The sequence below is a fragment of the Armigeres subalbatus genome, chromosome 2 (genome assembly GCF_024139115.2).
Source record: "Armigeres subalbatus isolate Guangzhou_Male chromosome 2, GZ_Asu_2, whole genome shotgun sequence".
In the NCBI taxonomy this organism is placed as follows: Eukaryota; Metazoa; Arthropoda; class Insecta; order Diptera; family Culicidae; genus Armigeres; species Armigeres subalbatus.
The window spans coordinates 190,510,638-190,582,726 of record NC_085140.1 but is presented as its reverse complement, the minus strand read 5'-3'; positions in this window follow the sequence as shown (position 1 = coordinate 190,582,726).

Sequence of the window (72,089 nt, the reverse complement as noted above, 5' to 3'; positions counted from 1 at the left end):
AAAGGCGCACGCGCACCACGCACGCTTTCGTTCATACTCCGATGATTGGAAACAGTTTGTTTTTCTTTTTTCTCCTGATGAATATGCAATGCATCAAGAACAATATTAAATTAATGTTTGCGTTTTCAAAAGAGACATTAAATAATGCTTTTTTACGAATACTCAAAATCAATCAACATAGAGAAAAAGTTATAGTTTTCACTAAATTTGAAAAATTAAATAATTGGAACACATTTCAGCTTCTAAATATGACTCATTGGTCGTCCAGTCTGGGCTCGCATCAAACAATAATTGTTTATTATTATAATTATTATACTAATTATTATTATTATTAATTATACTAATAAATTTCTTTTATAGCAACAAAATATGTGAGAGTTTAAATATTAGCGGCGATGGGACCCGTGTACCCCGAATGGTGGAATGAGCCGATTTGAAAGATCTCTATTCTGAACAATATCCAGTTATTGCCAACTGTTACCAAGTTAGATTTTAGACTGAGGCGAGAGCTTAAAATTTTAAGTGCATCTAAATTTAAAACATTTTTGTAACAAAAGAGATTAATAAGCTATTTATTGTTTTGTAAATCCTTTTTATTTAAATTGTTTTTTTTTTCTTCTAATATTTGGTTAAGTTGTACAAAAAAAGGTTTCAATATTAGATCAAATGCACAACTTTCATTCGTAACCACTCAGCTTGATGAATATTTTTTTATCAGCATGGTAGAACAGGTGTAGTAAAAGTCCACGAGACGCCCCTGCTTGACATCCTTTCTATCACCCCTGGAAAAGGACGTCGGCTCCGGGGTTGACCACGGCTATGTGCAATCAAGGAAGATACGTGTGCGACACCATGTACAATATGGAGTGTACAACAATCATCTTCTTCTTCTTATTGGCATTACATTCCCTCACTAGGACAGAGCCGCCTCGCAGCTTAGTGTTCATTAAGCACTTCCACAGTTATAAACTGCAAGGTTTCTAATCCAGGCTACCAGTTTTGCATTCGTATATCATGAGGCTAACACGATGATACTTTTATGCCCAGGAAGGTCGAGACAATTTCCAATCCGAAAATTGCCTAGACCGGCACCGGGAATCGAACCCAGCCACAATCAGCATGGTCTTGCTTTGTAGCCGCGCGTCTTACCGCACGGCTTAGGAGGGCCCCTGACAATTACAGTATCCAGTATTTGCGCTCCAAAATGGCGGCGTGACTTCTACACTCAAAATAATTGTCACTTTAACACACTTTAACACACATGCACACTTTAAAAATCGAAACTTGAATCGGCCTTTACTGGAATCAAATAAAACATACTCAAATCACAATTGCATCTTAATAAGAAATGTAGTGGAATTCATTAGAAAACATAGAAAATAATATCTATATACTCTTGTAGTGAAAAATTAATTTATGAAAAATATATGAGTGGGGTTCTCAGAGCGAAAAGTATGTTTATTAACAATCGCTCATGAAACATTTTGCAGAAGCATTATGAGAACGATTTGCAAATAATATGTTTGAGGGTGAATTAATTTTCTACTTCTTTTTTTTTTTTTTGCACTCGCTCGCTTCTAGTAGACGGGATAACAACTATAGGGATACTATAGAAAAAAATATCGAAGTTTCCCTTAGTACATGGTCATACGAAAATTCACTTAAATTTTATTTTATTTTCTAGTGAATTAAGAATAGTGAGTGCCATCCTTAATGAATCATTTAACTTTTACACATGATACTACGTGGAAAATATCTACATATGTAGTAGCTTCTAAGTAAAAAATATTTTGAGTGTTTTGAGCTAAGTCAAGCCTCCATGAGTCGATGTTCTATGACTCGATATCGACTCATGGAAGCAAATTATTACATATTAAAAAATATTTTCTGGGTTACTGTGATGGTCCCTTCAAACAGCTTCCCAAGGACTTTATATTCCATATCTCGATATTTCCATGAGTCGATGGTCCCTTCAATATCGACTCATGGAGGTTTGACTGTATTCAATTTGAAATTCAAGGGGTAAAAACATTGGAACTCATCTAATATGCATTGATGTAAAAGAATTTTAGGAGTAAATAAATGAGCGTCAGCTGTGGAATAACCTAAACGTATTTCCTGCATATTATAAATTATGATCCTAATACAGAATCAATACCAATATCATTCGCGGCCAGCAGGGACTATGTCCAAGGGCTTGACGATCCCTCCCAGGCCATCTGCGAGTTGTGGGGCTTGCCTAGGATGTGGTGGGGTTTGACAGTAGGCCCTGTTAAATTCCTATAAAAAGCTGCATGTATCCGCAAGTAGGCCCCACCAAAGCGACCGTGTGCCGCTCAAAGCGCACAAGCCCATGTCTTGGTGGTAGGTGGGATGCTAAACAGCCCTGACATGACGGCCCTCCGGCGAGACAGGAGATTTGCGCAGGCCCAATAAGCCGCCTGGAAAACCAATAATTACGAACAATATGAGAGATAATGCGACTCGATATAATCGGCAAAGACCTAGGCGACGAATAAAGGATCATGATTGGAAGGTTGGAACATGGAACTGCAAGTCGCTAGGTTTCGCAGGTTACGCGCACAGGTAGGAAGTGAGGAAATGTATAAACCGGTCATCGACCGGATAGTCTGAACACCGTATCGAACGACAACGACAAACGATGCATAAACTTTGCAGCCTCCCGCGGAATGGTAGTCCAAAGCACTTTCTTACCCCGCAAGAATATCCACAAGGCCACATTTAGATCAGCTAACCAAGAAACGGTAAACCAAATCGACCACGTTCTTATTGACGGCAAATTCTTCTCCGACATCACAAACGTCCGCACTTACCGCAGTGTGAATATTGAATCCGACCACTACCTCGTTGCAGCGGCAACATTGGGCGGCTACAAGACGGTAGACTAGCCCAAGACTACGCGCAACAGCTGGAACGGAAGAGCTTCGATCCGGAGGTATTCGATCCACTATTGGTAGCAGGCACGGTGGGTCCGAATCAGAGAAACGACTGGTATGACGGCAAATGTGAGCAGATAGTTTAGGAGAAGAATGCAGCATGGGCGAGATTAATGCAACACCGCACGAGGACGAACGAGGCACGATACAAACGGGCGCGGAACAGACAAAACTCGATTTTCACTGGGTCATTTTTACCAAGTTTGGGAGGAGGAAGTTTTGCCGCAGGAGTGGATGGAAGGTGTCGTGTGTCCCATCTACAAAAAGGGCGATATGCTGGATTGTAGCAACTACCACGCAATCACATTGCTGAATGCCGCCTACAAGGTACCCTCCCAAATTGTATGCCGCCGACTAGCACCAATTGCAAGGGAGTTCGTGGGGCAGTACCAGGCGGGTTTTATGGGCGAACGCTCTACCACGGACCAGGTGTTCGCCATTTTCGCCAAGTACTGCAGAAATGCTGCGAATAAAACGTGTCCACACATCATCTATTCATCGACTTCAAAGCCGCATATGATAGAATCAATCGGGACCAGCTATGGCAGCTAATGCACAAACATGGATTTCCGGATAAACTGACACGGTTGATCAAAGCGACGATGGATCGGGTGATGTGCGTAGTTTGAGTTTCAGGGGCATTCTCGAGTCCCTTCGAAACGCGCAGAGGGTTACGGCGAGGTGATGGTCTTTCGTGTCTGCTATTCAACATCGTTTTGGAAGGGGTAATACGAAGAGCAGGGATTAACACAAGTGGTACGATTTTTAATAAGTCCGTCCAACTATTTGGCTTAGCCGACGACATAGATATTATGGCACGTAACTTTGAGAAGATAGAGGAAGCCTACATCAGACTGAAGAGAGAAGCTAAGGAGATCGGACTAGTCATCAATACGTCGAAGGCGAAGTACATGATTGGAAGGGGTTCAAGAGAAACCAATGTGAGCCACCCACCTCGAGTTTACATCGGTGGTGACGAAATCAAGGTGGTAGACGAAATTGTGTATTTGGGCTAACTGGTGACTGCCGAAAATGATACTAGCAGAGAAAGTCGGAGACGCATAGTGGCTGGAAATCGTACGTACTTTTGACTCCGCAAGACGCTCCGATCAAATAGAGTTCGCCGCCGTAGCAAACTGACAATCTACAAAACGCTCATTAGACCGGTAGTCCTCCACGGACACGAGACCTGGACGATGCTCGTGGAAGACCTACGCGCACTTGGAGTTATTGAAAGGAAAGTACTGCGTACCATCTATGGTGGGGTGCAGATGGGGGTCGGTACGAGGAGGAGGCGAATGAATCACGAGTTGCATGAGCTGCTGGGATAACCATCCACCGTTCATACCGCGAAAATCGGACGACTGCGGTGGGCCGGGCACGTAGTCAGCATGTCGGACTGTAACCCGGTGAAAAGGGTTCTCGACAACGATCCGACGGGCACAAAAAGGCGAGGTGCGCTGCGGGCAAGGTGGATCGATCAGGTGTAAAATGACTTGCGGACCATCCGTAGACTGCTTGTTTGGCAACGTATAGCCATGGACGGAGTCGAATGGAGATAACTCTCAGCCTTAGTCTGAATAAATAAATAAATAATCTTCCAATGCGATTTAAAAAAATCAAACCACTGAGACGATCCATTAATAGACAGCAAAACTTCTCCGCTTGGCTAATTTACAGTTCGGAAAACGTATCCCGGGATTTGGTCTCCCATGTAATTCAAATGGGTAGAAATTGAAATGTAGAAGTGTCACAAAGTGTGAGCTCAGTCGTGGGAAAAGTGTAGGGTTGAAAAAAGATAATTTAGTTACTAGATAAATATTGTCGCTGTCGTCGTTGTCCGGAACATCTTTTGCTGGCGAGGATGTAGGAGCTAAATGTCAAAGAAGGAAAATCCCAGAGTGTATGTAATTAAGAGTGGCGACATGTGCCGCATTTGACAGGTCTCCTGCTCGTTTGGAACACGATTTTGTATGGGAATGACAGATGAATTTTGTTCCAATTCTGACAGAGTCGCCACTCTTAATTACATACACTCTGGAAAATCCATACGATTTGACAGCTTGGTACCCAACATGTTCCGGACAGCAGAACAAAGGGAACCGAAGCGACAATCTTTATCTAGTAACTAAAATATCTTTTGTTAAAAATCCCATCTATACATGCAAATCCCGCGGGGAAAATTCAGTTCGATTTTTTTTTTCGCACGGGAAATGCAGGAATTTAGTGAAAAGTGAGAAATGTGAGAAGTGTGAAAAGAAAACAGAGTGATGAGAAGCGAGAAAGAAAAAATGTGAAGTGAGCAGTGAGAATAAGAAGTAAGAGGGCCCTCCTTAGCCGTGCGGTAAGACGCGCTCTCGCTCATTCACTCTCGCTCACTCGTTCTCACTCACTCATTCACTGAATCTCACCCTCACTTTGACTCACTCACTCACTCTCTCACTCAGTCAACCTCACATACTCATTTCCTCTTTTGCTCTCTCCCACTCAATAGCCCTCTCACTCACTCTCTCCCTTTCACTCGTTATTTCTCCTTCTTCTCGTTATCTTTCCCCTTTGTCGATCGTGCTTGTTTGTATAAAGAAATCCGAACCAACACTCAAAACACGAAGCAAAATCCTGAAGTGTGAGCCCAATCACGGAAAATGTTTTGACAGTGGAGACTTATCAGAAGAAAATTTTCCCTGAAAACCCTGAAGCAAAATCCCATAATAAATCCCGCGAACATGTTTTCCGAACTGTAAACCAGCCTTTATATGCTGCATTCAGCATGTTTTAGCTGCCGTCCAAATTGATGAAATGGCAAAAAATCAATTAGACAGTTTCTGAATGTCCGGCTTTATGGCACAAGGCACATGTCATTCATAATTTGATTAATAAGTCAACATTTTTCTCATTGGATCCATTCTAGCCGAATATTATAAAACTATGAAATCATAAGAAACCAAAAATATAATAGAGTTATTTAATAACGATGTTAAATTTATCGAAATTCGGAAAAGAAATAATTTTGGAGATTCCGTGAAGGATGTTAGTTGACGTTTGTTTATTTACGTCGAAAATTTCCGTAATAGCGAGGCATACTGATGAGTGCCACTTTTTTCTACCCCTTGAGTATCACCTTAAAAAAGGAACTCACGCTGCCATCATCGAGCGCAAAATAGTGTACCTATAGGTAGGAGAGCTGTTGATAAAGTCAATAGGTTTTTGACAGATTTATGTGTGATTTATTGATAGCAATAAGAGCGCTAATCGTACTGAGTAATGTGCTATTACCGATGTCAAAATAAAGTAGTACATCCAGTTCTTTTTTTACACGGGTGGGTTCTAGTCGTTAATGAAACTATGAGTTAACCCCATGAAAAATTAAAAAATCAAAGAAAATTCAGGTGGTTTTTAAAAAGCTGTGAAAGATCAGATTAACCGGGACATTAAGAATACCAACAGTGTAAAAAAATATTGGGTGTATATGCAAAAAGCATGCACAGGTGCGCATTTTTATTTGGGTGGTACTCTGGCGTGTGATCTGTGGACTAAGTATTTAGATAAGCCTAGGGCGCCATAGGGCACACCAAAAAGTTGCAAATCCTTCAGTGCCGCATATCCATTAGGTCAACTCGGCTTTACATTATTTATAAGCAAATTTTGACTCACCACACATTATAATTGAATGTCAAGGTCCCAAATGGCAACAGAAATAGTGAATGGAAAACGTGGGGAAAAATATCTATAAATTATGTAGAAAAAAATAATGCTTGGTAAGACGAATTAAGTAGGTACTCTCCATTTAATTCCACCAAATATTTTCGATATCTTTGCAGATACGTATATCGACCTCAACTGTGTGGTCGTCTTCAGTGTCTCGTACTTGACTCGACTTAGTACAGTACGTAGTACTTAGTACTTGACTCGACTTAGTACGAGTCACTGAAGACGACCACACAGTTGTGGTCGAAATACGTATTTGCAAAGATATCGAAAATAATTGGTGGAATTAAATGGAGAGTACTTAATTCGTCTTAGACGGTTGAATAATTCCACTAAAAGAGCTTAACATATTTTTCTGGGAATGCTTGGTACTTTTTTTTTCTTTTCAGGGGTGAATGAAAACATTACTCTCAAACTTCAATCCCATTTTCACAGAGACCGAAATCGAATGAAATAATAAATGGTTGGTTAGTACCTATACTATTGTTGGATTTTGTTTAGATCATAAAATTGATTTAACATAATTTCAAACATGAACAATTTATTTTATCTTTTTTAGTTCCCTCAAACTTTTGTAACTATTTAGGAAGAATTGATTACTATTCGAGAATCATATTGTGCTTTGCTCATAAATTTTATAGCATCCGCCCGATCACTTTTAAAGTACGAACTCGCCACCGGATCCGTTCGTAAATTCAAATGTCACCATTATAGTTAGTGGATGTGTATCCTCACTGAAAAAAATAACAAGCGCCTAAAAAAGCACAATTCCCATTCTGAAGGTGTTCTCCGGCGCGATAGCAGTCAGCCGTCTCGAATATCACTTGTTTGGTCATTTTTTTTTTGTTTCTTGGCAAAAAAATCTAATGCGCAGGCTTCGCGCCAAGAGGACGTGACTTGCCGGCATGGCATGGTGGATTACCAATGTTATTTTATTTCTGCCCAGGCATCGTGCGGTCTTTGTCGTCTTGCGTCCACGTGCTTCAGACTGCGTGATTGAAAATTCACGCGGTCCAAAAAATGGAGTGCTAATTGCCGTCGGAAATGAGCGTCTGTGGTGCAATAGTTCGGCGACTTGTTCATCGTCACGCGCATCCAGTTCCTTATTGTTCAGTTTTGCTTTGGTTTCTGTTTTTTCGGGTGTTAAGTGTCAGGCTAAAGGCGGAAAATCCGTTTAAATTCGAATCGGGTTGGTCCGCTCGTGTTGCAGTTGTTTGTTTTGATGTTTGTTCATTGAAAACCGAATTCGTTAGGTTCACTGACAAGAACATGCTTTCGTGGCGAATCAAAATCACGACTTGCGCGGATTGTCCCATAAATCGTGGAACCCATTAAAATTTATATCATTTTTTCTTTCAAATTGATTTTTGAACACCAAGATGTGGCTACTGATGTGTCAACCAATATAAAATCAAAGAATAAAGTTTTTGTTGAGGATTTTTTCAAACACGATACTCATATGCATACCATGTGGAAGATTCGTTTCAAAGATGAATTCGGGCAATCAAAATCCTTCGACAGAACCTTTGTGCATACGTACATCACCAAATGTTAAATAATTGCAAATATTGTGCTGCAAGTTGAAAACAAAAATAAATCATCCTTCGTGAAATATACACAAGTTTGAGCAGCTGATCACGCCTAGTGAAACGAATTCTTTGGGAAAGTTTAGTGAGTCAAGGAATACGAAACTCCTAACGCCAAGGTGTGATTTATGCTCTATTCATCAATTTCATACAGCTTAAGTGAAAGACGCTCTAAACAGATTCAAAATTGAAACGGAATAACAAAGAACAAGAAGAAAACTACGCCCTGATCCTCCACAATGATTTTCATCAGCGATCTATAACAAATCTTAATTAAATGCCAAATAAGTGGATAAAAATCAACGCCCGTTGATCTTGCCAATGCGGAAGGACAGTTCTTGTTGATTCGATAACCATCTCTCGTCCACCACACCGCTGGGAAAAACAAAAATTATTAGACCGTCACGGAGACGACGTCAATCGCTGTTGTTTGGGAAACGTCCGGCAGAGCCCGATGTTGTTTTGAATATTTGTTATTGCCCCCACAGTAGGGGCGACTAAACGAGCATGAAGATACCATCGGCGTGTGTCAATAAATCACTTCATGCTCGGTGAATTTGACCGCCAGCGCGCCACTCTCGGACGAATGGAAGCTCGAGGTCGTGTCAAGTGGAAGTGTGGCAGAGTGGACTTTTATTCCGGTGAACGCGCGGCGGCGGTGGTTTACCTCACGATTTTTGGGTTTATATGTCATGGGACTAATTTTGGCTGGCAACGACGTTATTTTGACTGATTTCAGCGGTTCGATTACGGGAGAGTTGTCACCGGGAACGGACGAATTGCAATGATTTATGGGTTAGATCGTCGTTAGCTAAATGGCATGGGTTGAAGACGGCAATCAAGATCGGTCGAGTGGAATCAACAAGAACTGGCTCAGTAAAATCCATGAGAATTTTTGAGCGATCGCTTTTGGATTGGAAATGAGGGGACGAAAAGATGAGTGTCACACTGCTGGCACGTCAATCATTTGAAATTGAAGCGGATGTGAGAATCACGCGAGTTGGTGACACACGTCAAGTACCAGCAGAAGCGGAGAGCATGAACAACGTCTCGGGGATTCGTTACGAGTTTATTAAATTGGTTCAATCTCTGACACTGGCCAGTATTCTGATGGCGGATGGGCCCCTAATGGCGTGAAATCCATCATTCTAATTTGACAGTGGCGGCTAGTCTGCCACGCGGTCACATTCAATTGCGTTCGAGTGGATTTGCCCCAAATCAGATGTCACCAACCTTTTGAGACTTTTAAATTGGAGTTAATCTCAATCCATAAAACACAAAATAATAAATTGTGGAAAATTGTGGAATTCATGTTTTACGATATGTGGAAGGATATTTAACACTTACCTACGCGTCCGAATAATCGTTCTTCACGAACATTTAAGGATACTTTGTTGAGTCCAACTGATTACAAAATTCACACAGTTTTTAGGACAAGTATTGGTTTAGATATTAAATTTGAATATTAAATTAGAAGGAATGACTTATAAAACTTATTTTCGATATTGTATCGCATTGTAATCGGAATTGTATCTCCACCTAAGGATATAAAACGATGAACTGAGTTAAAAGATAATTTTTGGAAAATGATTAAAGGTCTTGGCCTTTGAAATTTGACTTCAAGATTTGATTTAGAGATTATATTCGAAGTTTGAAATAGAATGTGAGACTAAGCGCCAGTAATCTGGAATTGATTTTCTAATTTGAATTTAAAGCTTCATTGGATTAACATTGAAATGGATTTGGATTGGATTTGGATTGGATTTGATTTGGATTTGGATTGGATTTGGATTGGATTTGGATTGGATTTGGATTGGATTTGGACTGATCGGACTGGATTTGACTGATATGGACTGGATCTGGTACTGAATCTTGACTGGATTTGAACTGATCTGAACTGGATTTGACTGACTGGATTGGACTGGATTTGGACTTGGACTGATCGAATGGACTGGACTGACTGGATCTGGATCTGACTGGACTTGACTGATCTTGGATCGACCTGACTGACCTGGACCGATCTGGACTGGACTTGGACTGATCTGGACTGGACCTGACCGATCTGGACTGGATCTGGACTGATCTGGACTGATCAATTGACTGACTGACTGGACTGGACTTGGACTGATCTGGACTGAATTAGGACTGGACCTGGACTGGATCTGGACCTGACCTGACTGATCTGGACTGGACCTGGACTGACCTGGGGCTGACCTGGAACTGATCTGGACTGATCTGGGAACGGATCGACTGGACTGGATCTGGAATGACTGGACCTGGATCGGACTGACCTGGACTGGATCTGGACTGATCTGACTGGATCTTGACTGGATCTTGGACTGGATCTGGACTGACCTGGACTGGATCTGGACCGACCTGGACTGACCTGGATCTGGACTCAATCGGACTGGATCTGGACTGGATCTGGACTGGACCTGACTGGATCTGGACTGGACTTGGACTGACCTGACCGACCTGGACTGACTGGATCTGGACTGGACTGATCTGGACCTGACTGGACCGATCTGACTGATCTGGACTGATCTGACTGACCTGGACTGACCGACTGATCTGGACTGACCTGACTGGATCTGGACTGGATCTGGACTGACCTGACTGACTGGATCTGGACTGACCTGACTGGATCTGGACTGACCTGGACCGACCTGGATCGACCTGGACTGATCTGACCGACCTGACTGGATCTGGACTTGGACCTGGACCGACCTGGACTTGGACTGGATCGACTGACCGATCTGGACTGACCTGGACTGGACCTGACTGGATCTGGACTGACTCTGGACTGGACTTGGAACCTGGATCTGGACTGACCTGGATCTGGACCTGGACCGACTTGACCGATCTGGAAACGGATCGACTGACTGACCTGGACTGGACCTGGACTGGACCTGACCGATCTGGACTGATCTGGACCAGACCTGGACTGACCTGGGACTGGATCTGGAACGGACTGATCTGGACTGGATCTGGACTGACCTGGACTGGATCTGGACTGATCTGGACTGAATCTGACTGACCTGGACTGACCTGGACTGGATCTGGACTGACCTGGACTGGACTGGACTGATCTGGACTGACCTGGACCGGGATCTGGACCGACCTGACTGGACCTGGACTGGATCTGGACTGACCTGGACTGACCTGACTGGATCGGACTGGATCTGGACTGGATCTGAACTGACCTGGACTGACCTGGACTGGATCTGACTTGGACTGACCTGACTGGATCTGGACTGGATCTGGACTGACCTGACCGATCTGGACTGACCTGACCTGATCTGACCGATCTGGACTGACTGGACCGACCTGGACTGACTGGATCTGGACTGGATCTGACTGACTGGACTGGACTGACCTGACCGATCTGGACTGGATCTGACTGGACCTGACTGACCTGGACTGACCTGGACTGGACTCTGGACCGATCTGACCGACCTGGACTCGACCTGACTGACTGGACTGACCTGACTGGATCTGGACTGACCTGGACTGGATCTGACTGACCTGACCGACCTTGACTGATCTGGACTGGATCTGGACTGGATCTGGACTGGATCTGGACCGATCTGGACCTGATCTGGATCGATCTGGACTGACCTGACTGGATCTGGACTGATTCCATCTGGGACTGACCTGGACTGACCTGGACTGGACCTGGACTGGACTTGACTGGATCTGACTGGACCTGGACTGGATCTGGACTGGATCTGGACTGACCTGGATCTGACTGGACCGACCTGGACTGGACTGACTCGACTGGACCTGGACCTGACTGACCTGGATCTGACCTGACCGACCTGGACTGACCTGGATCTGGACTCGATCTGACTGACCGACTCGAACTGGACTCGAAACGGATCTGGACTGGACCTGGACTGGAACCAACTGGATCTGAACCGGATCTGACTGGAAACGGACCTGGAAATGACTGGATCTGACTGGACCTGGACTGATCTGACTGACCTGACCGACCTGGACTGGACTGACTGGACTGGATCTGGACTGACCTGGACTGACCTGGACTGGACCTGACTGGACTCTGGACTGGATCTGGACTGGACCTGGACTGACTTGACTGGACCTGACTGACCTGGACTGGATCTGGACTGGATCTGGACTGACTTGACTGGATCTGGATCGACTGGACTGGACTGGACTGACTGATTGACCTGGACTGACTTGACTGGATCTGGACCGATCTGGACTGATCTGGACTGGACCTTGACTGATCTGGACTGACCTGACTGGATCTGGACTGGATCTGGACTGATCTGGACTGGATCTGGACTGACCTGGACTGACCTGGACTGACTGGACTGACCTGGACTGGATCTGACTGGACCTGGACTGACCTGACTGGATCTGGACTGATCTTGGACTGAATTGGACTGACCTGACTGATCTGACTGGATCGACTGGATCTGATCGACTGGACCTGACTTGGAATTGATCTGACCTGGATTGGATCTAGACTGACTCTGGACTGGATCTGGACTGGACCTGACTGACCTGACTGGATCTGACTGGATGTGGACTGGATCTGGACTGGATCTGGATCTGACTGGATCTGGACTGACCTGACTGACCTGACTGATCTGGACTGGATCTGGACTGAACCTGACTGGATCTTGAGATCTGGAGACCTGGACTGATCTGGACTGGAACCCAACTGGATCTGAACTGGACTCGAACTGACTCGAAACGGATCTGGACTGACCTGGACTGGACTGACTCGACTGACCTGGACTGACTCTGATCTGGACTGGATCTGACTGGATCTGGACTGGATCTTGGACCTGATCTGGACTGACTGGACTGACTGGACTGGATCGGACCGACTGGATCTGGACTGATCTGGACTGGATCTGGACTGGATCTGGACCTGGATCTTGACCTGGATCTGGATCTGACTGACCTGACCGACTGACTGGATCTGGACTGATCTGACTGGATCTGACCTGGACCTGGACTGACTTGGACTGGACTGACTGATCGGATCTTGGACCGATCTGACTGATCTGGACTGACTTGACTGGATCTGGACTGAATTTGACCTGACCTGGACCTGACCTGACTTGACTGGATCTGGGCCGGATCTGATCTGGACTGACTTGACCTTGGATCTGGACTGGATCTGGACTGGATCTGGAAACGACCTGACTTGATCTTGGACTGGATCTGGACTGACCTGGACTGAACTTGGACTGATCTGGACCGGATCTGACTGGACCTGGACTGACCTGGACCGATTTGATCTGGACTGGATCTGGACTGGATCTGGACTGACCGATCTGGACCTGGACTGATCTGGACTGACCTGGACTGACCTGGACTGGATCTGGACTGGATCTGGACTGGATCTGGACTGGACCTGGACTGGATCTGACTCGACCTGGACTGGATCTGGACTGGACCTGACTGGATCTGGACTGGATCTGGACCGATCTGGACTGGATCTGACTGACTGAACTGGATCTGGACTGGATCTGGACTGGATCTGACTGATCTGACCTGGACCTGACTTGACCTGACCTGGACCGACTGGACTGGAAACCTGGACTGGATCTGGACTGACCTGGACTAGATCTTGACTGGATCTGACTGACCTGGACTGGACTGACTGGACTGACCTGGACTGGATCTGGACTGAATCTGACTGAATCTGGACTGGATCTGGACCGATCTGGACTGGATCTGACTGACTTGACTGACCTGGACTGGATCTGGACTGGATCTGGACCGATCTGGACTGGATCTGGACTGGATCTGGACTGGACCTGGACTGATCTGACTGGATCTGGACTGACTCTGGACTGGATCTGACTGACCTGGACTGACTTGGACTGACTCTGACTGGATCTGGACTGGATCTGGACTGGATCTGGACTGACCTGGACTGACCTGACTGGACCTGGACTGGATCTGGACTGACCTGACTGATCTGGACTGGATCTGACTGACCTGGACTGACCTGACTGACCTGACTGACCTGGACTGACCTGGACTGGATCTGGACTGGATCTGGACTGACCTGGACTGGATCTGGACTGATCTGACTCGACCTGGACTGACCTGGACTGGATCTGGACTGACCTGGACTGACCTGGACTGGATCTTGACTGGATCTGACTGATCTGGACTGGACCTGACTGGACCTGACTGGATCTGGACTAGACCTGGACTGACCTGGACTGGATCTGACTGACTGGATCTGGACTGACTGACTGACTGGATCTGGACTGACCTGGATCTGATCCTGGACTGGATCTGGACTGACCTGGACCTGACTCTGGACTGACCTGACTGAACCTGGATCTGACCTGGACTGGACCTGGACTGACTGACCTGACCGACTGGATCTGGACTGATCTGGACTGACCTGGACTGACCTGGACTGACCTGGACTGACTGACTGGATCTGGACTGACCTGGACCTGACTGGACTGACTGGATCTGGACTGACCTGACTGACCTGACTGGATCTGGACTGACTCTGGACTGGATCTGGACTGGACCTGGACTGGACTTGACTGATCTGGACTGGATCTGGACCTGGACCTGACTGGATCTGGACTGGATCTGGACTGGACCTGGACTGGATCTGGACTGACCTGACTGGATCTGACTGGATCTGGACTGAACTGACTGGATCTGACCGACTGACTGGACTTGACCGATCTGGACTGGATCTGGACTGACCTGGACTGGACCTGGACTGGATCTGGACTGGATCTGGACTGGACCTGGACTGATCTGGACTGACTCTGGACTGGATCTGGACTGGACCTGGACCGACCTGGACTGGATCTGACTGGACCTGACTGGATCTTGGACTGACTGGACTGGATCTGGACTGGATCTGGACTGACTTGGACTGGATCTGGATCTGGACTGACCTGGACTGGACCTGGACTGGATCTGGACTGGATCTGGACTGACTGATCTGGACTGACTTGACTGATCTGGACTGGATCTGGACTGGATCGGACTGACTGACTGGATCTGGACTGGATCTGGACTGATCTGGACTGACCTGGACTCGATCTGGACTGATCTGGACTGGACCTGACTGACCTGGACCTGACCTGGACTGACCTGGACTGGATCTGACTGACCTGGACTGACCTGGACTGACCTGGACCGACCTGGACTGGATCTGGACTGGACCTGACTGATCTGGACTGGACTGACCTGACTGGATCTGACTGGATCTGGACTGGACCTGGACTGGATCTGACTGACTGGACTGACCTGGATCTGGACTGACCTGGACTGATCTGGACTGGATCTGGACTGACTGGACTGACTGGACCTGACTGACCTGACTGGATCTGGACTGGACCTGGACTGGATCTTGGGACTGACCTGGACTGACCTGACTGATCTGGACTGACTCGACTGGATCTGACTGACCTGGACTGGATCTGGACTGACCTGATCTGGACTGACCTGGACTGGATCTGGACTGGACCTGGACTGGATCTGACTGATCTGGATCTGGACTGACCTGGACTGGATCTGGACTGGATCTGACTGACCTGGATCTGACCTGGACCGACCTGACCGATCTGGATCTGGACTGACCTGACTGACCTGGACTGGATCTGGACTGGATCTGGACTGGACCTGACTGGACCTGGACTGGACCTGGACTGATCTGGACTGGACTGGACTGGACCTGACTGGATCTGACTGACCTGGACTGGACTGGACTGACCGATCTGGACTGACCTGGACTGGACCTGGACTGACCTGACTGACCTGGACTGACTGACTGGATCTGGACTGACCGATCTGGACTGGACCTGGATCTGACCTGGACTGACCTGGACTGGACCTGACCGACTGGACCGATCTGGACTGACTGACCTGGACTGACCTGGACTGATCTGGACTGGATCTGACTGACCTGACTGGATCTGGACTGGATCTGGACTGGAACCTGGACTGGATCTTGGACTGGATCTGACTGATCCTGACTGGATCTGACCTGACTGGATCTGACTGATCTCTGGACTGGATCTGGACTGACCTGACTGGATCTGGACTGGATCTTGGACTGACCTGGACTGATCCTGACTGACCTGGACTGGATCTGGACTGGATCTGGACTGACCTGGACTGGATCTGGACTGATCTGGACTGGACCTGGACTGACCTGGACTGGACCTGGATCTGACCTGGACTGGATCTGGACTGATCTGGACTGGATCTGGACTGACTTGGACTGACCTGGACTGGACTGGACTGACTGACTGGATCTGACCTGACTGACCTGACTGACCTGGACTGGATCTGACTGACCTGGACTGGATCTGACTGGATCTGACTGGATCTGGACTGGATCTGGACTGGATCTGACTGACCTGGACTGACTCCGATCTGGACTGACCTGGACCGACCTGGACCTGGACTGACTGGAACTCCGACTGACCTGGACTGGATCTGGACTGATCTGACTGACCTGGACTGGATCTGACTGGACCTGGACCGACCTGGACTGATCTGGACTGAACCTGGACTGGATCTGGACTGGACTTGGACTGATCTGACTGACCTGACTGATCTTGGAAACTGGACCTGACTGACTGACCTGGACTGGATCTGGACTGACCTGGACTGACCTTGATCTGGACTGGATCTGACTGACCTGGACTGGATCTGGACTGGATCTGGACTGACCTGGACTGACCTGGATCTGGACTGGACTGACCTGGACTGGATCTGGACTGGATCTGGACTGGATCTGGACTGGATCTTGGACTGGATCTGACTGGATCTGGACTGACCTGACTGACTGGACCTGACCTGGACTGGATCTGGACTGGACCTGACCTGGATCTGGACTGAATGGACTGACCGATCTGACCGACCTGACTGACCTGGACCGACTGGACTGACCTGACTTGACTGACCTGACTGGACTGGACTGGATCTGACTGACCTGACCGATCTGGACTGACCTGGACCGACTTGACCTGACTGGACTGGATCTGGACTGGACTTGGACTGGACCTGGACTGGATCTGGACTGACCTGGACTGATCTGGACTGACTCTGGACTGGATCTGGACTGGACTTGGACTGGACTCTGACTGGACTTGGACTGACTGGATCTGGATCTGACCTGGACTGACCTGACTGGATCTGGACTGGATCTGACCGACCTGGACCGATCTGGACCTGACTGGACTGGACCTGGACCGATCCTGGACTGACCTGGACTGGATCTGACTGACTGGACTGGATCTGGACTGACCTGGACTGGATCTGACTGACCTGGACTGGATCTGGACTGACTCTGGACTGACCTGGACTGGATCTGGACTGACCTGGACTGGACCTGGACTGGATCTGGACCTGACCTGGACCGATCTGGACTGGACCTGGACTGACTGACCGATCTGGACTGGATCGACTGACCTGGACTGGATCTGGACTGACCTGGACTGGACCTGGACTGGATCTGGACTGACCTGGACTGACCTGGACCGATCTGGACTGATCTGGACTGGACTGATCTGACTGACTGACCTGGACCGACTGGACTGACCTGACTGGATCGATCTGGACTGGACCTGACCGGACCTGGACTGACCTGACTGATCCTGGACTGACCTGGACTGGATCTGGACTGACCTGACTGGATCTGGACTGGATCTGACCTGACCTGGACTGGACTGACCTGACCGATCTGGACTGACCTGACTGACCGACCTGGACTGGACTGACTTGACTGGATCTGGACTGACTTGGACTGGATCTGGACTGACCTGGATCTGGACCTGGACTGACCTGGACTGGATCTGGACTGGACCTGGACTGACCTGGACTGATCTGACTGACCTGGATCTGACTGACCTGGACTGGATCTGGACTGACCTGGACTGACCTGGACTGGATCTGGACTGACCTGGACTGGACCTGGACTGACCTGACCTGATCTGACTGGATCTGGACTGACCTGACTGGACTGACTGACCTGACTGACCTGACTGATCTGGACTGACCTGACTGGATCTGGACTGATCTGGACTGACCTGACTGACCTGGACTGGATCTGGACTGGATCTGGACTGACCTGACTGGACCTGACTGACTCTGGACTGGATCTGGACTGACCTGACCGATCTTGGACTGACCTGGACTGACCTGGACTGGATCTGGACTGGATCTGGACTGATCTGACCTGACTGGACTGACCTGGACTGGATCTGGACTGGATCTGGACTGGACCTGGACTGGATCTGACCTGACTGACCTGGACTGACCTGACTGGATCTGGACTGGATCTTGGACTGACCTGGACTGATCTGGACTGATCTGGACTGATCTGGACTGACCTTGACTGACCTGACCGACTGGACCTGACTGACCTGGACTGATCTGGACTGGATCTGGACCGATCTGACTGACCTGGATCTGACTGGACCTGGACTGACCTGGACTGGACCTGGACTGACCTGGACTGACCTGGACTGGATCTGGACTGACCTGACCGGATCTGGACTGGATCTGGACTGGATCTGGACTGACCTGGACTGGACCTGGACTGACCTGACTGGATCTGGACTGGATCGACTGGATCTGGACTGGATCTGGACTGACCTGGACTGACTGACCTGACTGGATCTGGACTGGACTGACCGATCTTGACTGGATCTGGACTGGACCTGGACTGGATCTGGACTGATTGGACTGACCTGGACTGACCTGGACTGGATCTGACTGACCTGGACTGGACCTGGACTGGATCTGGACTGACCTGGACTGGATCTGGACTGGATCTGGACTGGATCTGACTGGATCTGGACTGACCTGGACTGGATCTGGACTGACCTGACCGACCTGGACTGGACCTGGACTGACCTGGACTGGATCTGGACCGACCTGGACTGGATCTTGGACCGACCTGGACTGACCTTGACTGGATCTGATCTGACCTGGATCTGGACTGATCTGGACTGGATCTGGACTGACCTGACTGATCTGGACTGGACCTGGACTGACTGGACTGGATCTGGACTGACCTGGACTGACCTGACTGGATCTGGACTGACCTGGACTGACCTGACCGATCTGGACCGGACTGACCTGACCTGGATCTGACCTGGACTGGATCTGGACTGACCTGGACTGGACCTGGACTGGATCTGGACTGGATCTGGACTGATCTGACTGGATCTGGACTGACCTGGACTGGACCTGGACTGGATCTGAACTGGATCTGACTGGATCTGGACCTGGATCTGGACTGACCTGGACTGGATCTGGACTGGACTGAACCTGGACTGACCTGGACTGGATCTGACCGACCTGACTTGGATCTGACCTGGACTGGATCTGACTGACTCTGACTGGATCTGGACTGACCTGGACTGGATCGACTGGACTGGACTTGACTGACCTGGACTGGATCTGGACTGGATCTGGACTGACCTGGACTGGATCTGGACTGGATCTGGACTGACCTGACTGGATCTGGACTGACCTGGATCTGACCTGACTGACCTTGACTGGATCTGGACTGACCTGGAACTGGATCTTGGACCGACCTGACTGGATCTGACTGGATCTGGACTGACCTGGACTGATCTTGGACTGACCTGGACTGGATCTGGACTGGATCTGGACTGACTCTGACCGACCTGGATCGAATCTGACTGGACCTGGATCTGACTTGACTGATCTTGGACTGGATCTGGACTGACCTTGGACTGGATCTGGACCGACTTGATCTGACCTGGACCGATCTGGACTGACTGGACCGACCTGGACTGACCTGACTGACCTGACTGGATCTGGACCTGGACTGATCTGGACTGGACTGGACTGACCTGGACTGACCTGGACTGGACTCCTGGACTGGATCTGACTGACTTGACTGGATCTTGACTGACCTTGACCGACCTGGACTGACCTGACTCTTGACTTTGACTGGACTGACCTGGATCTGGATCTGGACTGGACCTGGACTGACCTGGACTGGACCTGACTGGATCTGGACTGGATCTGGACTGGACCTGGACTGACCTGGACTGGACCTGACTGGATCTGGACTGACCTGGACTGGATCTGGACTGACCTGACTGGACTCTGGACTGACTGGACTGGATCTGGACTGACTGGACTGACCTTGACTGGATCTGGACTGGACCTGGACTGGACCTGGACTGATCTGGACTGACCTGGACTGGATCTGGACTGGATCTGGACTGGATCTGGACTGGACCTGGACTGGACCTGGACTGGATCTGGACTGACCTGGACTGGATCTGACTGGATCTGGACTGACTTGACTGGACCTGGACTGACTGATCTGGACTGATCTGGACTGGATCTGACTGGACTGGACTGGACTGACCTGACTGACCTGGATCTGACTGACTGACCTGGACTGGATCTTGGACTGGACCTGGACTGACCTGACTGGACCTGGACTGGACCTGGACTGACCTGGATCTGACTGATCTGGACTGGATCTGGACTGACCTGGACTGACCTGGATCTGACCGACTCAGACCTTGGACTGGATCGACTGACTGACTGGATCTGACCGATCTGACTGGATCTGGACTGATCTGGACTGACCTGACTGGATCTGGACCTGACCTGACTGGATCTGGACTGGATCTGGGACTGACCTTGACTGACTGGACTGGATCTGGACCGACTCTGGACTGGACCTGGACTGGACCTGGACTGACCTGACTGGATCTGGACTGATCTGGACTGGACCTGACTGACCTGGACTGGATCTGGACTGACCTGACTGGATCTGGACTGACTGACTGGACCTGACTGGACTGGACTTGGATCGACTGGACTTGGACTGGATCTGACTGACCTGACTGGACTGACTGACCTGACTGGATCTGGACTGGATCTGGACTGATCTGGACTGACCTGGACTGGATCTGGACTGGATCTGGACTGACCTGACTGACCTGACCGGATCGACTGACTGGACTGGATCTGGACTGGATCTGGACTGATCTGGACTGGATCTGACTGGATCTGGATCTGATCTGGACTGACCTGACTGATCTGGACTGGACCTGACTGGACTGGATCTGGACTGATCTGGACTGGACCTGGACTGACCTGACCGATCTGGACTGGACCTGACTGACTTGACTGGATCTGGACTGACCTGGACTGGACCTGGACTGGATCTGGATCTGACCTGGACTGACCTGGACTGGATCTGGACTGATCCTGACTGGACCTGGACTGACCTGACTGGACCTGGACTGACCTGACTGGATCTGGACTGGATCTGAACCTGATCTGGACTGGATCTGGACTGGATCTGACTGACCTGGACTGACCTGGACTGGATCTGGACTGACCTGGACTGGATCTGACTGACCTGGACTGGATCTGACTGGACTGACTGACCTGGACTGGATCTGGACTGGATCTGGACTGGATCTGGACTGACCTGACCGACCTGGGACTGGATCTGGACTGGACCTGGACTGACCTGGACTGACTGGATCTGGACTGGATCTGACTGATCTTGACTGACCTGGACTGGATCTGGACTGACCTGGACTGGACTGACTGATCTGGACTGACCTGACCGGATCTGGTACTGATCTGGACTGGATCTGAACTGACCTGACTCGATCTGACTGACCTGACCTGACTGGATCTGGACTGGATCTGACCGATCTGGACTGATCTGGACTGACCTGGACTGGATCTGACCTGACTGACTGGACCTGACCGATCTGGACTGGATCTGGACTGACCTGACTGACTTGACCTGACTGGACCTGACTGGATCTGGACTGGACTGGACTGATCTGGACTGGATCTGACCGATCTGACTGACCTGGACTGATCTGGACTGACCTGGACTGGATCTTGACTGGATCTGGACTGACCTGGACTGGATCTGGACTGGACCTGACTGGACCTGGACTGACTTGGACCGACTTGGACTGGACCTGACTGGATCTGGACCGACCTGGACTGGACCTGACCGACCTGGACTGGATCTGGACTGACCTGGACTGACCTGGACTGACCTGACTGGATCTGGACTGGATCTGGACTGACCTGGACTGGATCTGGACTGACCTGGACTGACCTGGACTGACTCTGACTGATCTGACTGACTGACTGGACTGGATCTGACTGGATCTGGACTGGATCTGGACTGACCTGACTGACTGGATCTGGATCTGATCTGGACTGACTTGGACTGACCTGGACTGGATCTGGACTGGATCTGGACTGGATCTGGACTGGATCGACTGATTTGACTGGATCTGGACTGACGATCTGGACTGGATCTTGACTGACCTGACTGGATCTGACCGACTGACCTTGGACTGATCTGACTGGATCTGGACTGGATCTTGACTGATCTGGACTGACCTGGACCGGACCTGGACTGACCTGACTGGATCTGGACTGGATCTGGACTGACTGACTGGACTTGACTGATCTGGACTCGACTTGACTGGACTGACTGGACTGGATCTGACTTGGACTGAACCTGAACTGACTTGACTGACCTGGACTGGATCTGACTGACTTTGGACTGACCTGGACTGACCTGGACCGATCTGGACCGACCTGGACTGGATCTGGACTGGACTCTGACCGACCTGGATCGACTGGACTGACCTGGACTGACCTGGACTGGATCTGACTGGACCTGATCTGACCTGGACTGGATCTTGACTGACCTGACTGACCTGGACTGGACTTGGAACTGGATCGATCTGGACTGACCTGACTCGATCTGGACTGGATCTGGACTGACCTGACCTGGACTGACCTGGACTGACCTGGACTGGATCTGGATTGACCTGAACCGATCTGGACTGGATCTGGACTGACCTGACTGACCTGGACTGACTGGACTGACCTGGACTGACTTGACTGGACCTGACTGGATCTGGACTGACCTGGGACTGGACTTGACTGGACTGGACCTGAACCTGGACTGACTGGACTGAATCTGGACCGACTCAGACTGGATCTACTGATCTGACTGACCTGGACCGACCTGGACTGATCTGGACTGACCTGGACTGACCTGACTGACTTGACTGGACTCCGACTGACTGGATCTGAACTGACCTGGACTGACCTGGACTGGACCTTGACTGGATCGACTGGACCTGAACTGGATCTGGACTGGATCTGGACCGACTCTGGACTGAACCTGACTGGATCTGGACTGACCTGACCGACCTGGACTGATCTGGACTGGATCTGACTGACCTTGGACTGGATCTGGATCTGGACTGGATCACCGATCTGGATCTGACCTGACCGGACCTGGACCGACCTGGACTGACTCTGACTGATCTGGATCGACCTGACTGGACTGACCTGGACCGATCTGGACTGGATCTGACCTGACCTGGATCTTGGACTGGATCTGACCTGATCTGGACTGGACTGGACCTGACTGGATCTGGACCGACCTGGACTGATCTGACTGACTCTTGGACTGACCTGGACTGATCTGGACTGGACCTGGACTGGATCTGGACTTGGACCTGGATCTGACCTGACCTGGACTGGACCTGACCTGACCTGACCTGGACCTGATCTTGGACTGACCTGGACTGGACTGGACTGGATCTGACTGGATCTGGACTGACCTGGACTGATCTGGACTGGATCTGGACTGGATCTGACTGACCTGGACTGGATCTGGACTGGACTGACTGGATCTGGACTGACCTGGATTGACCTGGACCTGGACCTGACCGACCTGACTGGACCTGGACTGACCTGGACTGGACCTGACCGATCTGGACCGACTCCTGGACTGACCTGACTGGATCTGGACCGATCTGGACTGGATCTGGACTGACTTGGACTGATCTGGACTGACCTGGACCGACCTGGACTGACCTGACTGGATCTGGACTGACCTGGACTGGATCGACCGACCTGACTGATCTGGACTGGATCTGGACTGGATCTGGACTGACCTGATCTGGACTGACCTGACTGGACTTGGACTGACCTGGACTGACCTGGACTGGATCTGGACTGGACTGATCTGGACTGATCTGGACTGGATCTGGACTGGATCTGACTGATCTGGACTGGACCTGACTGAACTGGACTGGATCTGGACTGACCTGGACTGAACCTGGACTGGATCTGGACTGGATTCCTTGACTGACCTGGACTGACCTGACTGGATCTGGACAGGACTTGACAGACTGGACTGGACTGACCTTGGACCGATCTGATCTGACTTGGATCTGACTGATCTGGACTGGATCTTGGACTGACTTGGACTGACCTGGACTGACTGGACTGGACCTGGACTGGATCTGGACTGACTTGACTGACCTGATCTGACTGGATTGGACTGGATCTGGACGGATCTGGATTGATTTGATCACTGATTTGGATTGATTTGATTGGATTTAGATTGATTTGGATTGGATTTGGATTGGATTTGGATTGGATTTGGATTGGATTTGGATTGGATTTGGATTGGATTTGGATTGGATTTGGATTGGATTTGGATTGGATTGGTTTGAAATTGGATTTGATTTGCTTCTGATTTGAATTTGGTTTAATTTCGATTTGGGTTGGATAAGAGTGCCACATCTTTTTCAACTTTGAATTATTTTTCATATTTCTCACTATATTTTTTTAAATACAATAAATAAAAGTATCCGAATACAACGTCTTGACATGCTTTTATTACTCTTGATATTTAAATATTTACAATTCTTTTTCTTGAATCAAACAAACTATTCAAATCACAGCATGTAGAGCGTTATTAAAATTATTTTAAAAAATTGCATCCAACTTAAAAGCTCTTAAATATAATTGTTGTCATCTTGTTAATTTATCCACCTTCAGCAGTATAAATATTATCAAATTTCATTTCTACAATTATTCTCCGTACTAATAAAATAATCTGAGCATAAGCCAATGAAATTGCTCAAACTTCTCAACAAGTTAGGGACTTGTGTCAGCAATCTGCATCCATTCCCATCTGGCTGAGAACCTGCTTTGGTACACCCAATTGAAAAAAAAAACTGCACCAAAATTCATCGACTAATATGAGAGCACCACCAATAGGATCAATCCCTGTCGTAAATCGCAGGATTATGGTACGTTTTTCGACACCCGACAATTTGCACTTCATGGCCGACCGAGCAACTACTCCACACACCTGCCGACGATGCATTTCGCGCTGGCTGTCATACGCACCAAGGGAGGAATCCAATTTACATAATCCCTAATTTTCGATCCAGTCGTGATGATATGTGTTTGAATGGGTGGTTGCCTTTTTATTATTGGCTCGGTTTGGTTTCGTGTGAATAAGTTCCGAAATGCGCTGCTGGCAATGCACTTGAATTGAATTGCACCGAGCGAAGATCCAGGCGCCTTGCTAAATCAGGTGGGCATCAATTCGAACAACGCAAAATTTCAATTTTTATTGGTTATTAATTAAGAGGTCTGCTCCTTTTGGTCGATGTGACGCCGAGTTCCCACAGAAACTGGTCACGCCATGAGTTTCATGTTCATTCGATCTGGTTCACATTTATACGTATGAAGGCAACGTTCAGTAGGAACGAAAATCCATTGGATGGAAGAATAAATTTCGAACATAGTGCCATAATATGAAACTAACGGCGCACATGGCAAGGGTCCGTGCACTGGTTACGTGAAAGCCTAATGGGGTGGATCCCATTTTTTTTACTTTTGGTATAAAATAAATTAATTGGATTGAAAAATAGCTATGAATTGAATATCCAGTCAAAGTCCATTACGTAGTTAATGCGTAGGCCCCAAATCACTCATTATGGATGAAACCGAGTAAAAATACAATTCATTTTTTTTTGCTGGAGATCTACGTACCGTCAACTTGGGTGACAATGGGTCATCGCCCTCATGATCAGTCTGCAGGTCGGGTAGCTGAATCATTCATAAAGGTGTCTTATATGTTCGTTTTCTTGTTCAGGCATTCTAAGTTAGGTGTTGAAACAGAGGCTTTTCTGACTCTTATTTAGCCCATTGTCATCCCCGTTGACGGTACCGAGAAAACAAAACGATTACGATTGGAAAGTTGGAGCATGAAAATATACAATGCAGAATACCAAACTTTCGATATTAACATTAGCATTGAAACCTCACTTATATTGATGCGAATTTTAGAAAGTAAAACTGTAGTACAAATTGACAAAAAAAAATTTCACTGGATAATTTGGTATTTTTTTCAAGCCGCTCTCTTCATAGCAAGATTTTCTTCACAAGCTTTTTATATTTGTGTTTGAGAAAATAACAGACCTTACCCTGAAGCCCTGATTTGGTTAGTGTAGGACCACTTGTCGAAAATTTGTATTGTCTAACCAAATCAAACATGTTCCCTGTAATTTGAGTATAAACGACATAATTGTTGATTTTTCGTCAAGCTTTTTTTTTTTTTTTTTAACTAATTTTATTTGCTAATTATCTAATACATGCATTCATCACTTAGACTAGGTGTTCCGTGTTTTCTTAACACTATCATCCTTATTTGCTATGTTACGCTTTTAGTTATTATTAATACATTTCAATTGCCTCTGGCAGTTAGAATTTTTCCTCTGGTTGAATTGAACCATGTAGGAATTACAATGTTTTCAACTTAAACTAAACTTAACCTATTTAAAACTAAGGGTACAAGGAGTTAATCGTTGCAATAGAAGATTGCAACGATTTTTGTCTAAAATTGAAATTATTTTGTTGGACATTTGTTGCAATGTCTCAATATTAGAAATTCTATGAAGTTCATTGGTACTATACCACGGAGGCAACTTCAGAATCATTTTCAAAATTTTATTTTGAATCCTCTGGAGTGCCTTCTTTCTGGTATTGCAGCAACTAGCCCATATTGGCACAGCATACAACATGGCAGGTCTAAAATTTGTTTGTAGATCAAAAGTTTGTTCTTAAGACAAAGTTTTGATTTTCTGTTTATAAGTGGATATAGGCACTTAATATATTTGTTACATTTGGCTTGAAGGCCTTCAATGTGATTTTTAAAAGTTAATTTAAAGATCTAGCAGAAGTCCTAAATATTTAGCTTCGCTAGACCAATTAATTGGAACCCCATTCATAGTGACAATATGTCTGCTAGAAGGTTTCAAATAAGAAGCTCTCGGCTTATGTGGGAAAATTATAAGCTGAGTTTTGGAAGCATTCGGGGAAATTTTCCATTTTTGCAAGTAAGTGGAGAAAATATCCAAACTTTTTTGCAATCTACTACAAATGACACGAAGGCTTCGCCCTTTGGCTGAAAGGCCCGTGTCATCTGCAAACAAAGATTTTGACACCCTGGTGGTAAATCAGGTAAGTCAGAAGTAAAAATGTTATACAATATGGGCCCCAGTATGCTGCCTTGGGGGACACCAGCCCTTACAGGTAATCTATCAGATTTAGTATTCTGATAGTTGACCTGCAGCGAGCGATCTGATAAATAATTTTGGATCAGTTTAATGATGTACAGAGGAAAATTAAAATTCATCAATTTTACAATCAAACCTTCATGCCAAACACTGTCAAATGCTTTCTCTATATCAAGAAGAGCAACTCCAGTCGAATATCCTTCCAGATTTGTTGAGCCGAATTAAGTTCGTAACTCTTAATAACTGATGAGTGGTTGAATGCCCATGGCGAAAACCAAATTGCTCATCAGCAAAAATAGAATTGTCATTAATGTGAACCATCATTCTATTTAAAATAATCTTTTCAAACAGTTTTCTTATTGAAGAAAGCAAACTGATTGCAATAACTAGAAGCCTCAGCTGGATTTTTGTCCGGCTTCAAAATTGGAACAACTTTGGCGTTTTTCCATTTATCTGGAAAGTATGCCAATTGAAAACATTTGTTAAATAAATTAACCAAAAAGGATAAAGAGCTCTCAGGAAGTTTTTGATAAGTATGTAGAAAATACCATCATCACCCGGGGCTTTCATATTTTTAAATTTTCTAGTAATAGATCTCACTTCATCCAAATTAGTTCCCAACGAAGGGTCAAAAACATTATCTTGGTTGAGAATGTCTTCGAAGCTTCGTGTAACCTGATCCTCAATTGGACTAGTGAGACCTAGACTAAAATTATGGGCACTCTCGAACTGCTGAGCAAGTTTTTGAGCCTTTTCGCCATTTGTTAATAAAATTTTATTTCCCTCTTTAAGCGCTGGAATTGGCTTTTGAGGTTTTTTAAGAATTTTCGTTAATTTCCAAAAGGGTTTCGAACTGGGATCCAACTTCGAGACATTATTCTCAAAGTTGGTATTTCTCAGAATAGCGAAACGTTTTTTAATTTCATTTTGCAAATCTCGCCAAATAACTTTCAACGCGGGATCGTGAGTTCTTTGGTATTGCCTTCTTCTCACATTTTTAAGACGGATCAGTAGCTGAAGATCGTCGTCAATAATAATGGAGTTGAATTTAACTTCACATTTCGGAATTGCAATGCCTCAGGCTTCAACAATTAAATATGTCAAAGATACGAGAGCATTAATAAAATATCACTTTTGGAATCGAGAGGAATATCAATATCAAAATTCCTATCGATATACGGTTTTATATAAATCCCAATCAGCTCTATGATAATTAAAAGTAGAGCTGATTCGATTATGAATGGCTTCTTGTGAGATTTCAAACGTCACAGGAAGGTGATCAGAGTCAAAGTCAGCATGAGTTACCAATTGGCCACACAGCTGACTTGAATCCGTTAAAACTAAATCAATTGTAGAAGGATTTCGACTGGAAGAAAAACAAGTTGGTCCATTGGGATATTGAATAGTATAATATCCCGCAGAACAATCTTCAAATAAAATTTTACCATTGGAATTGCTTTGAGCATTATTCCATGAACGGTGTTTGGCATTGAAGTCACCAATTACGAAGAATTTTGATTTGTTGCGAGTCAGAATTTGAAGATCAGCTTTCAACAAATTCTTTTGCTGCCCATTGCATTGAAAAGGCAAGTAGGCTGCAATGAAGGAAAATTGTCCAAAATTTGTTTCAACAGAAACTCCCAAGGTTTCAAAAACTTTGGTTTCAAACGAAGAAAATAATTTATGTTTGATACGTCTATTAATGACAATGGCGACCCCACCACAGGCGCTGTCAAGACGATCATTTCTGTAGATAAAATAGTTTGGATCTCTTTTAATGGAGAATCCTGGTTTTAAATACGTTTCAGTTATAATGGCAATATGCACATTATGAACTGAAAGGAAGTTGAATAATTCATCTTCCTTACCCTTTAGAGAGCGGGCATTCCAATTTAGAACTTTCACACAATTATTTGGATCCATTGAAACGGAGTCCGATAACAATTTTTTGTGTGTACTTTATACCAACCTGAACAGCTTCAGGAATGGTATTTGCTTTGAACATTGCGTCAATCATGTGATGCAATTGTTCAGTTAAAAAATCAAAATCGGAAGCAGTCATGCTACCTGAATCGGCAACATGACCGTTATTTTCCGTTGGGACATGGGTATAAACCTCATTTTGAGAAGAGAAATTTGGTGTACCAGCAGCGATGTTTGCATACGTAGGTACATTGGAAAAATTGGAATTTACTGAAGCGCTTGCTACCCGTTGACGAGCGGCAAAATTTGTTTGTGGATTGTGGTGGGTATGAATTGCTCGACCGGTAACCGGTTTCGAAATTTGACCGTTTGAAAAATTTCTACCCGTCGAATCTGGGATCCGATTTTCCGTCATCAATTTTGCACGGGAATTCAAAACTTTTTTGCGTGAAGGGCATTCCCAGAAATTGGATTTATGATTGCCCCCACAATTTGCGCACTTAAATTTATTGGAATCTTCTCTCACAGGACATGTGTCCTTGGCGTGAGAGGTTCCACCACAAATCATGCATTTAGCATCCATGTGACAATGTTTGGTTCCATGACCCCATTTTTAGCACTTTACGGCACTGGGTTGGGTTTTGGAAATTTCCCCCAGGCCTGCGGAAATGTTCCCATGTAGCATGGACATGGGACATAATACAGGCGTTTTCCAAACTTTTCATATTATTTAGTTCACTTTTGTTAAAATGAACTAAATAAAATTCTTGAGAAATGCCCCTCTGAGAAGTACCAGAATGGGATTTCTTTTTCATCTTAATTACTTGGACTGGTGAAAATCCAAGTAATTGAGAAATTTCAATTCAATCTCATCCAGTGATTTGTCATCACTGGGGAGACCTTTCAAGACGACTTTGAACAATCGCTCAGTTTTGTCGTCGTATGTGAAGAATTTATGGCGCTTCTCAGTTAAATAGTGAAGAAGACGTTTGCGATCGTCAAAGGATCCCGGCAAAACGCGGCAGTCACCCTTCCTAGCAATCTGAAATGAAACCTTGATCCCCTGAAGGTTACTCAAAGTCTCATTCCGGAAGCCAGAAAACTCGGCAACAGATACCACAATTGGCGGAATCCTTTGCTTTTTCGCATGAACCGAATCACCTGGGCTAGAGGTAGATTCGATTTGCTCAATATCATCATTAATCAAATCGAACTGATTGCTCAGTTCGATTGGAGAAGAATTATTTCCGATATTAGAGTTAGAAGGAATATCTGAATTCTCCAGCTTCCTTCTATTTTTTCCGCGCTTTGGCAGGACGGTCTTGAAACCTTGTTTCTTTGAAGGAAGTGGAGAATTCAGAGACTCCCCCTTCCTCTTGTTTTTATTAATGCTCATTGCTGAGCGTGGAGACGTGACCTTCTAAGAGGTTTTTTCCCAGAACGGTGTCCCTGCAGGATTACCACCGCTTGTCGGAATTTTACTTCCGCAAACAGGTCCAACGTAAAACGAAGGCACGGGTCCTTGCAAAGATCGTAACGGGATCAGTGGGTACAAATAGCGCTAAGAAGCACCGTTGAAATTAAAATAGCTTCGGGTAGTATTAAAAACTTCCTTCCGCAAAGAGAGAAAGAACCGCACAGCACGAAAGCACGATGCGGTCTGAGATACGTCAAGCTTGATGAAACATGGAAAACTACGAACACTACGAAGAACATCTGAATGGCGATGTGGCAGACGAAGATGGTGATAAGGTGATGGACCTGGGATAACGCGCGCAGGACATAATTGTACCGGCTCCGGATCTCCAAGAAATCCAGCTGAAAACCAACAAAGCCCCTGGGGTTGACCAACTACCAGGAGAGCTGTTCAAACACGGTGGTGAGGCACTGGCTAGAGAGGTTTTCGTTGGGTGAAAGCTGTTAAGTATCCCTTTTTGCTATGTAGGTTTTCTTTTAACCTGCGCTTAATAGTGAAACGTCATTAACAGTATAATGAAAAAATAAATTTCCCCATACTAATTTGCATGCAAACTTGAAAAGGCTTGTGCTAAATCAGTTTTAATCCAAATGAGCTCAAATTTTCAGAGGACACTCAGAACATGGTAAAGAATCAGATAAGCACTGTGGAGCAAAATTGATTTTTTGAACCACCCTAATGAATACACCACTAGGTGTTCCAATCTGCCAAAATAATGGAAGAGAAGAAGGCTGTGGTGAAAAATTCATATTCTGAGCAAAACGTAAAAAAAAAACTAGATCTTCCATACTAAAATCCAAGATGGCTTATCCTTAATTTTCAGATTGGGTGTACAGGGTGTCGAAAATCGTTGCTTGCAGATGACACGGGCTTTTATGCCAAAGTGCGAAGCCTTCGTGTTATTTGAAGTAAATTGCAAAAAAGTTTAGATATTGTTCCGTTTAGAATTTGTAAACTGTATTTCACGATAACTCTAATAATTGTAATTGTTTTCATTTTCATTTTGCAGCGATTGGTGGATCAATGAGAACGTAGGTCCAAGGCCGATAATAGAGAGGGTAATGGCAGAAGTGTCCTTGCAGACCACTTAAACGCCATAGGGTAGGAGATAAGGATGAGTTTGATACTCCGCTTACTTCCGGACAGTTTTGCTCATCCCAGATGGGGATCAGCCTAAGCCCCAAGCTGCTGGTCTTTTATATGCCGGGAGTCCCGGGACTCAGGGTGTTTCTATGGTCTTCTGGGGAACACTTGGGACTTTCTTTCCTACACTCACCTTGTCATTCATTTCATTCATTTTCATTTATTTAGTTAACATCTAAACAGATAACACTGAATCAACAATTTGACGCCACAATGCACGGTTCGAGGCCGCATCTCTCCATCCTCGGATACGCCCCACGCTCGCCAAGTCGTTCTGCACCTGGTCTGCCCATCTCGCTCGCTGCGCTCCACGCCGTCTCGTACCTGCCGGATCGGAAGCGAACACCATCTTTGCAGGGTTGCTGTCCGGCATTCTTGCAACATGTCCTGTCCATCGTACCCTTCCGGCTTTAGTTACCTTCTGAATACTGGGATCGCTGTAGAGTTGGGCGAGCTCGTGGTTCATTCTTTGCCGCCACACACCGTCTTCTTGCACACCGCCAAAGATGGTCCTAAGCACCCGTCTCTCGAATACTCCGAGTGCTTGCAAGTCTTCCTCGAGTATTGTCCATGTTTCATGTCCGTAGAGGACAACCGGTCTTATTAGCGTCTTGTACATGACACATTTGGTGCGGTAGCGAATCTTTCTCGACCGCAGTTTCTTCTGGAGCCCGTAGTAGGCCCGACTTCCACAGATGATGCGCCTTCGTATTTCACGACTAACGTTGTTGTCAGCCGTTAGCAAGGATCCGAGGTAGACGAATTCCTCGACCACCTCGAAGGTATCCCCGTCTATCATAACACTGCTTCCCAGGCGGGCCCTGTCGCGCTCGGTGCTCACCTTGTCATTTGGGTGAAATGCGGCAAAAGAACTCACTGGCAAACAAAGGACATACGGTTGAAATGAATTAACAAAACACAATTTTAATTGTTAGACTATCAATAATATATATTTTCATTTTTTCTTCGCAATTGCGGGTTAGTCATTTTACTTGCGCAAGATTTCGGTGCGGCCGTTCGTTTTACAGGGTTCGATGCTAAGGCTCCCATCCCTCGATGACTGTTGGGTAGATCAGAAGGCGGTTGGGGCTTGGCTAGGTTCACTGACTTGATATAGACGGTTCGAGGGTCATCGAACTATTCACGTTCGACAACAAACAGTGTCAACTTGGTCCTATTGAACTTTTGTCCTGCGTTCACGGAACTGGTTCGAAGGAGGCACTCACTGCTCTACAGGATCACAACTAGGGTGGTCAGACCGGTAGTACCGAAACCAGTAATACCGGTATTATCGGCCAATTTTGGGTACCGAAAATGTCGGTGTTAGAGACGGAAAATACAGGTATTTTCGGTATTTAAAATTTTGCTGTCAGTAAAAAAAATCGAATAATTTTCACCAGCATGTATCAGCTTAACTGCCTGTAATCGCATATCTGTCCAAGTAAGCATCATTGACGACGTTCACGCTACAACAAAAATCGATCAACATCGTCATTAATCATACCTGTTGTTTCATTCTCTTAGCCATCTGGAATAACACGTTATCTATGCTCAAACGGATGCATGAGTTGAAGCTTTATTACAAATTTAACTTCAGAGATGATTGTTTAGCGGTTGGTGAAATAATTTAAGCCCTCAAACTTGTTCAAGCTGGCACGGCAAATGCTGGGTAAAGCGTACCATTGGTACTTCGCGTACCTGAAGGAATAAAATAGACCCCATCTCGCGGTCCTTAGCCTCTTACCCAGCAACTCCTATCCCTACCTCCCCGCGGTGCTGGCCGGGATACGAGCAACCTCAGGGAAGATCGGGTAACCAACCCCGGTGGGAACTATGGTCGTATGCTGACAGGGAAGGGGGGGTTTGCTCCTCTCCGGAGGTGCAAATCTTGTTGAGCGTCTGTTCTCCATGTAAGGATCGGCTCACAATAACGACTGTTCTCCATGTAAGGGGCGGCTGATCATCGTCCGAGTGCCAGCGAGGGACTCTAAGTGAAACTGTGCACCATGGTCCACCGGAAATAAGGAGGAATGGTCCTCCGGAAATTTAGGGGGGTTGGTGTCAGGCCCTGCAAGCCAGCCTTTAAAAATCATAAGCAACGAACAATCAACAAGAGAGTACGGACCGGAACCATCGGCGAAGACCACTGCGACGAAAAGGGACTAGCGATTGGAAACTCGGTTCGTGGAACTGCAAATCTCTCAACTTCATCAGAGCACACGCATACTCGCCGATGTGCTCAAGGACCGTGGATTCGGCATCGTAGCGCTGCAGGAGGTTTGTTGGAAGGATCAATGGTGCGAACGTTTAGAGGTAATCATACCAGCTGGTAAGGATGGTATCGGGCTGAAGCTCATCAAGATGGGCCGGTAAAGCTGGCCACTTGCCTGCACAAACTGATAGTCAGAATCTGGGAAACCGAACAGCTACCGGAGGAGTGGAAGGAAGGGGTTATATGCCCCATCTACAAGAAAGGCGACAAACTGGAGTGTGAGAACTTTCGAGCGATCACCATCCTTAATGCCGCCTACAAAGTGATATCCCAGATCATCTTCCGTCGTCTGTCACCATTAGTGAACGAGTTCGTGGGAAGTTATCAAGCCGGCTTCGTTGACGGCCGCTCGACAACGGACCAGATCTTTACTGTACGGCAAATCCTTCAAAAATGCCGTGAATACCAGGTCCCAACGCACCATCTGTTCGTTGATGTCAAGGCGGCATACGACAGTATAGACCGCGTAGAGCTATGGAAAATTATGGACGAGAACAGCTTCCCTGGGAAGCTTACCAGACTGATCAAAGCAACGGTGGATGGTGTGCAAAACTGTGTGAAGATTTCGGGCGAACACTCCAGTTCGTTCGAATCGCGCCGGGGACTAAGACAAGGTGATGGACTTTCGTGCCTGTTGTTCAACATTGCGCTAGAAGGTGTCATGCGGAGAGCCAGGTGTAACAGCCGGGGTACGATTTTCAACAGATCCAGCCAATTTATTTGCTTCATGGATGACATGGACATTGTCGGCCGAACATTTGCAAAGGTGGCAGAACTGTACACCCGCCTGAAACGTGAAGCAACAAAAGTTGGACTGGTGGTGAATGCGTCAAAGACAAAGTACATGCTTGTGGGCGGAACCGAGCGCGACAGGGCCCGCCTGGGAAGCAGTGTTACGATAGACGGGGATACCTTCGAGGTGGTCGAGGAATTCGTCTACCTCAGATCCTTGCTAACGGCTGACAACAACGTTAGTCGTGAAATACGAAGGCGCATCATCTGTGGAAGTCGGGCCTACTACGGGCTCCAGAAGAAACTGCGGTCGAAAAAGATTCGCCACCGCACCAAATGTGTCATGTACAAGACGTTAATAAGACCGGTAGTCCTCTACGGACATGAAACATGGACAATGCTCGAGGAGGACTTCAAGCACTCGGAGTATTCGAGAGACGGGTGCTTAGGACCATCTTTGGCGGTGTGCAAGAAGACGGTGTGTGGCGGCGAAGAATGAACCATGAGCTCGCCCAACTCTACGGCGAACCCAGTATCCAGAAGGTAGCTAAAGCAGGAAGGGTACGATGGGCAGGACATGTTTCAAGAATGCCGGACAGCAACCCTGCGAAGATGGTTTTCGCTTCCGATCCGGCAGGTACGAGACGGCGTGGAGCGCAGCGCGTGAGATGGACAGACCAGGTGCAAAACGACTTGGCACGCGTGGGGCGTATCCGAGGATGGAGAGATGCGGCCTCGAACCGTGTATTGTGGTGTCAAATTGTTGATTCAGTGTTATCTGTTTAGATGTAGACTAAATAAATGAAATGAAATGAACCTGTTCAAGCTGGTGTGAGTTCTGCACTCTATATGAAACCGACGTAGCGCTCCAATATATGTTGGAACAATTATCAAATCACGCCACAGAAATTTCCGCCACTTATTTGCTGCTTTTGAGGAATGAATCCAAGAGAGCCGAACCAAATACGTCGATCTTTTTGCTTTTTTGAATTCTGTCGTGAAGCAGTTAATCAAAAACGATTTTGGCATTTTCTTCGAGGCTTTCAGAACTACTTCCCAAGTAACCACCAAACATTAATTATTGCATCTAATCAATCACAAATCAGCATACTAAATGCTAATGGCATTAGGTAAGTTTCAACGATGTAAAGATTATAGATAGTGGAATATATAGATGAGCGAAGATAAATCCTCTGTCTCCAAACGAACTGTCAAACGTGTCTCCAAACGAGCATGACGTCACGATTTCAATGGAAACGTTAAGGGCTGTGACGTCAAATGCGTGTGCACGGGCAAAAAATCGACTCCAGCCATGCTTTCGCTCATCTATAGATTCTACTCTCTATAGTAAAGATGTATTTATTTATCAACTGTCAGGCAATGATACACTACTTCGGCATTGTGGATGCAGCGATGCATTATTTCAACATGTCAATGTAATGAGCCATAATTTCGGTCGTTAAAGAGCCATTTTCCACTCTAAGTCAACTTTAAAGGCTGTATTATTTACAAGCATATTTAGCTTCATAGTTACTTGGGTTTCATTAATCAAGCGAATGCGATCGTTGAAACTAAGACAACGACCATGCCTGACGATTGGTACGAAGAAGATGCCTCTATGGATATTTTTTCTGGTTTATCAGAGAAAATCTTGTAAAGGGACTGTAGCAGAGCAAAACACTTGCGTTACTGGTGACAAATACGTTTACGTCATTATCCTTGCATGCAATCTGTAAGGAATCCCCCTACTATGAATCTGAAGAGATTAATGGCAAGTATTTGACACTGATTTTTGACGGTCTTGGAACCATTCGTCCAACTTCGGTTGTATTTTCAATAGTTGGCAATATTGCCAACAAAATCCAATGCGGATTAGGTGATAAGTCGCTCAGTATATAATGTCTACCTAAGATTCGCTTTGCCCAGCTCAACAAGCAATGATTTTACATATGCAGTTTACCAACAAATATTTTTTTCATCCAAAAATCCAATTCAAAAGTTTTTCTTTTAATGCGTGAATTTTCACAAAAACCGGTATTCTACCGGTATTGACTCCACCAAATACCGAATACCAGTATTTGTCAAAAATGGCCAATACCGACCACCCTAATCACAACCGGGAATTCTTCCGTCACAGTGCTTCCGGATGGTCCGACACCACCGATCGATGGTTAATTTACTGGTGAATCTAACTACACGAACGCTTTGTCACTTTACAATCGTGACGACGCTGCCTACGCGCACTCCTATCGCAACCAATTACCGTATCCTTTTTCCACCTCCCCAACGGCTTTTTTTTCGTTTTCCTATTTTTGTGATTTTTTTCAGCAGTGAGCACGCATGTTAGCAAAAAGAAGCGACAAGATTGGTGCTGTATTTATCTGTTTGCGTACAGTGTTGCGTACCATCTATGGTGGGATGCAGATGGCGGACGGTACGTGGAGGAGGCGAATGAACCACGAGTTGCACCAGCTGTTGGGAGAACCATCCATCGTTCACACCGCGAAAATCGGAAGACTGCGGTGGGCCGGGCACGTAGCCAGAATGTCGGACAGTAATCCGGTGAAAATGGTTCTCGACAACGATCCGACGGGAACAAGAAGGCGAGGTGCACAGCGGGCAAGGTGGATCGATCAGGTGGAGGACGACTTGCGGACCCTCCGCAGACTGCGTGGTTGGCGTAGTGCAGCCATGGACCGAGCTGAATGGAGAAGTCTTTTATGTGCAGCACAGGCCACTCCGGCCTTAGTCTGATGATAAATAAATTATCTGTTTGCTATGAGATGAATATATGTTCAGTGAGATGGAAAACGGAACAGTTCCCCTATTTTGATTTGGTTTGAAAAGTAATATAGTCTAATTATTAAGTTATTGATATAAAGCTTACACTTTATGTGACCACATTGAACACATAAAAGTTTATTGCGTATTACAGTCCCTTCCCGATTTTGGCAACACGACCGGGTTTTAATGTTGCCAAAATGGGGATGTTATAAAAACAGGAAAAAATTTCATACAAAATATCAATTTTTTTTTTGTTTACGTGATTGAAGCTAAATACTCAGAATATGTACTACAAAGCATGTGGAGTGTGTTTAAATGATGCACGTGCATCATAATTGATATTTTTACTATATTATTCATAACTCGGAGATTGTAGTTAAAACAAAATTGAAACAAATTCAAGAATGATAATTAAACGATAATGTTACTCATTAGCCAATTTTATAATACAAATTTAATAATATATAATATTTGAAATTGACAATAGCGTCAGCCACGTCCTTACAAAAAATTTAGGTGATGAAAAAACGTTTCAATTGTAGTCCATTAAAGTGCTGACTTCAATCTGACATCTGACAAACTTTCTTGTGGTCGGTGTGAATAAGAGTGAAGTTCGCTGACATTTCGCTGATATTATGGAAAAAAATCATAAGACGTTCCATTGTTTTAAGAAATGGTTACGGAAATCTGCATTCTGCACATTGGTCAAGGGTATCCAATGTAGTGTGAGTATTAGACTTTGACCGATTTGGCTGAAATTTTGTCCAGAGCATCAGGGAATCAAATAGAATCGAATAAGAGGGTGGTCCATCAAAAAATTTGAAAAAGTGTTTTTTGAGCCACCCTAGTGAGTATGGGTTAACTACACTCGACTAACTAAAACCAAATCCCTAGCACTCAACCCAGGAATATTTCAGACGGCAATGATTCACCCATGAGCACAATGTGCACCTCGCACTACGAGTGACAGTGTGGCCAAATGGAAGCTGGAAGACCATTTGCGGCATGCCACCTCTGACACTCGACAGCAGTCAACCTACGGACAAACTGGTGCTCGCTGCAGGTCATCGAACTCCAGGTCTCAATGCACTACTTTCGTTATTATAAATTTGAAAATTTGTTATTATAAATTTAAATTTGAAAAGATGGAAGAATCCTACATCAGGCTGAAGAGGGAAGCAAATCAGATCGGACTAGTTATTGAAGACGAATTAGGCTCAAGAGAAGACAACGGCCATTCACCTCGAGCTTGTACCAATGGCGACAAAATCAAGGTGGTTGAACGATACCAGCAGACAAATTCGGAGACGCAACGTGGCAGGAAAGCGTACGTACTTTGTACTCTAAAAACACTCCGATCGAATAGAGTTCGCTGCCGTACCAAACAGACTCCGTCATTGATCCGTTGGCGGTAGTCCACCTTGAACGATAGATGTGGACAATGCTCCACTTGGAGTAAAAATGGTTCTTTACAACGATCCGACAGGCACAAGAAGGGGAGGTGTGCAGCGATCAAGGTGGATTGATCAGGTGGAAGACGATTTACGGACCCTTTGTAGACTGCGTGACTGGTGACGTACAGCAGTGGACGGAGACGATTGTTATGTACCGCAAAGGCCACTGCGGCCTTAGGCTGAATAAATAATAATAAAACCACATGTGACGCATCACTCGCCTATCGAAGTAGCTAGAATTACAGCAGCGATCTTATGGGAACTTCACAGGAGGTACTTTACCTCTGATACTTCGCCATCAAAATCAGAACACTCGAGAGCAGGTATTGGGAGTGTGAGTGAGCATTGTGAGTATTGATTTATTGAAATCGTTGCATCCATAGCCAATGAGTGAACTGCCTTGCTCAGATGGATGCCAAACAACGAGTAGGAGTGATCGTTGCTGTGATAAACAATGAGCAACACCGTCTAACAAGCCAAACCGTGGTGAGGTATCCATGTAAGCAACGATTTTTGTATTCGTACCCCGCTTGATCTAGTACAATTAAACCAAACAATCAAACCACATAATTCGTTCTGCTTTATTCGCTCTTCTTTCAAGGTGATAAGATAGTCGAGAGAAAGTATCAACGTCTACCATTCAGTGTGATAGAGTTCCAGACTAATTTATTTATTGATCAGACTAAGGCCGGAGTGGCCTGTGCTGCACATAAAAGTCTTCTCCATTCAGCTCGGTCCATGGCTGCACTTCGTCAACCACGCAGTCTGCGGAGGGTCCGCAAATCGTCCTCCACCTGATCGATCCACCTTGCCCGCTGTGCACCTCGCCTTCTTGTTCCCGTCGGATCATTGTCGAGAACCATTTTCACCGGATTACTGTCCGACATTCTGGCTACGTACCCAGCCCACCGCAGTCTTCCGATTTTCGCGGTGTGAACGATGGATTGTTCTCCCAACAGACTCCAGACTCCAGACTCATAGGCTGCCGTAATCTGAAAAAATGACGTATACGCCATTTTCCAAAAATGGTGTTAACGAGTACTACTCATCGAGCTCTTTAACATAAAAATGGAAAACATGCATGTTGTAAAATGGCTGTTACGTCACTTTTCCAGATTAAGGCAGTAGGGGTCTTTTTTTTAGAATGCTTGATTGGCTTTTTCTATCAGCGCACCGAAACGGCGCTCACTATTGTGTTACCAAGTGATTCGCTTCACTCTTGCCCCGCGGCAGAGCATCAAGTTGGTTCAGATTAACCTGATTTTTTCTCGTAATCTGATTTTTTTTTTTCAATGCCTGCTCCATAGCCTTAGGGTTACATGTTACCAAACTCTTATCATTACTGTTGAACTGTTGGCAAACATGCTGGAATCAAGGCTCGTTACGCAATTGAAACATCAGGAAACTGGGAAAGCCAACTGTGTCATGGTGTTAAACGTTAGACAAATTTGCGTAAATTTTAATCAATAAGACTCTTTGAAATAAAATTGTTGCTTATTATCTATACGGGAATGCAAGGATGTTAATGATCATTCAGTAATTTGCGTTCGATCATTTAGTAGTTTGTCAATAACACATTCCAGAAGCTGAATTTCAAAATATGTTGTATGGTGGACTTCTAGTGCGAAGGTTTTTCTACAACATTGCCTAATGGTTCGTTATTAGAATTCAACTAATAACGGAGTTAGAGCGCTAGTTGCAGTAACTCAAACTAAATGATTTGAGTTTTGTTATCATTTAGTCTAAGTTACAGAAACTATAGCTATCACTCCTTTACTAGTGGAATTCAAACAACGAACCATTAGGCAGAGTTGTAGAAAAACCTTCGTACTAGAAGTCCACCATACAACATATTTTGAAATTCAGCTTCTGGAATGTGTTATAGACAAACTACTTAATGATCGAACGCAAATTACTGAATGATCGTTAACATCCTTGCGGGAATGCAGCAGAAAGACGGATAAAATGTTTTTCGGTTGATACCAGAAAAGATACCAGCACATAATGAGCAAAACAACTTGATGGCTATATAGTGCATTTAGAAAATCAAATGTGCTAATCATTACCATTTAAACCTACTGGGGCTTGCTTGCTCCTGGATCACTCATGCAGTATCGGTTGCATTATGATGTAAACAGTAAGCGAAGCCCGCTGTTTACGGTGTTGTACTATGTACAACGGTGTGAGTCAGATCAATGAGAATACCAAAAATACGACATTCTACGGTGGGCTGGTTAGATTAGGGTAGTGTGAATAGGGACATGGAAAACATGAATAAAAAGAGCAGAAAAGTTTTAATAGAAATTGTTTGGAATGAGCGGTGATACGAGTGGTGGTTCATTTTTTGAGTGAAAGTGCCCACTATCCGTACTGAGCCCATAATACGCATGTAAACCTCAATGACATTCACTTTTGGTTTTGTTTATCCTATTATATATTATTAAAAAGGTTTTAGCTCTAAAAGTAATAAAAAAATATTTCTCTGAGGTTGTTGCCAAAATCGGAAAGAAAATGTTGCCAAAAACGGGTGTTGCCAAAATCGGGGTAGACAAAAACGGTGTTGCCAAAATCGGGATGGGACTGTAGTTCTATTTTATAAATTTTATTTATGCTGAATAAAAATTAACTAATTTTGTTTGTTCTTTTTAATCTCATAGTTCCGACGTTCATCCCATGAAAATAAAGCAATAAACATCACCTTCAAGGTCCAAAAATTTGCCTCCTAATTTCCCGGCGTGACCCATTGCGCATTGTATTTTGTACTTAAATATCTTTGGTGATTCCTCGAACAATTATAAATCAATTGTTGTACCTGAATGACTGGCATGAAAAGTGCATGACTTTTTCCAACATCGATAATGTCAACCTATGGAAAGCAACCCGACTGATACACGGCACTGCACCTGGCTGGCACGATACCATTAATTACTGGAAAAGATTGTTTACGACTGAACGCGCACGGACGCCGGACACATTGCGCCATATTTTTTATCACTCCACGCGGCGGTCAACAAAAACAATGGCTCTGTCGGATTGAAATAGGATCGCGTGTTCAGCACGTTCTGCCCATGTGAATCCGCTCATGTGTGTATCTGATTTTATTGCTGGAGCGTGGAGGTGTGCTCAGTTACACCTTCCACCGTTTGAATTCAGCAAAATTTGCACTGATAAGCAGAGATAAACGCGCCACTTTGGACGGGCGCGAGCGCACGCCCGGGGAAACTTTGCGTACCGCTCGGATCAAATTGTCAAGCGATGGCGTGTTGTTGTAAACATGTGACTTTGCAAAAGTCCGAATGTGCTGCATGGGATCGTCTGGGCAGGAAATGGCGAAGCCTGTTATCGTAACTTGTTGCAATCAGATGATGCGGTGCTTTTCGGAAGGATTTGCTTCACTGACAATTCGCATGATTTACAAAATTACGACAGTAAACTACAATAAGATCAGATATTCAGGTAATTATTTGTTATTTTAGAATACGATAGACTGAGTGTTTCAACAATTAGAAGATTCTGAATACTTAGTTTTTTTTAACAATTAGCGTGAAAACTGTACGTCATTTGTATGCATAATCAAATATGTATAATAAATGCAAATCGATATATCTCTCAACTCTATATAACTATTTCCATTTGTTATGACTTTGAACAAATGAAAAATCTGGCCTATCGTCGTGGGTTTGTCAATCAAAGACTTCCACGTGAGTTCCAGGTCCAGTGTCCAGCTTAAGTCATCAGATGATTCTGATGATGATGATGATATGACACGGGCAGATCGGAATTAGTGATTAAATTATGTTAATCCGGTTCAAATTTCTATTCCCAATGATTCGTACCATGACGTCTGATGTGTCAATTTTCACTACTACTGTAAATGCTAATAAACTTCTGCTCTCTCCCTCTTTCTCTTGATCAAATCGAACGACTTGTTAAGCAGAACTGCGTATTCACACAGGAGCATGGTCTTGTTAATTAGTTCACGCCGTTTTTCGATCCTCGGATGATTGAACGCTTGTCATTCGCGCATGCCTTTCCTTATGAGAAAGATCAATCATACTGACGCAAACTCGAAATAAATATAGAGCGGGATTGGATTGGGTACTTATTTATAACTCCATGTGGAGTACATGAAATTTGGATGTTATCCATTTAATAGAATTTAATCCGTTATATCTCTGCCGATTGTAGGTCCTGATGCTGTTCTAACCGCTCATTATTATTAGATTGAAAATTCGCATTAAATGTGGAAATATTGGAATTTTTAAAGATTTGGTGCATATAGTTACGGCAGGTATTTTCGTCTGCATTCTAATTTCCGTCATAAACTCGAAAATCATGAAAAGTGACACTTTTCTGGTTTTACTCACCGTATCCAAACGTTGTTCTCATGTGGTGAAGTTAGAGCAAATGGATATAGCATTCATTGGTTCTAGAGCCTATCTCGGGAATTAGACCGTCTTTCTCGCCTTTAATTATAATATTTCAAAAATCATTCTGCAACAAATCCGCTGTTATTTGTTTGGATTTTTTTTTCTAGGGAGGTATGACGGCATAAAAACTAAAAACTGATTATTTTCCGATGGCTCGACAATTTCGTATTATAGAAACGAAAATAATTTATCATATTGACATAAATGTCTGAATAATGAGGTGAGATATTTTATCTATAACCCCACGTCATTGTGCATTTGACCCCTTCTGCTACAATACTCAAAACCGCCTCAACAAACAACAACAAGGTCAAAAAATAAATCAGAATAACCGATCGTGTCGAGTGATAAGAAAAAGTTTCTGACGATTCCTCAGTCAAACCCGCAGCAAACCCGTCATCTAAAATCCTGCCTTTTTCTGGTTGCCTTGTATTGATGAATGATGCTGCTGCTGATGACTGGTGCGGGTCCGTCTCAGTAGGATGCCGATTTCCCAACCCTATTCAAGGGCTGTCAGTCACTTTCGATGGACACAGCCACGGTGTTCATCGTCGTCGTCATCGGCAGCCGCACAGGAAACCGAAAGGTGTCTGCAAGTTAGCAACTAGGCCTATATACAGATCCAACCCAAACGTCCGCGACGGTTGTCGCCGTCATAAGCTCCGAACTGGTCCCCCGGTCTTCTGATGAGCAGCAAACAACGACAGCCGCTTGGGGGTTGAGTTTTAATTCACTGCTTAATCATCTGTGGTTCCCTCGAAAAGGGACCCGAGCCGCCATAGGATAAGATCGATTTCTTGATCTCCAGTTTCTGACATCTCTTGCCATCATCAGTGGTTGAATTCGTCTGCAGAAGTGTCGGCAAGGGGTACAGGTTTGTGTATCAAGATTTGAGCAATTGATTAATATTTTTCGGCTGGCTCTCAGAAAGACAATGCATTTTTTCAAAAACTTAGATACTTGCACAAAACGGCTTGATTGGGAATAGCGAAATGCAACCATGCTGAACATTTCCTTCAAGATATTTGTTGAAGATGTTGCAATATTCAGATTTCCATCCAATTCCAGTGACTCTGGATAATAATTTAGTAAGATTTGTTTTTCAAATTACAAATTAAGAATCAAAAGCAACTAACTAATAAGTAGCCCCTCTTGGATGTAAAATTAGGATTTATTTCAAACATTCTCAACGCAAGTTCGTCGCAATTTGCTGCAAACATCGAATAATTTCTAATTAAGTTGAATTCCATGGCAGGTATTGATCTCTAGTTTCCTGCTACCGTTGCGCATTGCATTTGTATTGAAAGACGTTTGCGGTCTCCTTCTGCCTAACCTAAATGCTATGCACAGACCACCGTGATCGCACGCAAGTCACGAACAAGTGTGCTGCGCCAAATGATGATTGCTGGATGTATGCGGTGGGAAACAGCAACGAGGGTCTTGTTTTTGCTGCAACTCCGACCGCCGAAAACATTGAAATTGGATCATTCGGGTCTACTTCTTTCTTGCTTCTATCGCCGGTTGCACGCTGCGCTAAATCATGAATGAACTTTTCTGAACACTGACCACAGCTTAGACACCGACAAATCGATAAGGAGGCGTTTCAAAAGGACGATGATTCGCATTGGGGTACACTACATGGAGTTAGTGTGCATTTCGATTAGGAGAAAAACCCTGGTATAAGAATGAACAGCGGCGGCATGTGTGTGGTCTTCATGATTGACGATGATTATCAATTTGAGGTAATGATGGTCAATAAAGTTTCATTGGTAGTGGCTTTTTTAAGAAAATTGGTGTTTACCAGTTCTTGTTTTGATCAATGTTTGTCGAAAATAATTAACGGGTTTCATAATTCTAAACAGTAAAACTATTCTTAAATTATTCCACGGATTATCATTTAATTTTTGAGAAAAAATTTCAGGTTCATGGAAAATTTGTGAACAGGTCCAGACTAGTCCAGAGTCACGCCGCCGCCGCATAGAAAGTTTCCACGCCGCCGAATATTTTTTTACCACGCCGATGGCTATTGATGGACTATTAAACCAGTAGTTTCATGGGTTACATAAATTATGTTAAAAGAGCATTCTAACTGGAAAGTTCATCTTATCGGAAACACATATTTTCAGTAAAGTTCAAATTATATTTATCTATTGGATGGCTACTCTCAACTGTAACCAGCCTTGAGCTGATTTTGATATACAAGTATGCTCGACAAATATAAAAATATTTACTTAAAGACTGCGTCACATTTCCCAAATTAAACACAAATTAAAAGTGACAGTTGAATAGTTTCCAAATAACGCTGCTCACACAACAAGATTACTTTTGAAAAATTGTTTATGACATATGTCTTATCGGGCTAATTGAAAGCACCTGCGATTTTTATGACCGGTTGAATTTTAATTTTCATGCTATCATTTTTAAGTTTGAACTCAGCCTAAGAAATCAATTGTTTTTAAGGAATATTAGGAATTACTCCTATAAAACTTTAAGAAGCTCCTATTAGAATTTCTGTTCACCAGGAGGTGCGGCTCAAACAGCGTCTGCCTGGTACCCAGCGGCTGATTAACGAAATGCTGTATCGGAACATTAGTGACGTGCGATAATGATGTTACCCGCGAGGTGAAAAGACGTATTGCAGCTGCAAATAGGGCTTATTACGGACTTCGTAACCAGCTTAAGTCCCGTAGTCTGCAAACGAAAACAAAACTCGCGCTATATACTACTCTGATTCTTCCGGTGGCCTTATACGGCCATGAGACATGGACGTTAAAGGAGGCTGATCGGAGAGCTCTCGGAGTGTTTGAGCGTAAGGTGCTGCGGACAATACTCGGCGGTAAACAGGAGAACGGTATCTGGCGGCGTCGCATGAATCACGAATTGTACCAGGTGTATAAAGGGCTGGATATTATTAAGCTTATACAACACGGCAGACTACGGTGGGCTGGTCACGTTGTTCGTATGCCGGAAGAACGTCAAGCGAAGATAATATTTAGTAGATACCGGAAGAGGCCGCAGGCTTCGTGGAAGGCCGCGTACACGATGGCTTTTTGCAGTTGAAGAGGACCTGAGGGCGCTCAATATTCAGGGCGACTGGAAGCGATTGGCCCAGGATCGAGTCCAGTGGAGAAGGATACTCCATTCGGCGTAGGTTCATCGAAGAGCTGTAGCCCATCAAGTATCAAGTAAGTATTAGAATTTCTTAAGTGTTTCGATCTGTAATTCTATCAGATTTTTATTTAGAAATTCTATTGTTTTAATTCGGAAACTCAAAAATATTTATTTCATTTTTTTCTTAAACTTTCTTTGAAAATACATCAATTTCTTGAAAATTTCTTGGAGTTTCTTCAAAAACTATTTTAGTAATGCCTTTAATTATATCTTCTGGATGCCTATCGGGGAATCCATCGAAATTGTTTTAACAATACATTTAAAAATGTTTACAGTGATTCAAACAAGGAAATTGTGTTGGAATTTCTGCTGAAATTTCTTCAACAACTCTTCCAAATTTTTTTAGAGAATCCCTCCAGAAAACTCATTGGAAAATAAATCAGAAATTTCATGCAAAATTCCCCCATATTTCTATAGGGATTTTAACCAGAAGCTCCTTTCCGAATTTCTTCTGGAATTTCTTAAAGAAATCCTATAGGACAAGTTTCATGAAATCTTTCAAGAACTCTTTTGAATAACTCCCAGAAAAAATCCCTCGCTCCTCCAGCTGAAGTAATATATCGGAGCAGTTCCTGGAGGAATTTTTGGAGTATACCTCAAGTAATTCCTGAAATTCGAAATAAATTTCCGAAACAATTTTCAGAGTAATTTCTTGGAAAATCAATAGAGGGATTTATATAAGTATTGTGGGCCCTCCTTAGCCGTGCGGTAAAACGCACGGCTACACAGCAAGACCATGCTGAGGGTGGCTGGGTTCGATTCCCGGTGCCGGTCTAGGCAATTTTCGGATTGGAAATTGTCTCGACTTCCCTGGACATTAAAGTATCATCGTGTTAGCCTCATGATACACGAATACAAAAATGGTAACTTGGCTTAGAAACCTCGCAGTTAATAACTGTGGAAATGCTTAATGAACACTAAGCTGCAAGGCGGCTCTGTCCCAGTGTAGCGATGTAATACCAATAAGAAGAAGAAGAATATAAGTATTCTTGATGTAATTTCCACAGAAGCTTCTGGAGGAACTTGAAGAAGAGAACTCAGGAGAATTGAAGGAAACAAATTCAGGGGCGAAATTCTGATGCAGTACCAAGAAAAGCAAAAATGGGGGACTTTCGGAAGGAATTTATGTGAAAGCTTCTGTGAGAATTGTCGAGATAATTTCCAGTATACACACTTAAATAGAGACTCGAAATTTAATCATTCATTTTGAGAAAAAGGCAAATGTTTCGTTAATATTTCACAAATCAATTGGAAACTGTAAAAAAAATTACTGAATTTCTGTGATTTTTTAATAATTTACTGTAAATTAGATTAATGTGAAAAATATTACCGATGTAAATGAACTATATCACCTATTTCGGTTAAATACTAAGCTGAAAAATCGGTAAGCGCAAACAACTTCGAAAAGTCATGAATGGAACTGAGACTTAATAAGTAAGTATTTCCTAATGAATTTCGAAATCCTGCAGTCAATGACATTGTCTGCTCGAAATTAACCGAGGAACTACCGGAAAATCTCCTTGAGGAACTTCCGAGGACAATCTTGGATAAATTTCTTGAAGAATTTTAATGGAACTTCGGAATTCCGGGAAGAATACTTAGAGGAACTTTCCGAGGAATTCCTGAAGAAGCTTCCTGAAGAATTCCCGGGGAACATCACAACTAATTTTTGGAGGAACCTTTGGAAGAACTCCTGGAAGAAATATCGAAGGAATTCTCGCAAGAACTTCTGAAGGAAATCGTGGAGGAACTTCCGGATGAATTGTTGATAGAATTTCAGGAGGAAATTCTGAAGAAACTTCCGAAAGAGCTCTAAGAGGTACTTCCGAAGAAATTCTTAAAGAAGTTTCCTGAGGAATTGCTGGAGGAATTTCAATGGAATTTGTTGGGAGTTCCAGGGAGGAATTCTTGGAGAAACCTTCGGAAGAATTCCTGAAAAGCTTCGTGGAGGAACTTCCAAATTAATTCTTGGAGGAACTTAAAAAGAAATTCTTGTAGAGACTTCCTGAGGAATTGCTGGATACATTTGGATGGATATTTTTATGAATCACGGGAAGAACTCTTGGAGGAGGAATTTTTGGGGGAATTCCTGTAGGAGCTTCTGGATGAACTTCTGGAGGAGCTTCCGGAGGAATTCCTGGAGGAACTTCCGGAGGAATTTTTGGAGCAACTTCTGGAAAAAATCTTTGAAGAACTTGTGGAGGAACTCTTGCAGGAACGTCCGGAGGAATTTCTGGAAGAACTTGCGGTGGAATTCCTGTAGGAACTTCCGGAGCAATTTCTGGAGGAGCTTCTGAAGTAATTCGTGGAGGAACTTCCGTTGGAATTCCTAGAAGAACTTTCACAGGATGTCGGGAAGAACTTTCGGAGAGATTCCTTGAGGAGCTTCCGAGAGAATTCCTGGAATAACTTCCAGAGGAATTCCTGGAGAAACTTCCGGAGGAGTTGTTGGAAGAACTTGCGGAGGATCTCCTGGAAGAACTTTCGGAGGAATTCCTGGAGGAACTTCCGGAGGAATTCCTGGAGGAACTTCCGGAGGAATTCCTGGAGGAACTGCCGGAGGAATTCCTGGAGGAACTTCCGGAGGAATTCCTGGAGGAACTTCCGGAGGAATTCCTGGAGGAACTTCCGGAGGAATTCCTGGAGGAACTTCCGGAGGTATTCCTGGAGGAAATTCCGGAGGAATTATTGGAGGAAATTCCGGAGGAATTATTGGAGGAACTTCGGGAGGAATTCTGGGAGGAACTTCCGGAAGAATTTCTGGAGGAACTTCGGGAGGAATTCTTGGAGGAATTCCCGGAGGAATTCTCGGAGGAATTCCCGGAGGAATTCCTGGAGGAACTTCCGGAGGAATTCCTGGAGGAACTTCCGGTGGAATTCCTGGAGGAACTTCCGGAGGAATTCCTGGAGGAACTTCCGGAGGAATTCCTGAAGGAACTTCCGGAGGAATTCCTGGAGGAACTTCCGGAGGAATTCCTGGAGGAACTTCCGGAGGAATTCCTGGAGGAACTTCCGGAGGAATTCCTGGAGGAACTTCCGGAGGAATTCCTGGAGGAACTTCCGGAGGAATTCCTGGAGGAACTTCCGGAGGAATTCCTGGAGGAACTTCCGGTGGAATTCCTGGATGAACTTCCGGAGGAATTCCTGCAGGAACTTCCGGAGGAATTCCTGCAGGAACTTCCGGAGGAATTCCTGCAGGAACTTCCGGAGGAATTCCTGGAGGAACTTCCGGAGGAATTCCTGGAGGAAATTCCGGAGGAATTCCTGGAGGAACTTCCGGAGGAATTCTTGGAGGAACTTCCGGAGGAATTCCTGGAGGAACTTCCGGAGGAATTCCTGGAGGAACTTCCGGAGGAATTCCTGGAGGAACTTCCGGAGGAATTCCTGGAGGAACTTCCGGAGGAATTCCTGGAGGAACTTCCGGAGGAATTCCTGGAGGAACTTCCGGAGGAATTCCTGGAGGAACTTCCGGAGGAATTCCTGGAGGAACTTCGGAGGAATTCCTGGAGGAACTTCCGGAGGAATTCCTGGAGGAACTTCCGGAGGAATTCCTGGAGGAACTTCCGGAGGAATTCCTGGAGGAACTTCCGGAGGAATTCCTGGAGGAACTTCCGGAGGAATTCCTGGAGGAACTTCCGGAGGAATTCCTGGAGGAACTTCCGGAGGAATTCCTGGAGGAACTTCTGGAGGAATTCCTGGAGGAACTTCTGGAGGAATTTCTGTAGGAGCTGTCAGATGACTTCTTGGAGGAATTTCCGGAGGAATTCCTGGAGGAATTTCCGGAGGAATTCCTGGAGGAATTTCCGGAAGAATTCCTGGAGGAACTTCCGGAGGAATTCCTGGAGGAACTTCCGGAGGAATTCCTGGAGGAACTTCCGGAGGAATTCCTGGAGGAACTTCCGGAGGAATTCCTGGAGGAACTTCCGGAGGAATTCCTGGAGGAACTTTTGGAGGAATTCCTGGAGGAACTTCCGGAGGAATTCCTGGAGGAACTTCCGGAGGAATTCCTGGAGGAACTTCCGGAGGAATTCCTGGAGGAACTTCCGGAGGAATTCCTGGAGGAACTTCCGGAGGAATTCCTGGAGGAACTTCCGGAGGAATTCCTGGAGGAACTTCCGGAGGAATTCCTGGAGGAACTTCCGGAGGAATTCCTGGAGGAACTTCCGGAGGAATTCCTGGAGGAACTTCCGAGGAATTTCTGGAGGAACTTCCGGAGGAATTCCTGGAGGAACTTCCGGAGGAATTCCTGGAGGAACTTCCGGAGGAATTCCTGGAGAAACTTCCGGAGGAATTCCTGGAGGAACTTCCGAGGAATTCCTGGAGGAACTTCCGGAGGAATTCCTGGAGGAACTTCCGGAGGAATTCCTGGAGGAACTTCCGGAGGAATTCCTGGAGGAACTTCCGGAGGAATTCCTGGAGGAACTTCCGGAGGAATTCCTGGAGGAACTTCCGGAGGAATTCCTGGAGGAACTTCCGGAGGAATTCCTGGAGGAACTTCCGGAGGAATTCCTGGAGGAACTTCCGGAGGAATTCCTGGAGGAACTTCTGGAGGAATTCCTGGAGGAACTTCTGGAGGAATTTCTGGAGGAACTTCCGGAGGAATTCTTGGAGGAATTTCCGGAGGAATTCCTGGAGGAATTTCCGGAGGAATTCCTGGAGGAATTTCCGGAAGAATTCCTGGAGGAACTTCCGGAGGAATTCCTGGAGGAACTTCCGGAGGAATTCCTGGAGGAACTTCCGGAGGAATTCCTGGAGGAACTTCGGAGGAATTCCTGGAGGAACTTCCGGAGGAATTCCTGGAGGAACTTCCGGAGGAATTCCTGGAGGAACTTCCGGAGGAATTCCTGGAGGAACTTCCGGAGGAATTCCTGGAGGAACTTCCGGAGGAATTCCTGGAGGAACTTCCGGAGGAATTCCTGGAGGAACTTCCGGAGGAATTCCTGGAGGAACTTCCGGAGGAATTCCTGGAGGAACTTCCGGAGGAATTCCTGGAGGAACTTCCGGAGGAATTCCTGGAGGAACTTCCGGAGGAATTCCTGGAGGAACTTCCGGAGGAATTCCTGGAGGAACTTCCGGAGGAATTCCTGGAGGAATTTCGGAGGAATTCTTGGAGGAATTTCCGGAGGAATTCCTGGAGGAACTTCCGGAGGAATTCCTGGAGGAACTTCCGGAGGAATTCCTGGAGGAACTTCCGGAGGAATTCCTGGAGGAACTTCCGGAGGAATTCCTGGAGGAACTTCCGGAGGAATTCCTGGAGGAACTTCCGGAGGAATTCCTGGAGGAACTTCCGGAGGAACTTCCGGAGGAATTCCTGGAGGAACTTCCGGAGGAATTCCTGGAGGAACTTCCGGAGGAATTCCTGCAGGAACTTTCGAAGAATTCCTGGAGGAACTTCCGAGGAATTCCTGGAGGAACTTCCGGAAGAATTCCTGGAGGAACTTCCCGAGGAATTCCTGGACGAACTACCGGAGGAATTCCTGGAGGAACTTTCGGTGGAATTCCTGGAGGAACTTCCGGTGGAATTCCTGGAGGAACTTCCGGTGGAATTCCTGGAGGAACTTCCGGAGGAATTCCTGGAGGATCTTCCGGATGAATTTCTGGAGGAGCTTCCGCAGGAACTTCCGGAGGAATTCCTGGAGGAACTTCCGGAGGAATTCCTGGAGGAACTTCCGGAGGAATTCCTGGAGGAACTTCCGGAGGAATTCCTGGAGGAACTTCCGGAGGAATTCCTGGAGGAACTTCCGGAGGAATTCCTGGAGGAACTTCCGGAGGAATTCCTGTAGGAACTTCCGGATTAATTCCTGGAGGAACTTCCGGAGGAATTCCTGGAGGAACTTCCGGAGGAATTCCTGGAGGAACTTCCGGAGGAATTCCTGGAGGAACTTCCGGAGGAATTCCTGGAGGAACTTCCGGAGGAATTCCTGGAGGAACTTCCGGAGGAATTCCTGGAGGAACTTCCGGAGGAATTCCTGGAGGAACTTCCGGAGGAATTCCTGGAGGAACTTCCGGAGGAATTCCTGGAGGAACTTCCGGAGGAATTCCTGGAGGAACTTCCGGAGGAATTCCTGGAGGAACTTCCGGAGGAATTCCTGGAGGAACTTCCGGAGGAATTCCTGGAGGAACTTCCGGAGGAATTCCTGGAGGAACTTCCGGAGGAATTCCTGGAGGAACTTCCGGAGGAATTCCTGGAGGAACTTCCGGAGGAATTCCTGGAGGAACTTCCGGAGGAATTCCTGGAGGAACTTCCGGAGGAATTCCTGGAGGAACTTCCGAGGAACTCCCGGAGGAACTTCCGAGGAATTCCTGGAGGAACTTCCGAGGAATTCCTGGAGGAACTTCCGAGGAATTCTTGGAGGAAATTTCTGAGGGATTCCTTGAGGAACTTCTGGAGGAATTCCTGGAGGGACTTCTGGAGGAATTCCTGGAGGAACTTCTGGAGGAATTTCTGGAGAAACTTCTGGAGGAATTCTTGGAGGAATTTCCGGAGGAATTCCTGGAGGAACTTCCGGAGGAATTCCTGGAGGAACTTCCGGAGGAATTCCTGGAGGAACTTCCGGAGGAATTCCTGGAGGAACTTTCGGAGGAATTCCTGGAGGAACTTCCGGAGGAATTCCTGGAGGAACTTCCGGAGGAATTCCTGGAGGAACTTCCGGAGGAATTCCTGGAGGAACTTCCGGAGGAATTCCTGGAGGAACTTCCGGAGGAATTCCTGGAGGAACGTCCGAGGGAATTCCTGGAGGAACTTCCGGAGGAATTCCTGGAGGAACTTCCGGAGGAATTCCTGGAGGAACTTCCGGAGGAATTCCTGGAGGAACTTCCGGAGGAATTCCTGGAGGAACTTCCGGAGGAATTCCTGGAGGAACTTCCGGAGGAATTCCTGGAGGAACTTCCGGAGGAATTCCTGGAGGAACTTCCGGAGGAATTCCTGGAGGAACTTCCGGAGGAATTCCTGGAGGAACTTCCGGAGGAATTCCTGGAGGAACTTCCGGAGGAATTCCTGGAGGAACTTCCGGAGGAATTCCTGGAGGAACTTCCGGAGGAATTCCTGGAGGAACTTCCGGAGGAATTCCTGGAGGAACTTCCGGAGGAATTCCTGGAGGAACTTCCGAGGAATTCCTGGAGGAACTTCCGGAGGAATTCCTGGAGGAACTTCCGGAGGAATTCCTGGAGGAACTTCCGGAGGAATTCCTGGAGGAACTTCCGGAGGAATTCCTGGAGGAACTTCCGGAGGAATTCCTGGAGGAACTTCCGGAGGAATTCCTGGAGGAACTTCCGGAGGAATTCCTGGAGGAACTTCCGGAGGAATTCCTGGAGGAACTTCCGGAGGAATTCCTGGAGGAACTTCCGGAGGAATTCCTGGAGGAACTTCCGGAGGAATTCCTGGAGGAACTTCCGGAGGAATTCCTGGAGGACCTTCCGGAGGAATTCCTGGAGGAACTTCCGGACGAATTCCTGGAGAAACTTCCGGAGGAATTCCTGTAGAAACTTCCGGTGGAATTCCTGGATGAACTTCCGGAGAAATTCTCGGAGGAACTTCCGGAGGAATTCCTGGAAGACCTTCCGGAGGAATTCCTGGAGGAACTTCCGGAGGAACTTCCGGAAGAATTCCTTGAGGAACTTCTGGAGGAATTCCTGGAGGAACTTCCGGAGGAACTTCCGGAGGAACTTCTGGAGGAACTTCTGGTGGAACTTCCGGAGGAATTCCTGGAGGAACTCCCGAAGGAATTCCTGGAGGAGCTTCCGAAGGTATATCTGGAGGACATTCCGAAGGAATTTCTGGAGGAACTTCCAAAGGAATTTCTGGATAAACTTCCGGGGAATCTCCGGGAGGAACTTCCTTAGAAACTCCCGGAGGTATTCCCATAGAAACTTCCGAAGGAATTTCCAGAGGAAATCCTTTAGGAACTTATTTTATTTGTCTTATCTATCTCACTTGTCTTATTTGTCTCGCTTGTCTTATTTGTCTTGTTTGTCTTATTTTTCTTATTTACACCAAATCCTTTTCAAAGCTTATGTGGAAACCTTGTACAGAAATACTCTCACGATTTTTTCTAATGTTGTTCTAGAAACGGCTCATGTTTTCATTTTTCAAAACCAGCTGGAGTTTGTTTATTTTGATCTCCTCATTGCGTGATTGGTCGGCGTGCTGCTGTTCTCTCGCCGAACCACTGCATGAGTGATAAATGTTTGCCCCATTGTTGTCAATTCCTTTTGTTCTCCGTTTACAATAAATTCTAAAGCAATTGTAAACTTCATACTGATGAAATAATTTTGGCGACACTGAGAGCGTCATTCTGGCGGGCTGAATTGGGCAATTTTCTTTCTCAGAGAGTGCTACCACGTGCTTTTTTAACGGAAAACCATTCCCTCACACACTATTGTTCCAATCGCACGTTTCGAAACTCGCTTTAATTTTGTTCTCCTTCCACGAAAAGAAAAGACTGTTCTCCACGAGGCTTCACATTCAACTCCTCGAAAGCAATCCCCACTCAGAATCTCCTGTCGCCACCCATACATTCATCCAGGTCTTTTTCTCCCCATTCTCGACATTCTTCGTGTCATTTCCCGACTTCCGTTCTATATTCTGTCACCCAGCTACCAACAAGCGTCATCTGTTGGAGTTTGTCATCCCCATTCGTTGGTTGCACATGCCCGCGTAATAGGGTTCTAAACCCGTACCACCGTTCCAGGGTTGTTAATAGATAAATTATCATCGTTAATTTAACGCCAACTTCGATAACGATAACACTTTTACGATAATGCTTCGTTAACGATAAAATGAGCGTTGAATTAACGTTATCGTTATCGAGTATTCGTTGATGTATCGAGAATTATCGAGTTAACTGTAACATGTACTACAGTTTGAAGTGCAAATATTCACAAGTTGGATTTGCAATATCTATTTAAAAAATATTGTATCGCCTTACAATATTCGAGAACGCCTTTAAATCTTGGAATTAAATTGGTATTCAAGGAGGTCACCGAATTGACCAAAACATTATTTAGTTCAATCATCTAAGTTCTTACAGAGTCGCAGTTCTCCATAGTAGAGAATCTGAGAGCATTTTTAATGTCTACCTATACTTATGTTTAATCTTTCATTTTTAACAAAACTTCTGCTTTGAAGATCTCCGGAGCACCCAGTTATATGAATATTTTATGACTCACAGTTTAGACTAAACTCCTTAGTCTAACCAAATCATAGGTGACGAGGTAAGTCCACCAATCTGTTGAGAGAATGTTCACTCGGTACTGGTGCTGCCTGGAATGCAGCACTACAGATCGCTGCATCAAATAAATTTCTAGTACTTGGATCCCAATATATTGCCGATGACATCTATGCTGAATAGTGAAAAAAACACTAACCACCAACTCATCGTTTCGTAGAGCAGCATGCATTAAGCAATAATTTTAGAGTGCCCCGCTTCAATCAAAATTAACTCTGATCAACCAGCTGCAAACAATTTGTTCCATTCTCGACTTCTGTCAAAATTTTACACCAACTTTATTCGCGTAATCTAGTAACCACATTATCGCAAAATTATCGAGTTAACTTACGTTAAATTATCGAACTACGATAATAAATCAGTTGATTCATCGTTATCGTAGCAACCGATAACGTTGATCACAATCAACTTTATCGGCGATAACGATAAATTAACGATTAACAACCCTGCACCGCTCCATATACTATCCAAATAGTGAAAATCGCGATAATACTTTCCTCTACTGCTTTGGAACTTGCAAGGTTACAACTTGCCTAGGAAAGCGCCTCTTGTTTGCCGTGCAGCTGCTCGTCGACATCTTCAGGTGTAACCGGGTGTCGCTGGTAGTCGATGCTGTCATCCACACACCTTTCGAACCGACCCCAATCGCCGGGATAGCTGGTGCCGGCTGACTGAGGTCCAATGGATGGTGTATTGGCGCACATCAGCACATCAGGTTAGTTGTGGTTGAGCGTTGCCGTGAGGCAAATGTCCCGATAGATCGCCACATTTCTGAAATTGCCAGCTTTATGGATTGGAATGATGGAAGCTGTTTTCCAAAGTCCCTTTCATATAGCGAACAGTTATGTTCAAAACCGTTATCGGAGTTGCTAATTCAGTGGAGCACTTTTTTAGGAACAGTGGAGGAAATCCGTTCCTATCTGACCCTTTCTTAGAGTCAAGCTCTTTAATGGCAAACAAAAAATCATCTAGAGAAAACTGTGTGACGGGAAGGAAGATGTTGTGCGAGAGAATATGGGCGAAGCAATCTTGGCGAACAACTTGAGATACCTTGCTGAATACGCTCTCGAAAAACAGAGAGAAGAGGTTGGCGGCTTCATCATTTGAACAAGCTTGCGTATTGTTGTAGCTGACATTTCCAAGAAATTCTGGTTGTTGATTTCCGTTCTTTTGCAAAATGCCAGACACGTGATGGATCCTGGTGTGCCGCTGTGAGCAATGAGCATGTTCAAAGCAGATAATCTATTTCGCAATAATTCTATTTTTGTCGAGAAAAACACAGTGGCAATACGGTATTCAGTTTAACTGCGAACTAGCTCTTATCACCCCCTTTCCTTGCATAAAATAGCAGATTGATTCACTTAGCATGTGCATTGATACAGGCAAACTCTCATAAAAAAATGTAAAAAAGTAGGATATTCATAATTATTTGTATTCCTTTTGATTATTTCTATGATCAAACAGTAGATGTATAAGTATATACTTATGCTTCTACTGGTCAAACATTCTTTTTGTAACAAAAAATGAATACTGAACACCTCTTAGAATGTAACTTGTTGCGAGTAAATCAGAATATAAAAAATGAATACACTGGATTCTGTTTTTACACGATTTACATTTTCTCAATTTTCCACTCATCCTAAATGTTTAACGTATATTAATTATCATGTGATTTTTCTTTGATTTATTCTGGATTTTTTGAAACATGTTGCGAAGAGTTTGGTGGCAAATTGAAGTCACACGATCAAAAATACGAGCGAAAAAAAATCGTGTAAAAACAAAATCCTGTGTACTTCCAAAGTCACTCAAACACATAAATTTACACATGGTTTTGTATACCCATTCGTCAGGTTAGTCGATCGATACGATACACTATGGATCATCTCTACACACTGATCCTATAGCCTTTACGCACACTAAGTATTCGAGAAATGTAAAACCAACAAATAACAAAATTCTCCATTTACCTTGAGTGACGAGTTCTTCAGCGATTGTCCGATTAGGGAATCCCAGTATGTGGTGACCCCTATCTTTCAGTTGGCGGTCGCGACAATTGGCACGCCCTGGTTGAGCTATTTTGTTATGACAGGCGATTCTGCAATCTCCATCATTGTGTCGGCTGCGGCGATGATGATAAATTGGTCCACAATCGGTTCAACTACGCAAATCTCACGTTCCACATCAACCGCAAAGATTGTCATCACGTTTAGGACCCGTGCTCATTTGCAATCGGTAATGGTATGGGCCGAGCAATTATAATTATCAACCAATGGCGTTTGATGGTGATACGCGCGAATCTTTGCTGCATTCAGTGCCATAAGCCGTGATAACACGGCAAGGCAATTTAATGACGGTGGCAAACGTGTGCCGCCCACGACGGCTGATGGTGAACGATTATAGGCCGTGACAACATGTTTTGAAGCTCATTGATCACATGAGTTCGTATACTGTTGACATTCGTACTGGGTGGCTATTGTTCGCTGTTTCGATGCACGTCGTTTTATTTGTTTTCACATAGTGTTTCTGGTCATACTTCACAACTTCCTCCGAGCGTTATCAATATTGACTCTTACTTTGTTGCAGAAGCCAATAATGCCAATCAATGGATGAGCTCGAGCTGGTCCCGGCTGCACGCCGTCGTTAGTCATATATTTTTGCATTATTCGACTGACTGCACAGTTTTACGGGTTCGTGCCAAAGGTTCACTGGTTATCAATGCAGAGGCACGCGGTCGTAAAACAATGTTAATTGTAACAGAGCACAAGGTGCATCTATGCACAACTTCAATTGTGCTGTGTGTAGATGCAACAAAGTTGCACTATCTGTCCACGGAATAAAAAGAAATGACCGCCGATGTTCATTCTTAAACGGGCAATTTACGATCACAAATATTTTTTACTATCGTTGTCGGATCGTTGGGTCGAGGTGGCAAACGTGCTCAACCATAGATTGAGTTGTTGAATGAATGGAATCAGAAAAAAAGTTCTGCCATTTCTATGGATTTCACTATTTGTGCATTTTTTCAATTGTTTTGATTTCGGAGTATAGAATCTTTCTAAGTTTAAGTAGTTAGTTGTGCAAAATCACACTGAAGAAATAATTGGAACCAAACAAATAGGCTTGGCGTCTTAACACAAGACCGATTCTAGGTTTCTGGGAGCAAATACTACCACGAGATGAAGCTCGTTAAAGTAATTTTCGAACACTTATTTCATCTCAATTTGATACAATTCCATTTTAACTAGAAGATAATATATTGTACAACAAAACAAAATGCAGAGTTTTAACTGTTCACTCTCCGACGACTGTTTTTCGTTTATATCCAAGTCATTTTAACACGATTCGATTTATAAAAATACTTTGAAATTAAAAAAAAGAATTGATCATTCCCGCCATTTTTTTTTTAATGTGGGTTCTTCGGAAAGTTGACCTGAAATAAGCCAAAGAATCGTCTTAGACCAGGGATCTGCGGGGCGACCATGTTTCTGATGCCAATTTAATACGAATGCGTAACCATATTCGTCGAAAACCTGCCTTCGAAAATATGCTTTAAATATCATGCTGTTTTGGCCAAGTAGAGCTCTTGGTACCGATTGATATATGAAAATGTCTTAAAGACATCAATATTCTTGTTGAAATTCAATTTTTGACGGAAAAGGCCAATTATAGAGCTCCGGTACAACTTTTTTTTTACCTCAGACTGACTGTACATATCTATGCTTGCAACTCCGTGATCGACCAGAATCGCCGAAACTGCACAATGAATCGTTTGAATAACTGACAGAGATTGATCAATCATTATCGCTATGCAAGTTTTGATGACTCTATGATTATGAGGCTCAATAACGGCTTCGGTCACGTGCTAATCCCACACAACCAGAATGCACGCATAAGAGAATTACTTTTCCGTTATTCGAAACCTATGCAAACGAATTTCATCAGCATCATGCGATTCATTTATTCATTTATTTAGTTTACATCTAAACAGATATCACTGAATCAACAATTTGACGCCACAATACACGGTTCGAGGCCGCATCTCTCCATCCTCGCCAAGTCGTTTTGTACCTGGTCAGCACACCTCGCATGCTGCGCTCCAGATCGGAATCGAACACCATCCTTGCAAGGTTGCTGTCCGGCATTCTTGCAACATGCCCTGCTCATCGTACCCTTCCGGGTTTAGCTACTTTCTGGATACTGGGTTCGCCGTAGAGCTGGGCGAGCTCGTGGTTCATTCTTCGCCGCCACACAGTGTCTTCTTGCACACCGCCATAGATGATCCTAAGCACCCGTCTCGCGAAAGTCCTCCTCGAGCATTATTCATGTTTCATGTCCGTAGAGGGCTTCCTGTATTATTAGTGTTTTGTTCATGACACATTTGGTGCGATGGTGAATCTTTTTTGGCCGCAGTTTTTTCTAGAGCCCATAGTAGGCCCGACTTCCACAGATGATGCGCCTTCGCATTTCACGACTAACATTGTTATCAGCCGGTAGCAAGGATCCAAAGTAGACGACCACCTTGAAGGTGTCCCGTCTATCGTAACACTGCTGCCCAGGTGGGCCCTGTCACGCTGAGTTCCACCCACAACCCTGTACTTTGTTGCTTCACGTTTCATGTTCGGCCGACCTTGTCTATGTCATCCGCGAAACAAATAAATTGACTAGATCTGTTCTGCTTCTTCTTCTGGATCTTAAAATCGTACCCCGACTGTTACACCCGGCTCTCCGCATGACACCTTCTAGCACAATGTTGAACAACAGGCACGAAAGTCCATCACCTTGTCTAAGTCCCCGGCGCGATTCGAACGAACTGGAGTGTTCGCCCGAAATCTTCACACAGTTTTGCACACCATCCACCGTTGCTTTGATCAATCGTGTAAGCTTCCCATGGAAGCTGTTCTCAACCATAATTTTCCATAGCTATATGCGGTCTATACTGTCTTATGATGCCTTGACGTTGTTCTCCGCTGCGTCGTTATTGGCTGCTTTAACTGTATTCCAGCAGTCCTAATGAGGGGCCCCATCGAGCTCATCCTCGTCCGGCAACGCTGCCACGAGATGCTGCGCGTATGCAGTGGCGACATCTGGTTGCTTCAGTCGCTCTAGGTCGCATCGCGGTGGTCGTCGGTACGGAACATTGTTGATGACGGATAGTTTTGGGCGCAGTTTAACCATCACCAGATAGTGGTCAGAATCCATGTTAGCGCCAAGATATGTCCTGACGTATGTCGGAGAAGTGTCGTCCATCAATCAGAACGTAGTCGATTTGTGATTCTGTCTGCAGTGGTGATTTCCAGGTGTACCGATACGGGAGGCTGTGTTGGAAGTAGGTGCTGCGATGATTTTGACGTCATGCCCTAGCAGCACACATGTTCTACATAGGTTACTGAAACTCATATGTGACCGGATTTAGTCACAATCAAGTTGATGCAACCATTCTCGTCTGACCTATGCTGCTCGGGTGGCTTGGGCAGCTGTCGTACTCACGTTCTAGCTGCGCGAAGAATGCGTCCTTATCATCATCAGTGCTTCCGGAGTGTGGGCCCCATAGTGTGGGCGTTCATACGTTGATTATGCTGAAGTTGAAGAACCGTTGTGTTGCCGCAACTCTGGTACATGGTATAATTACCTCTAAACGTTCGCACCATTGATCTCTCCCAAAAAACCTTCTGCAGCACTACGATGCCGAATCCACGGTCCTTGAGCCCATCGGCTAGTATGCGTGTGCTTCCGATGAAGTTGAGAGATTTGCAGTTCCACGAACCGAGTTTACAATCGCTAGTCCCTTTTCGTCGCGGACTCATGTTAAAACAATACGACGAAATGATTAAAAGACAGTCAAAGCTGTGCAGTGAGAATTGTTTTAAATTATTTTTCCCAGTACTGGGTAATCAAGCGTTCGAAGTTTGAATCTTTGTGTCCGAAATATGAATCCAACCCCGCCGGTTTCCGTGCTTCGAATCAAACAGAAGCCGTACATTTTCATAAATTACAAACATATTAAATACGTAGTTCATAGATTAATACTATACTTAGTGATTTCAATGGGGATTTAAACGGTGTAATTTAAAAATCCTGTTTACGATTGTACATATATCAGAAAGTTCTTAGGCGTCTGAAGTTTGAGTTTGAAGGTACCTAAAATTCCTTGGTAACTTCATTTGGGGAAGGGTCATTCGGCCGAAAGCCATTTGGCCGAATGCCACTAGGCCGAACAGACCATTAGGCCGAAACCATTTGGAAGTCATTTGGCCGAAAGGGTCGTTTGGCTAAAAGGGTCATTAGGCCGAAAGGGTCATTTGACCCTTTCGGCCGAACGACCCTTTCGGCTAAATGATCCTTTCGGCCTAATGACCACTTCGGTCAAATGATATTTTTGGCTAAATGATCCTTTCGGCCAAACGACCCATTCGGCCAAATGACCCTTTCGGCCAAATGGCCCTTTCGGCCAAACGACCCATTCTGCAAAACGACCCATTCGGCCAAACGACCCTTTCGGCCAAATGACCCTTTCGGACAAATGACTTTCGGCCTAATAGTCTGTTGGGCCAAATGGTATATTCGGCCAAACAACTTTCGGCCTAATGGCATTCGGCCAAATGACCCTTCCCCCTTCATTTAGTTCCTGAGTTAAGGTACACCGGGGCAAGTTGAAACGGTTTTTTCAAAGTTGAACTTTGAAGTGCTATAAAAAAATCGCTTTTTGATAAATTTTGAATCCGTTTGCGGTGTTTGCTAGTTCGGGCCAAATATTATACATAAAAAATAAGCAACCTCACCAAACTTTTTTATAAATATTTTGTATACTGAAATTACTTTTTTATATGCATCGTTCCAACTTGCCCCGCGTATCGGGGCAAGTTGAAACACTGTACTATATACAGACATAAGCTTTTTTCCCGTATTAAAATCACAATATATGTACTCAGTGAGACTCAAGATGCACGAGGTTGTAAAGGTGACTAAATTCGCATAAGAGTCCCATGTAATTTTTTTAAGATTTTGATTTTCTTTCTAGAAATTAGCTTAAAATTGTCTCCTGTTTAAGAAAAACTGATGCAATAGTAGGCTTTGTTCTAAAAATTTGAAAACCAAATCCCAAATTGTGTTGCTTTATCTTTATATTTACTCGCATAAAAGTCATATTCCAGATATTGATACTCTTATACTCAAAAAATAAACCTTAATATGGTCCATTCAATTGTCTCATATCAATGTATACAAATAAAGAATATTATGTAAAATTATTGGAAAGATAGCATTTTTTTTGTATTTCTTCATGCAAAACATGTTTGGCAAACGGCAAATTACTCAAGCCGGAGAAAACTGGCATGTGACTCTTCTGCGAATAAGGGCAGTAGGGAATGTAGGGCAACAAAGTCACAAGGGTAATTTTCAGGGACCAAATTCTAGAGAACGCACTACGCTGGAAATTTATCAGATTGATTGCCTCCTACTGGTGACCACTCGGATTACTTTTCAGGATGGTTCATTATTTGGTTCACTTGAATTGTGCGCTTCATAAATTCGGTTGTGGCTTCTTAATAAATTCACATTAATTAACCAGCGTATTTCTCATCAACTCCTCGATTGGAGAAAGAGGGGGCTGATGAAGTGAAAGGTGGAGTTAACGAAATGTTTACAAGCTCTTTGTTTTATTTGAGAGCCAGTGCTAACTACGAGGAAAAGTAGATTAAGAATCTCAAGACTAGACCATGCGGTTTAAACATGACCCCTTTTCATTTTACTCTTTAGTCGAGATTGTAGAAGGGTTGCATTCACGGGATGGGCGGATAGGCGGGATGGGCGGAAATTTATTAAATTAGTTTTCAGCAGTTTGGACCTTTTCATAAATTTATGTTTTCCGAATGTATTGTTGAATTTTAGACCATGTTTAATTTTAGAAAAAAGAAAATAATTGCGAGGGTGACGTTTTGAATCTTTGTTTCAACTTGCCCCGCATCACACATTTCTATTTGCCCCGATGGGTTTGAATTGCGGAGCGATTTCAAACGACCGACATACAAAAATTAAAACGGATCTCCCATCGATTTTTCATAATCATAATGCTTTTTCAACATTGAATGATTACCTACCGTGAAAATTTGGTGAAAACACTCTTCCAAACATCATTTTGAGACTTGTTTTATTGGCATGACGAAAAGTTGATTAAAATTTTGCAAAGGGCGAAAAATAAACATAGGCAGGGATTGCTTCTTTGTAGCTGCAATCTTCTGGGAATGGCCGTCAGAAGGTGCGTTCAGGGGAGTAGTTTGTTGTAAAAAATAATCAGGGCATTCGGTCATTTCCTTTCCGAATTACAGCTTCCGTTTCAACTTACCCCGCATTTCAACTTGCCCCGGTGTACCTTACAGCCTATTTTGTCAGAATAAATGCACCATATTATTACCGAAAAATCTTCACGTGTTCGAGTTTTTTCACTCTTATTTTTTCTCACGTGGGTATGCGGCCTTGAGGGGCTGTCCATAAACCACGTAGACTCTTGAGGGGGGTGGACGGGTTTCGAAAAAGTAGTCTTCGATGGGGGACCCCGGTATAGCAAAAGTCAACGTAGACTTTCTTTATTTTAATTTTTTTTTTGAATACATGTTTGATTTTTTAAAAGATTTTTCCGGATTTTTTCTGCAAGGCTTTACCGAAATAATCTTTTTTTTTTGAGAAAATCTAATCGGAGGAATCTTCGAAATTTCTAAAGAAATTCTTTAAAATTTCCACGACAAATTATTTGTATTTACCATCAAAAACTTTTTGAGTTTCCACATTTTTTTGCAGTTTTTGCAGAAATCCTAAGTAATTCTCATGAATATTAATTCGAATTTTTACGAGATATTCATCAAAATTTCACCTGAAAATTTTCCATAGCAAATTACACAACATAGAATTGAAAATTACACCGAAAATTATTCGGAAAACTATTTAGAATGTCCATAGGATGTTTTCAAAATTTCCTCAGGAAATTGCTCTAAATTTTAAAGATAAATTTTAAAAAATATTGTTGGAAACCATTCTAAACTTCCAAGGGAGTTTCCGTTTAAACTAAAAATTACCTCGGAAATAATTCTAAATTACTTGGAATTTCAACGGGAAAACTTTTGGAATTTAGAATATTAGAATATTGCATGGAATTTTGAAGAAAAGCATCGGAATTTTCACGATAATTTTTTTGGAGTAGCACCGGGAAACTTTAAAGGTTATCAATCGGGTAAATTTCTACTAAATTTCTAATAAAAATGTATTGTAATGTAGACTTGACATTCTCGGAATTTCAACTCGACATTTTTCGAAATTCTGAAAAAATTCGGTTTTCAACAAATTTGGACCGGCTCGGAAAATTATAGGTCAGATGCAGGAAGGATTTTAAGCAGTGGGGCACACCTCTAGGAGAAATCAAGTTCAACAGAAATTAAATTATTTGGCTTTGAGATTATTTTTCAGTAGCTGTGGACAAAGAATTAAATATGATTTCGTTTTAAATTGATTTTTGCTTTGTTGGATTTTGTTTTGCTTAAATTTCGAATTTTATTGTAATGTTTACATACTGAAATAGATTTGAATAGCTGAATTGACTAAAACGTGGTTGGTTTCCATATTTTTACAATCGCATATGATATTTTGTGAAATTTGGAAAAGTCTACGTAGACTTCAAGGGAGGAGGAGTTTTGGAAAATTCTACGAAAGTCTACTAGGAGGAGGGGAGGTTTAAAAATGTGAAATTGCGGTCTACGTGGTTTGTGAACAGCCCCGTACCATGACGAGTACTAAGCAGGCAGCGAAGATCATTCATAGTCTATGCAACGGGAACCACAAAACATCGCCAATTTAATAATGATTGTTGTTTCTAGATCAATGACTGTAGTATTTACGAAAGGATTCTTGAAAAGTTCATCGCAGGAGTTTACTAAAAAGAGTCTGCAGTAATTTCCGCATGTATTCTGGTAATATTTACCGTAATGAATTTCTTCAGTCCTAGGAAAATTTGTAGAAGATTTTTCGAAGGAATATACACAAATATGTGGGCAGCAGGGACTATGTCCAAGGGCTTGACGATCCCTCCCCAGGCCATCTGCGAGTTGTGGGGCTTGCCTAGGATGTGGTGGGGTTTGATTGTGAGCACTGTTAAATTTCTATAAAAAGCTGCATGTATCCGCAAGTAGGCCCCCCTAAAGCGACCATGTGCCACTCAAAGCGCACAAGCCCAGACAAAACAGACCGGACACGACGGCCCTCCGACGAGACAGGAGGTTTGCGCAGGCCCAATAAGCCGCCTGGAAAACCAATAGTTACGAACAATATAAGAGATAATACGACTCGATATAATCGGCAAAGACCTAGGCGACGAATAAAGGATCACTATTGGAAGATTGGAACATGGAACTACAAGTCGCTAGGTTTCGCATGTTGCGACAGCATGATCTACGATGAATTATATCCCCGCAACTTCGACGTCGTGGCGCTGCAGGAAATTTGCTGGACAGGACAGAAAGTGTGGAAAAGCGGGCATCGAGCGGCTATCTTTTACCAAAGCTGTGGCACCACCAACGAGCTGGGAACCGGCATCATAGTGCTGGGTAAGATGCACCAACGTGTGATTGGGTGGCAGCCATTCAACGCAAGGATGTGCAAGCTGAGGATAAAAGGCCGTATCTTCAACTATAGCATCGTGCACTGCCCACACAAAAGGAAGTCCGACGTCGAGAAAGAAGCGTTCTACGCACAGCTGGAGCAGACATACGATAGATGCCTACTGCGGGACGTCAAAATCGTCATCGGTGACATGAACGCACAGGTAAGAAGGGAGGAAATGTATAGACCGGTCATTGGGCCGGATAGTCTGCACGCCGAATGACATAGGCCAACGATGCATAAACTTCGCAGCCCCCCGTGGCATGGTAATCCGAAGCCCTTTTTCCTCGCAAAAATATCCCCAAGGCCACATGGAGGTCACCTAACCAAGAAACGGAAAACCAAATCGACCACGTTCTAATCGACGATAAATTTTTCTCCGACATTACGAACGTCCGCACTTACCGCAGTGCGGATATTGAATCCGACCACTACCTCGTTGCAGTATGCCTGCGCTCAAAACACTCAACGGTGTACAACACGCGTCGAAGTCGGACGTCGCAGCTTAACATTGGGCGGCTACAAGACGATAGACTAGCTCAAGGATACGCGCAGCAGCTGGAAGTGACACTCCCAACGAAAAAGCAGCTAGCCCAAGTAACAATTTCCATGCTTCTTGGATTTATTTAATTCTTATAGCAGATTTATAATAGCAATCACCATAGCTAGTTGCTCGGTTTTATTGTCGCTCTTATTGCTATCAATAAACCTTGCATAAACATACTGAAAAAGCTTTAAATGTCAAACGCCTATTGACCTTATAAGCTGCTTTACGGTTGTGATGAAGACCGTAATAAATCCCATTTGCAAAACTCGTACAAATCCACATTTTCTGGTCGTAATATGGTCAAATGAATAACTCCAATAAGAATATTTGCATTGCAAAAAGTTTATAACGGTGTTTGATAAGACAAAATTTTTATGATCAAAATTTATGATGGCCATATTGGAAACGAAAAAGCTTTTTCATATCAATGAAATTTATGATTAGACGATGTTTTTACCGATGCTGTTTTGTTTCTCTTTTTTCATAGCGACATTTTTTGACAGCTGCCGCAGCCAAATTCCCTTTTTGCGGGTGGTTTAAAAAGGGTGTCTAAATACTCTTATAATAGGTTTATAGTGGTTGTTCAGAGAGGGCCACTTGGCCATATCTTGCTCTTATAGTGGTCATTAGAAGGTTGTCGTGTGATAGTGGGTTTTATTGTTAGATCTTAAAATTTGATCTTGAGAACCGTTCCTAGAGCGGAATAAAACTTGAAATGTTATTTGGGAGGTGCACCGTCTCTTGAAAATGACTGGAGAGATATTCGATCCACCATTGGTAGCACTGCAACCGTCGAACGTCGTCGAACGAGGCACGATATAAACGGGCGCGGGACAGACAAATCTCGATTTTCCGGAGGAAAAAGCGCCAGTAGGAAGATCAAGACCGTGAAGAGACGGAGCAACTGTACCGCGCGAATAACGCACGAACGTTCAATGAGAAGTTGAACCGTTTACGTAAGGGAAACGTGCCACAGCCTGATATGTGTAAGGACATAAACAGGAACCTTCTTACGAACGAGCGTAAGGTGATCCAAAGGTGGCGGCAGCACTACGAAGAACACCTAAATGGCGATGTGGCAGACGAAGATGGCGGTATGGTGATGGACCTAGGAGAACGCGCGCAGGACATAATTTTACCGGCTCCGAATCTCCAGGAAATCCAGGAGGAGATTGGCCGGCTGAAGAACAACAAAGCCCCTGGGATTGGCCAACTACCAGGAGAGCTATTTAAACACGGTGGTGAGGTACTGGCTAGAGCGCTGCACTGGGTCATTACCAAGATTTGGGAGGAGGAAGTTTTGCAGCAGGAGTGGATGGAAGGTGTCGTGTGTCCCATCTACAAAAAGGGTGATAAGCTGGATTGTAGCAACTACCGCGCAATCACCTTGCGAGTGATTGACACGAGTAGTACAATTTCCAATAAGTCCGTCCAGCTATTTGGCTTCGCCGACGACATAGATATTGTGGCACGTAACTTTGAGAAGATGGAGGAAGCCTACATCAGACTGAAGAGGGAAGCTAATCAGATCGGACTAGTCATCAACACGTCGAAGACGAAGGGGTTCAAGAGAAGACAATGTGAGCCACCCTTCTCGAGCTTGCACCGGTGGTGACGAAATCGAGGTGGATGAAGAGTTTGTGTACTTGGGCTCACTGGTGACTGCCGAAAATGATACCAGCAGAGGAAGTCGGAGATGCATAGCGGCTGGAAATCGTACGTACTTTTGACTCCGCAAGGCGCTCCGATCGAATAGAGTTCGCCGCCGTACCAAAATAACAATCTACAAAACGTTCATTGGACCGGTAGTCTTCTACGGACACGAGACCTGGACGATGTAGGACCAATACGCACTCTGAGTTTTCTGAAGGAAAGTGCTGGGTACCATCTATGATGGGGAGCAGATAGCGGATGGTACGTGGAGGAGGCGGATGAACCATGAGTTGCATGAGCTGCTGGGAGAACCATCCATCGTTCACACCGCGAAAATCGAACGACTGCGGTAGGCCGGGCACGTAGCCAGAATGTTGAACAGTAACCCGGTGAAAATGGTTCTCGACAGTGACCTGACGGACACAAGAAGGCGAGGTGCGCAGCGGGAAAGGTGGATCGATCAGGTGGAAGATGACTTGCGGACCCTCCGTAGACTGCGTGGTTGGCGACGTGTAGCCATGGACCGAGCCGAATGGAGAAGGCTCTTAGCCTGAATAAATAAATAAATAAATAAATGCTTCTGGTCTGGTTTGATCGAAGAACCATTTTTATTCATGTTACGGCCACTTGAGCACATTTTCAAATTTGTAGGTATTTAAGGACCCTTCCCGAATTTTAATACCAAATGAGATCGCATTTAAAAGGGCACACCACTCTATATGGTAGCGACACACAACTGTCCTTTTTTATATTCCAGCAGCGTTGTTGACAGTTGTTCGTTGGTTCTGTTTTGAATGGTTTGCGAGTTTTGAAAACTCGAGTGTATTTATTTTGAATTCCGAGAGGCTTGTCCTTAACACCCAAAAGGCCAAGCTCTTTGAGAAAGCAATTTTTGATTTTGAAAAAATCATAACTTTTTTATTTTTTGTACAATCTTGATGAAATTTTGACACAAGGTCCAATTTTTATTCTAGTTTTGGCTGCACACTGAATTTTTCGGAATTTCTGGATGGTTCCGGAATTATTCCAGATTCCCTTGGGGTACCAGCAAACTGGTGTTTGGGGTATTTCGCCAGTTACTCAATTTTTCTCCATGGAACCCATATCAAACAGTATAAAACAATATTGCCACACTAATGACGAGTCTCATAGCGATTTTTCCGAAAGTTAGTCTTCCATACGGACATCCCCAGGAAGCTTCCAAATGTCCCCAGGGAACCTGTAAAGGGACAATTTCGATTTTGCTCGAAACATGTCGTGTGACGGCTCTTTCTTCACAATTTTCATGAATATACTCGCTGTTGTTATAAAAGTGGTCGATGGTCAGTTTGGCCACTCTTGTGACACCTGGAATGCCCCAGGGAACCTGTAAAGGGGACAATTTCGATTTTGCTCCGAAACATGTCGTGTGACGGCTTTTCTTCACAATTTTCATGAATATACTCGCTGTTGTTATAAAAGTGGTCGATGGTCAGTTTGGCCACTCTTGTGGCACCCAGAATGCCCCCAGGGAACCTGTAAAGGGGACAATTTCGATTTTGCTCCGAAACATGTCGTGTGACGGCTCTTTCTTCACAATTTTTCATGAATATACTCGCTGTTGTTATAAAAGTGGTCGATGGTCAGTTTGGCCACTCTTGTGACGCCCGGAATGCCCCCAGGGAACCTGTAAAGGGGACAATTTCGATTTTGCTCCGAAACATGTCGTGTGACGGCTCTTTCTTCACATTTTTTCATGAATATACTCGCTGTTGTTATAAAAGTGGTCGATGGTCAGTTTGGCCACTCATGTGGCACCCGGAATGCCCCCAGGGAACCTGTAAAGGGGACAATTTCGATTTTGCTCCGAAACATGTCGTGTGACGGCTCTTTCTTCACAATTTTTCATGAATATACTCGCTGTTGTTATAAAAGTGGTCGATGGTCAGTTTGTCCACTCTTGTGACACCCGGAATGCCCCCAGGGAACCTGTAAAGGGGACAATTTCGATTTTGCTCCGAAACATGTCGTGTGACGGCTTTTTCTTCACAATTTTTCATGAATATACTCGCTGTTGTTATAAAAGTGGTCGATGGTCAGTTTGGCCACTCTTGTGGCACCCGGAATGCCCCCAGGGAACCTGTAAAGGGGACAATTTCGATTTTGCTCCGAAACATGTCGTGTGACGGCTCTTTCTTCACAATTTTTCATGAATATACTCGCTGTTGTTATAAAAGTGGTCGATGGTCAGTTTGGCCACTCTTGTGACACCCGGAATGCCCCCAGGGAACCTGTAAAGGGGACAATTTCGATTTTGCTCCGAAACATGTCGTGCGACGGCTCTTTCTTCACAATTTTTCATAAATATACTCGCTGTTATTATAAAAGTGGTCGATGGTCAGTTTGGCCACTCTTGTGGCACCCGGAATGCCCCCAGGGAACCTGTAAAGGGGACAATTTCGATTTTGCTCCGAAACATGTCGTGTGACGGCTCTTTCTTCACAATTTTTCATGAATATACTCGCTGTTGTTATAAAAGTGGTCGATGGTCAGTTTGGCCACTCTTGTGACACCCGGAATGCCCCCAGGGAACCTGTAAAGGGACAATTTCGATTTTGCTCCGAAACATGTCGTGCGACGGCTCTTTCTTCACAATTTTTCATGAATATACTCGCTGTTGTTATAAAAGTGGTCGATGGTCAGTTTAGCCACTCTTGTGACACCGGAATGCCCCAGGGAACCTGTAAAGGGACAATTTCGATTTTGCTCCGAAACATGTCGTGCGACGGCTCTTTCTTCACAAATTGTCATGAATATACTCGCTGTTGTTATAAAAGTGGTCGATGGTCAGTTTGGCTACTCTTGTGGCACCCGAAATGCCCCCAGGGAACCTGTAAAGGGGACAATTTCGATTTTGCTCCGAAACATGTCGTGTGACGGCTCTTTCTTCACAATTTTCATGAAGATACTCGCTGTTGTTATAAAAGTTGTCG